This window comes from Copadichromis virginalis, linkage group LG7 (genome assembly GCF_057382275.1).
Source record: "Copadichromis virginalis isolate Kocher_CV1m ecotype Utaka linkage group LG7, C_Virginalis_male_GT1.1, whole genome shotgun sequence".
Taxonomy (NCBI): Eukaryota; Metazoa; Chordata; class Actinopteri; order Cichliformes; family Cichlidae; genus Copadichromis; species Copadichromis virginalis.
Window position 1 is genome coordinate 37,665,440 of NC_140624.1, and position 72,089 is coordinate 37,737,528.

Sequence of the window (72,089 nt, forward strand, 5' to 3'; positions counted from 1 at the left end):
CAAGCATATTTCCTCAATTTTACACTGACACAGCAAAAAACATTGAAAAATCAAAAATCAATTTAATCTATACTGTAACTTTGTAAAACAATAAAACGATTTTAAAAATCTCTTTCATTAATAAATTGTGTTTGAATAAAAGTGCAGGCACGAGTGCAGCTGTTTTCACATCTCCATGCATTCGTGGTTCCTGGTGTGCTATATACCATTTTGTAGCGATTAATGTCCCATGTTGATCACAGATGTGCTGGAAATGGTCTTTATGATGCAATTTAACACTTGTGTCCAGAGGGTGTAAACAGCCGACATCATATGCGAGTGAACTAAAATGACCAAAGCCAATAAAGGATGTATTGAGTACTGTATATCAAATGTTATAAACAAAATCTTTCATTTTGTCAGTTGAAGAATATTTTTTGTAAGCCTCTTGAATAAACAATGTCTAATAAAGTTAATGGAATTACTAGAACAATTTATTAACAGCTAAGTCTCTAAAAATAAGTGTATTAAAATAATTCTGATATTTTAACTGATTAAATGTTTAATCATTTACCACACCACACTTTGTATTACATATATAAAAAACACCCAGCACGCCCCTGTGGGCGGTTTATCCTTCAAGCTCGGGTCCTCTACCAGAGGCCTGGGAGCTTGAGGGTCCTGCGCAGTATCTTAGCTGTTCCCAGGACTGCGCTCTTCTGGACAGAGATCGCCGATGTTATTCCCGGGATCTGCTGGAGCCACTCGCCTAGCTTGGGAGTCACCGCACCTAGTGCTCCGATTACCACGGGGACCACCGTTACCTTCACCCTCCACATCCTCTCGAGCTCTTCTCTGAGCCCTTGGTATTTCTCCAGCTTCTCGTGTTCCTTCTTCCTGATGTTGCTGTCATTCGGAACCGCTACATCGATCACTACGGCCGTCTTCTTCTGTTTGTCTACCACCACTATGTCCGGTTGGTTAGCCACCACCATTTTGTCCGTCTGTATCTGGAAGTCCCACAGGATCTTAGCTCGGTCATTCTCCACCACCCTTGGGGGCATCTCCCATTTTGACCTCGGGACTTCCAGGTTATACTCGGCACAGATGTTTCTGTACACTATGCCGGCCACTTGGTTATGGCGTTCCATGTATGCCTTGCCTGCTAGCATCTTGCACCCTGCTGTTATGTGCTGGATTGTCTCTGGGACATCTTTACACAGCCTGCACCTGGGGTCTTGCCTGGTGTGATAGACCCCAGCCTCTATGGATCTTGTACTCAGAGCTTGTTCTTGTGCTGCCATGATTAGTGCCTCTGTGCTGTCTTTCAGTCCAGCTTTGTCCAGCCACTGGTAGGATTTCTGGATATCAGCCACCTCCTCTATCTGCCGGTGGTACATACCGTGCAGGGGCCTGTCCTTCCATGATGGTTCCTCGTCTCCCTCCTCTTTCTTGGGTTTCTGCTGCCTGAGGTATTCACTGAGCACTCGGTCAGTTGGGGCCATCTTCCCAATGTATTCTTGGATGTTCGTTGTCTCATTCTGGACTGTGGTGCTGACACTCACCAGTCCCCGGCCCCCTTCCTTCTGCTTAGCGTACAGCCTCAGGGTGCTGGACTTGGGGTGAAACCCTCCATGCATGGTAAGGAGCTTTCTTGTCTTTATGTCAGTGGCTTCTATCTCCTCCTTTGGCCAGCCTATTACCCCAGCAGGGTACCTGATCACGGGCAGGGCGTACGTGTTGATGGCCCGGATCTTGTTCTTACCATTCAGCTGACTCCTCAGGACTTGCCTGACCCTCTGCAGGTACTTGGTGGTTGCAGCCTTTCTAGCGGCCTCTTCATGGTTCCCATTTGCCTGCGGGATCCCCAGGTACTTGTAACTGTCCTCTATGTCTGCAATGTTGCCTTCTGGTAGTTCAATCCCCTCAGTTCTGACTACCTTCCCTCTCTTTGATACCATCTGACTACACTTCTCCAGTCCGAACGACATTCCAATGTCATTGCTGTATAGCCTGGTAGTGTGGATCAGTGAATCGATGTCTCGTTCACTCTTGGGACAGAGCATCTCCTTGGTAGATCCCGCACTTGATGGTGACTTGTGCTATGGGCTTGGAGTTGGCCTCTAGTGTTGTACGCCACATCCCCATTGAGTTCCTGATGAAGGCTCTTAGGGTCCCATTGATCTTGTACAATTCTAGGCATTCCAGTATCCAGCTGTGGGGCATTGAGTCATAGGCCTTCTTTTAATCAATCCAGGCAGTGCACAGGTTGGTCAGTCTGGTCTTGCAGTCTCGGCTGACTGTTCTGTCTACCAGTAGCTGGTGTTTTGCGCCTCTGGTATTCTTGCCAATTCCTTTCTGTGTCCCACTCATGTATTGACCCATGTGCCTGTTCATCTTAGCCGATATGATGCCTGACAGGAGCTTCCATGTAGTACTGAGGCAGGTTATTGGTCGGTAGTTGGAGGGGACCGGTCCCTTCTTGGGGTCCTTGGGGATCAGGACCGTCCAACCTTCGGTTAGCCATTCCGGGTGTCTCTCGTTAACTAACAGCTGGTTCATTTGTGCTGCCAGACGCTCGTGGAGTGCAGTCAGCTTCTTCAGCCAGTAGGCGTGAACCATGTCGGGCCCTGGTGCTGTCCAACTCTTCATACTGGAGACCCTTTCTTGGATATCTGCCACTGTGATGGTTACTGGACCCTGTTCAGGGAGGTCGCTGTGGTCTGCCCTCAGATCCTCTAGCCACTGAGCATTGCCGTTATGGGTTGCATCCTTCTCCCATATGCTCTTCCAGTATTGCTCCGTCTCCAGCCTTGGTGGTGCTGTTCTCTTATTGTTCCCTTGCCACTGAGAGTACACCTTTGCTGGTTCTGTGGAGAACAGCTGGTTTATTCTCCTGCCTTCTATCTCTCTGGTGTACCTCCTCAAGCGGCTGGCCAAGGCTGTGAGTCTTTGCTTGGCAGTTTCCAAGGCCTCAGGTATGGACAGCTTGCTGTATTTCTTAGGCACCTTATTTGTCGCACCTTTCTGCAACTCCGTTAGTTGGCTAACCTCCCTCCGTGCTACTTTGATCTTGCCCTCTAGCCTCCTTCTCCATGGAGGGTACTGCCCCTTGTCGCTGTTCAACTTGTAGCCAAGCATCTCACTGATCACTGCTGCCGTATTGTAGATCAGCTTGTTAGTGTCAGTAATCGTGGTTGTAGATATTGCCCGTAGTGCTGCATTAACATCATCTAGCAGACCTTCTGAGGGTACTTCACGTAATCTCGGTAACCGGCTACGCGGGATCCAGGTTTCAAGCTTGGCCATTATCCTATTTTTCAGGTCAGTTCCTCTCGCACTCAACGATCCTTCTCCTATCGCACTTGGGGCTATGTACCCAATCTCGGGTGGGGGTGATGATATCGCCCCCCTGACCTGGCGTCCTGACTCCTCCTTGCCGTAGCATTTGTGTTGTACCTCGTCAATCTCTAGCTGTGAGAGCAGTCCCTTCTTTCGAATGTTGGAACACTGAGCTACTAGTTGTTTCGCCGTCATTGTGGATGTTGGGTATCGAAGAATCCATAGGTCCCTCATCCTATTCATGTAGCCCCTTCCGCCGGGGTTACTTGCGTAGTAGCATTCCAACAACGCCCTGTTTTCGTCTCTTGCCCACCGATGCCTTCTTGTTCCAGTAGCCCACTTTTCGTCAGGGTGCCCTGGTTCCTCAACACCTGACGCGGACCTTGTTGATCCGGGCGACGTCCGAGCCGGCATGCCTTCATATTTATCTGTCTCGCTCATGTCTGCGGTAGGCTTGCTTAGCATAGGGGGTCTAGCCTTAGGACCCTTACTGGATACAGACGCCCCAGGCAGGAATCGAACTTGCGATCCTCTGTTCCAAAGGCGTGTAGTCTATATATATATATATATATCTATATATATATATATATAGATATATATATATATATATATATATATATATATTATATACAGCTTCTCAATCTTACTGTGTCTACCTAGGAAGCCTCATTTTCTGCAACTGCAATACTTGCATTACATGTAAAGTTACAGACACATTTTGTACGCTTTCCATTTGAAAAACACGACCTATACAGTTGGAATCATAGTTTTATCATGTCATGATACTAAAGCATTGCTTAATCATCTTTTATATGCTAACTAAATCCTCCCAATTTCTGGTTTTTACATGCAATATTTTCTAGAATGGAAGAAAACAAACCTAATGATCAATTTCATAAAAAGCACTGAACTGGACTTTAATTTGTTATGAGTCTTACCCGCCACCCATTACCCTGAGTGTGATATGCTGAAGAAGATGGATTGATGGATGGATGGATGGATGGAAAGCAGTTTCAATGCAGATACTGAACCAAACACAGAGTGAAAACTATACAGCAAATGAAAAGCTATAACGGAAAAAACAAAACCCAATAATAGGTTATTAACTGTAGTATTCTGGTCGATTGTGTTGTGATTAATGTCTCCTGCACCTGCATCACTTCCTTATATCCTTTGGGATCAAAACCAAAGGGCATATTGTTTGTTTGTTTGTTGATATATATATATATATATATATATATATATATATATATATATATATATATATATATAAAAACACCCAGCACGCCCCTGCGGGCGGTTTATCCTTCAAGCTCGGGTCCTCTACCAGAGGCCTGGGAGCTTGAGGGTCCTGCGCAGTATCTTAGCTGTTCCCAGGACTGCGCTCTTCTGGACAGAGTCTCCGATGTTATTCCCGGGATCTGCTGGAGCCACTCGCCTAGCTTGGGAGTCACCGCACCTAGTGCTCCGATTACCACGGGGACCACCGTTACCTTCACCCTCCACATCCTCTCGAGCTCTTCCCTGAGCCCTTGGCATTTCTCCAGCTTCTCGTGTTCCTTCTTCCTGATATTGCTGTCATTCGGAACCGCTACATCGATCACTACGGCCGTCTTCTTCTGTTTGTCTACCACCACTATGTCTGGTTGGTTAGCCATCACCATTTTGTAAGATCCCACAGGATCTTAGCTCGGTCATTCTCCACCACCCTTGGGGGCATCTCCCATTTTGACCTCGGGACTTCCAGGTTATACTCGGCACAGATGTTCCTGTACACTATGTTATGGCAAGATGCCATATGAGGTCTACATGTATTGCAGAATTAAAGATCCGTTAATTATGCTAAAATGGCACCTAGCAACACATTCTAGTTAATGCAGATTTTCATAAACATGTTAATATTAGGTATAGTCTTCATGTTTCCGTTAATATGAAGTTTGGAACACAACATAACAAGTGGATTTTGTGCAAACTGTTATCTTAGGGAATTTCCCCATTTTTTAATTACAGGCATAAGATGAGTGAAAGTGCCGTTCTGTAGTTCTTGTTCTCAGTGTATCATATAATCACTAGTTTCATGATTCAGGTTGATTCAGATGGCTGCCGGATCTGCTATTCACCAGTAATTATGGTTTTGTTTGATTTGGCATATACCAGCATATACCAGCTATCTATGTAAATTTTGAGTACTCCCTGCAACAAATCCTATTGTTTGTTGCTATTGTCCAATATGTAGCTCCCTGTTGCTTCTTGTTGTTACCGCTGCAGGATGTCGGCAGGATTACTTCTCACTGGCATCTGCACAACTGATGTAACCAGTGATTCATTTTCCTTCCTGGCAATTGACTGACAGTATTTTGCAGCTAGTGGTAAGCAGGGAGCCAGATGGCATCCACGTAGGCTTGTTTGCTAATGGAGACAAAATTAAGCATAATTTACGTTTTGTAGTAGTGGACTGCAACAATAGAGGGTCCAGATGGAAACTTGGTACAAATTTAGTGTGCAACTTTTCATCATATTTCTGTGTTCTGTGGTGTGATATATAATTCCCCATATAATTGCTTTTTTTATTCATTAAAGTAAACAGATTCATATCTCAAATACAAGGCACTCAGGAAAACATAAATAGTTAGAAACTACTTAATCAATTATGTAGTGCAATGACTTGTAATGCCTTGATTTTTAGTCTTTGTTGATAAAATAGCTATATTTTTCTCTGTACCAAGTGCCTGCATCCCAGCCTTTAATGATCTCAATAAACTCAAATAACTGGACACATGAACTGAAATGTTCTCTCTCCGTTCATTGGTGTCACTATTTCATAAGATATTATGTTATAATTAATCCACTCTCTGTATGAAGTGTGTAGTAAGTAATAAGGTCCCCTGGGGTTAGATTGGACTAAAATGTTAAGACAGTAATCATGAAGTTCAGAAGGTTGTACAGACAAAGGAGAATATGAACATGCAATCAAAGTGCAAGCAGCCAAATCCCAACAAAGTAAAAAGGCAAAAAGTTTGGGAAAAAAAGAGATAAAAATAAAATGGAAACTCTTGAAAACAGGTCCAGAGTATATGCATCTGTGCATCTGTGCATCTGTGTGTGGTTAATGTGGGTCTGCACACAGGAGTACACCTGTGAGTGAATATCAGGGCTCAAAGCAACAGAAAAACAGTCTGAGGGAAAAAAAATCTAAATTATGAATGCAGGAATGTACAAATGGAGCATGTGGTGTAGTCAGAGTTAATGGAGCCTGCAGACTTTGCTAAATTCCTGCCTGTGGAATTCTTAATTATGTCCATTAATGCCAAGCTGATGCTTCTGTACCCAATGAGATTCTTGGCATGGCCTGCAAAATTATAGAAGTATTCTTTTTGTTTTTTGGCAGTTAAAAAACTAACATAGTGCTTAAAAACATATAAAACATGTTTTATTGTAAAATGTTCTTCCGAACAAGTAAACAGCCAACATACAGTCTTAACACTGAGAAAGTTCAGTGATGATTTCAGAATTTCATCTTGAAACCTCTATCGGTGATTTTTCAAACATGTAACCAATTTGTATAAAAGGAAAAACGAAGCAAAAAACCAAAAAAAACCCCATCTTACTCATATAGAAATACTCTTTTGTTGATCTATTTAAGTCACTAACAGTAATGTCAGTGATTTCGTTTTTGTTTTTTTTCTTTCTTGTGTCCTCCCCATTTTTTGTAATACAAACACACTTTTTGAAATTCCGATTGTATCAAAATCTAGGTGAAGTCAAAGGTCTGTAAACATTCTTAAACTGACCGTAACACTTAGTTGTACTTTTGAGTGACTGTGAAGGAAAACATCAGTTTGCATATTGTCATGAGGGAAAATAATAGCTCACAGTTATTTAAAATTGTGTTTGGTCTTCAGCTCTCTCGTGTGGAACTGTTTGCTTATTAACTGACTGTCAGTATTTTTGTGTGGGAGCACAGTCAAAACTTTTGTGCATTTGTATTATTTAACTGGCTGTTCAAATTTGCACTCAATCTGCATATTGCCTCCTGCCATTGCCTGGTGTAACATGCTTCTACTTTTCTTCCTTTTACCATGCTTTTGGAATGAGTAATGCAGTAGGGTTAGGTTTGAAGCTTTTTGCTTTTCCTCTGTATTATTATGTCTCATAATAGTTTCAATTTTGTTAGAAGTGACGAACAATGAATAAATCTAATATTATTCATCTGACTGGGCTTTAACAACCCAGAAGCTGCAATTCCAAATATCATCTGTTCCTTGTGTAGTTCATAAATGATATTGTTCATACATTAATGTATAATTGCATTTTAAACATGTTTTCTTAATTACACAATAAATTCTTCTGTTTTCTACTTCCAAAAATAATGAATAAATAAATCATGAACATAAGTTCCTTGTGTTTTCTCAGAATATAATTTGACTTGTGAGCTTCTTTATGTCCCTCATAAGGCCCTCACTATCATTAAGTGTCATTTGTTCAAAGGCAAGTAAGTGCACAGGTAATTGCAAAATGATGTGCCTGCTGTTACTGTTTGCATGAATTTCCTCCAGTGTCCAATGGATCAGAGACAAAATTCTTGCTAAACAACTGCGTCTCAGGCGCATTACCTGATCTACTCCTTATTCCCTCTGTGAAAGCTGTGAGGCGATAGATAGTAGTGAAAGAAAAAGTGGGATCTACTAACTGTCCCGTTTCTCTGCGTGCAGCTCTTCTTAAAAGCTCCAACTATAATGAGCAAATTAAAAAAGGACATTTACATCATTCTGGTGCAGCCATTTTCACAGAAAGATGATGCTGAATAAACCGCACAGTGAAATTTGAATTGGTTGATCTGCTGTTTAAAAGCATGACAAACTTTCTTAGCTGTTGGATAGCTAGTTTCCTTGCTGCACCATTTTATTATCCTTGTTTTAATGCTCTGCACCATTTTATATAGACTCTATATCATGTCTGAAAATGATTTCTAACTTCAGAAGTCTAGGTGTCTGATCTGTGGTTACTGGGTCCATATACTTGTTCACTATTTATTGTTACATTGTTTGTTATTTCGCAGTATTCATCTTTTATCTCACCCCAACTAAGGCCCCTGTCACACAGGCATGAAGCCTGGCAACCTCCAGTTGCTAGTGAGATAAGAGTCATCTTATTTTCTCTTATCTTAAAGATGTGCATTCCGCTGTGTCATTAGGAGATTGTCACCTGTAGTTTGCATGAAATATTTAGAGTCAGATTCAGAAAAGATAATTTATTGTCTTCTTAGCTAGAAATGTATCTTGAACAAACGGCTGAAATGCATCATATAAGATAACACACATTCAGAAACTCTATCCTTCCATCTTCATCCACTTATCCGGTGTCTGGTTGCAGAGGCAGCATCCTAAGCAGAGAAGCCCAGACCTCCCTCTCCCTGGCCACCTCCAGCTTGTCCGGGGGGAACACTAAAGCATTCCCAGACCATCCGAAAACTATAGTCTCTTCAGCATGTCCTGGGTCTGCCCCAGGGCCTCCTCCTGGTGGGACATGTCCTGAACACCTTACCCAGAAGGCACCCTTGTCAGATGCCTGTACAACCTCAACTGGCTCCTTTCGATGTGGAGCAGGGGCTCTACTCTCAGCCGCTCCTGGATGGCCGAACTCCCACCCTATCACACTATCTCTAAGGCAGATGCCAGCCACCCTTCGGAGGTAGCCCACTTCTGCCGGTTGTATGCACAATGTCGTTCTTTCAGTCACTACACACAGCTTATGACCATAGATGAGGATAGGGATTGGTCCAGTTAACCAGTCGATGTTGATCGACTGGTGAATTGAGAGCTTCGCTTTTACAATCAGCTCTCTCTTCACCATGATGGACAGGTACAGCGCTTGGATCACTGCAGCCGAAGCACCAATCCAATCAATCTGTCGATCTCGTGCTCCCTTCTCCTGCTACTCATGAACAAAACACCAAGATACCTAAACTCCTCCACTTGGGGCAGGAACTCATCCCTGACCCAGATCTACTCCTTATTCCCTCTGTGAAAGGGCAGGGCATGCCACCCTTTCGCGGCAGAGGACCATGGCCTCTGATTTGGAGATGCTGATTCTCATTCCCACTACTTGACACTCGGCTGAGAACTGTTCCAGTGCAAGCAGGAGGCCATCACCTGACGAAGCCATCACAACCACATCATCTGTGAAAAGCAGAGAAGAGCTTCTGAGACGACCCAAGTAAAAGCCTTCCACCTTGCAGAAGTTCATTGCGAACACATTCAGTGACAAAGAGCAGCCCTGGCGAAGTCCATCACCCACCAGAAACGAGTCCGACTTATTGCCGGTTATGCAGAACAAGCTCTTGCAACAGTTGTATGAGGATCAAATGGTCTGTAGCAAAGGGCCAGACACCCCATACGTCCAAAGAACCTTCCACAGGACACTCCAAGGGACAAATGCCTTCTTCAAGTCCACAAAACACATATAGACTGGTTAGGCAAACTATCATGCACCCTCAAGTATCCTCGAGAGGATAAAGAGCTAGTCCAGTTTTCCACGACCCGGACAAAATTGTTCTCAGGGTGAACCTCACCCACTCCAGGGGCCCTGTGACCAAGGTGTTGTTTAACTGCAACCTCACCTCCGAGTCGTCAAAAGACAAGTCATCCCCAGACTCTGCTTCCATCACGGAAGACGTGCTAGTGGGATTAAAGAGGTCATCAAAGTATTCCTTCCACAGCCTAGCAATGTTCTCAGTCGAAATCAGCAGCACTTCACCCGCACTATACAGCGTGCAGGTAGAGCACCGCTTTCCTCTCCTGAGTCACCTGACAATTTGCCAGAATCTTTTCGAGGCAGTCTCGAAGTCTTTTCGGCCTCTCCAAACTCTTCCCACCCCCAGGTTTTTGCTTCAGCCACTGCCTGAGCCATGTCCCCTTGGCCTGTCAGTACCTCTGCAGTCCCACAGGCTAACCAAGGCTAATAGGTCTCCTTCTTCAGCCTGGTGGCTCCCTTCGCCACTGGTGTCCACCATGACAGGCATCACCCACCTTGCGGCTGCAGCTCAGTGCAACAGCTTCAGCAATGGAGTTGCTGAACATGGTCCATTCAGACTCAATGTCCCCAGTCTCCCTTGGAATGCAATTGAAGCTCTGCCGGAGGTGTGAGTTGAAGATCTCGTGGACTTGGGCCTCTGCCAGGTTTTACCAGCACACCCTCACTACACATTTAGGTGTGCCGGATCTGTCCAGCATTCTCAGCCACCACCTGATCCAACTAACCACCAGGTGGTGATCAGTTGACAGCTCAGCCTCTCTGTTCACCAGCGTGTCCAGAACATATAGCCACAGTTTTACCGATACGACTATAAAATCGATCATCAACCTGTGCCCTCGGGTGTCCTGGTGTCAAGTGCACTTATGGACACCTTTATTTTCAAACATGGTGTTCATTATGAACAAACTGTGGTCCAGTAACAAAACACCACTTGGGTTCAGATCCGGGAGGCTGGTCCTCCCAGTAACTCCCCTCCAAGTCTGACTGTCATTGCCCACATGAGGGTTGAAGTCTCCAAGTCTCCCCAGGTGGAGCGTCATTGACTCTTTGCTCAATGATATATTGCAGGGTTTATCCCTATCACACTGTGGAATTGTGACTCTATTCACATAAAAATAACATTATTAATAATAAAAACAAAAAATCTTTAAAGAAGGGCTTTAAATGTTATATGTATGTGTGTCAGTAAAAATATGTTTGACTTATATTTGTCTTTCTTTACTTCATTATGATTATAAAATATATATGTGCATATACCTGAATGTTAATCTTTCATTATAGCTAATCTAATCTAAAATATAACTGAAGCAAAATGATGTAATCAAAAATATATGTATATGTAATATACATATAGGTGGATTTATACTATGCCTTTTGGTGGTGCACCTGTACATCCCTGCCAGGCTCTCAGCTTTCAGCCTATCACCATACTGCTTCATTAAATGTAGAAACATTCATCTGTGAATTTTATGTAGTTTGGGATCTCAGCGATACATACCATTGTAAAAGAACAGCAAATGCAACCATTTTCAGCTCTTTGTAACTCACCTTGGGGAGTCTACATGGACCTCCAGACCAGGTGTGCAATGAAATCCCTTAGCATTTTCTTATAATATGACTTTTTTTTCATCTGCCATCATCATGGGCAAATGGTTTGCACATGGCCCAAAAGATTCGATTGTCACAGCCTTATGGACTATATGATTTCTGTGACATTTGACAGCTGTTTGATTTAAGAGTCCACTGAGAACCCTTTTAGCAAAGGTCTGAGGTACAGCTTCACAAGGCATGCCAGGCAACTGCTTGCAGTCCCAGGCAAGTAGGGGGCCTCTGAAGACTGGCTAACTTTAAACAACAACATTAACAATGTACAAAACCTGAAACGATAGTAGGAGAGAACAGACTTCCCTAATGGGATCCCACTGGACCCCACTCTGATGCTGCGTAACAAACCCAACACTTGAATAATCCCACTGCGCAAAGTGACGTCGGAGTGACATATTTTATAAGTCATTTTTGGATGTACAATTTTGGTTCACTGAAGGGGTTGTTTTGTAATGCCCGGCAACAACTTTTTTCCTAATTATATTGAACTTCTAGTATTGACCTCCGTGCATGGGCTCCGTGCAATGTCAAACTTACACACTAACTAGACGTCATTTTTATAATGCTTCTACATGTATAGGCTCTGTAGTCCCATGTTTCCAGTAGGTGGAGGGTATGTTTTCTGTACAGAAAGTGTGTAAAGAAATGCAGCGTGATCAGTTCAATTCATTTTCAATTCAATTTTATTTATACAGCTCCAAATCACAACAACAGTTACCTCAAGACACTCTGATCAGCGGACATCTCCAAGATGGTGTGGGTTCTTGGCTAAAACAAAAGTGAGCAGCAGCATGGTGGATTTTCAGCAGAAAATTCCTTCTCACAGGCAGTAAACGAAAAAATTTCAACCTGGTTAAATCAAATCAAATCAAATCAAATCACTTTTATTGTCACATCACATGTGCAGGTACATTGGTACAGCACATGCGAGTGAAATTCTTGTGTGCGAGCTTCACAAGCAACAGAGTTGTGCAAAATACAATAACATAAACAGGCAAAATATACGAATGGCTAAATCTGAAACTAATAAATATATGTACAATATATAATAGTATATGCAAAATAAATAAATAAATAAATACATTTCTGGATGTGTATACTAAATGTTTTTCTACATGTGTGTGTGTGTGTGTGTGTGTGTATACACATATTTTACAAATTAAATAGAGTCAATAAATAAAATATATAGAAATATACAGAGTTGAGACATGTGCAAAACAGTGGCATTACTGTACAGTATGGAGTGCATAATGTTAAAGTTCCAGTAGTGAAGGTGAGGTGTCTATGACGTGTTCATCAGTCTGATGGCCTGGTGGAAGAAGCTGTCTCTCAGTCTGCTGGTACGGGACCGGATGCTGCAGAACCTCCTTCCTGAGGGAAGTAGTCTGAACAGTTTATGGCTGGGGTGACTGGAGTCCTTGATGATCCTCCCCGCTTTCCTCAGGCACCGCTTCCTGTAGATGTCTTGGAGGGAGGGAAGCTCACCTCCAATTATCCGTTCAGAGCACCACACTACTCGCTGGAGAGCTTTGCGGTTGTAGGCGGTGCTGTTGCCATACCAGGTGGTGATGCATCCAGTGAGGATGCTCTCAATGGCACAGTGATAGAAGGTCCTGAGGATGCGGGGGCTCATGCCAAATCTTTTCAGTCTCCTGAGAAAGAAGAGGCGCTGCTGCGCCTTCTTCACTGTTTTGTTTGTGTGTACTGACCACGTAAGATCCTCAGCCAGATGTACACCAAGGAACCGGAAGCTGCTCACTCTCTCCACAGCAGCGCCGTTGATGGTGATGGGGGTGTGTACTTCTCTGCACCTCCAGAAGTCCACTATCAACTCCTTTGTCTTTGCGACGTTGAGGGTGAGATGGTTGTCTTGACACCAGTGGGTCAGGGCGCTGACCTCCTCCCTGTAAGCCGTCTCATCACCGTTGGTGATAAGACCCACCACTGTAGTGTCGTCCGCAAACTTCACAATGATGTTGGAGTTGTTAGTGGCCGTGCAGTCGTAAGTGTAGAGTGAGTACAGGAGAGGGCTCAGTACACACCCCTGTGGAGCACCAGTGTTCAGTGTGACGGGGGATGAGGTGATGCTGCCCAGTCTGACCACCTGGCGTCTGTCAGACAGGAAGCTAAGGATCCAGCTGCAGAGGGAGCTGCTCAGTCCTAGATCCTGCAGTTTCCTGTCCAGCTTCGAGGGAACGATGGTATTGAATGCTGAGCTGTAATCTACAAACAGCATCCTCACATACGTGTCTCTCTTCTCCAGGTGTGACAGGGCAGTATGTAGTGTCAGGGCTATGGCATCATCAGTGGACCTGTTGTGGGGGTATGCGAACTGTAGAGGGTCCAGTGAGTCGGGTAGTGCAGAGCAGATGAAGTCCCTGACTAGCTTCTCGAAGCATTTGCTCACGATGGGGGTCAGGGCTACAGGTCGCCAGTCGTTCAATGAGGAGATGGTGGAGGATTTGGGTACAGGGACGATGGTGGCCATTTTGAAGCAGGCTGGGACTACAGACAGAGAGAGGGAAAGGTTGAAGATGTGCGTGAACACTCCAGCCAGCTGAGCCGCGCATGACTTGAGGACGCGGCCGGGAATCCCGTCCGGACCTGTAGCTTTGCGTGCGTTCACCTTCCTGAAGCACTTCCGCACATCCTCCTCAGACACAGTGTGCGCACTGATGTCATCCGTGGTGCGCACACTGTCCAGTCTCATGGTGTTCGCTGTGTCGAATCTAGCGTAGAATACGTTTAGATCCTCACACAGAGAGGCCGTGGTCTGCGGTGTGCTGGTTTTCCCTTTAAAGTCTGCGATCGTGTTTAGTCCCTGCCACATACTCCGAGGGTTGTCAAACTGTTGCTCCACCCTGTCCCTGTACTCACGTTTGGCTGCTTTGATCGTCTAATGTGCGTGTTTGTAGTCCGATGTGTTCGCGGAGGCAAAGGCGGTGCTCCGTGCCGCGTGAACATCTCCGTTAATCCAGGGTTTTTGATTTGGGAAGGATTTAACTGTTCTGGATGGGACGACATCTTCCACGCATTTCCTGATGAATCCACAGACTGAGTCTGTGTACTCATCAATGTCCCTAGCAGCCACGTGAAACATTTCCCAGTCCGCGTGATCAAAACAGTCCCGCAGCGCAGACTCCGATTGGTTACAAGCAAATAAGTTGATTAATTAAAATAAACAAAGTGGTTAAAGAAAAACAGGAAAATATAAAATAACAAAAAATAAAAATAAATGAATAAAAACCCACATGTAATGAATAAATCAATAGGCTATCAAATTGTGGACAAAGTTTGGATGTCGTATAGATGTCCAGAATTGGTCATGGACCAACAGACTCAATGTAGACATGACCAACGCCTAGTTGACGCCCAAAGTTTAGTGGGATGTAACCTCCACTAACATCATCTTTCTTTCTTTGTTTATTTTGACATTAAAGGTTAGTTAACTTACCTTGCAGTGCTAAATGAGAAAAAGCAGAGAATCCCCAACCCAAAAGTTATGTGCTTGGAATTGAAGGATATAGATGTGTGTGTGTGTGTGTGTGTGTGTGTGTGTGTGTGTGTGTGTGTGTGTGTGTGTGTGTGTGTGTGTGTGTGTGTGTGTGCCTTCCTTTTATGGTTGCGAGCACACTTGGAATCAGTAATGGGCCTGCTCAGTTTGACTTACTCTACCTGATTAGACCTCTGCTTAGGTTGGAGGTGAATTGTGCTATGCAGGGGATAATGTTAGCTCACCAAATAGCAAGAATCAAAAATGATGTTGTAAAAGTCAATTGCTCTGATGTGTCAGTGTAAGACAGGAAGAGTAGGGTGTCACTCAAATTCAAATTCAAATTCAAATTTTTATTTGTCACGTACACAGTCATACACAGTACGATATGCAGTGAAATGCTTAGGCAACTGCTCGTGACCTAAAGAAAAAAAAAGGAAAAGGCTATGAATAAGATAGGAAATAAATATGAAAAATTAAAAAGTGTAAATTTAACTAGGAAGGAATAAAATATAAAAAATTAAGGTTAAAAATGAAATAACTGTACAACACAAATTAGAATGAAGGGTAAATTTAACTGGGAAAAAATAAGATAAAATATATAAATTAAAGTTGAAAATAAAATAACTGTACAACAATGCACAGTATAGAACTATATAAGAATGTATGAAGAAATTTAAATAAATATATATATATATATACACACACACAATAACAGCAGCTGTACAAGTATTAACTGGAAATGAAGAATATAGTGACCAGTGTTGTGCAATCCACAGCCTGCACCCTCACCCTCAATTTTGAAAAGTGCTGAAATCAGCTCTGTGGAAACATCTTTGTGAATTGAGCATAGTGGTGTAGCTTCTTCAAGGTAAAACAATAGCAGGAAAAAATAAAAGAGATGAATGTATATGCAAGGGTTCAGTGGTATTTCAACAAATACTAGTGACTATAGATTAGAATTCTTGGATTAAAAAAACATTTCCTGCTGATATTTTGTTTGAATGGAGTGTCTAAAATCAGAAGGAAGGTGTTTATTTCAAATGAGACGGCACAGAAGAAAAAGAACAAAAAAACAAAACAAAACACTGGGGACATTTCTAAACTGTAACCCTAAACAAAAATAGATTTAATTACTCTGCTTGTTAAATCATCTCTTTGAAAGGTAGAGTTGTCCCTGACCTCAGTGTCTTCGCAGTTTTTATTTGGTCAGAATAAAATAACCAGTGTCGGGGAAACTACTTTGAAAGAATAGTTTTGAAGTACCAGTTTATTCACACTGGAAGAAGATTTAATGGTAAATGGACTGGCTCTTATATAGCGCTTTTCTACTCTGTCTGAGCACTCAAAGCGCTTTATACAACTAATTCATTCACCCAATCACACCCATTCACACAAGCACTTCTAAGCTTAAGTGCTTATCTAATGTATCTAACATTCATACACATTCACGAGCAACACGGGGTTAGTATCTTGCCCAAGGATATTTTGGCATGCATAAATATAAATATAATAAAACATTCATTGCTTAAAGTGCCCAAATATAACAAACAACACCAAGAAAAATACAATTTAGTTCAATTTTATTTTATTTATAAAGCACCAAATCATTAAAAACAGTTGCCTCAAGATGCTTTATACTGTGAGCTAAAGACCCTACAATAATACAGAAAAAACAGAAGAAAACCCCAACAATCAGATGAACCTCTATCAGCAAATGTTTTGATGTTTTCACAACAGTTGGAAGGAAAACCAGAAAGAACCAGGCTCGGAGATGGATGGCTCACCTGAGCAATGACACATACGGTTGTATGCGGTGCTGAATGGCTAATGGAAACAGAAAAAAAGGTGTGACAGCTGTCATAGAGGGGTACAACTAAAGAATAGAAGCAATGAAAAAACAGCAATTAACATGACAAAATAACTAAAAACTTGCCATACAGCTCATCGACAACTTTTATGCTTTCATGTGGTAGTGACCCATCCTTGTTAAACTGCATAATAATACTGGAGTTGTTGCATTTCATGAAATGTTGTAATATGGGAGGAGGGGGGGGGGGGGGGGGGCACATTGCATTGTACACAACTTCAGTGTGGCTAATGAGGCCAAGATGCTGTTTCACACATGCTTGCTAAGACACACAGCGGAACATACAGGGCTCTTGATGTCACTTACATAAATCACATTTCTCCAGGTCTGGATTTAAGACTTGAGCAGATTCTAAAATCCATTTTGATTTCCAAGGTGGCATGAGGTAATAAATCATTAAGCACACTCCCTTATGCATCCTTTTAAAGAGCAGAGAACACCAGCTCGTAAATCTCCCATGACTTTGCCTCCTCCCCGAAGTCTTGGGGGAAAAAACAAAACCTTACACATTTTCTAGCACATTTCACTCTGGCATTTTTAGCCTTTTGATGTCTGAGGAACACTTGTGTTATAGGACAATTCAAACAAGACCACAAACCATGGAACAGCTTTTACTGTCAGTGCCCTTTGATTCTGCTCATCTGACTCATATCGTATAACACTGCATACAGTAAGCCTTTGAAGGTTTGAAAAGGGAGCTGCTGCACCCCTCTAAGCACACAGCAATACAAAATGTAAGACTGATTTGATGAGCAGAGAGAAAAAAGCTGTTTTCAACAGTCACTGCAGTGAGCTGAGACATGCTGCCGAAATAGAAGTATTTCAATTTAAGGAAACTGTTTGTCACACACCATACCAAAAATAAGAAATATGCCTTTACATTAACAGAAATTCATGCCCAGGCTCAACTTAACATAAAGCCAACAAAGACTACAATAAAAACTTTAGCCTAAACTACATTAAGCATGACAGCACCCTGTTTTGTATTAATTGTTCTGGTAGTGTTGTAATATTATTGGGGCTATTTTCTTAGATGTTGGGGCATTAGACTAACTGAGCACCGTTTAAAAGCTACTGCTGACTAAAGTATTGTTGCTGACCAAGTCCATCCCTTCATAACCACAGTATATCCATCTTTTCAAGACTGCTTCCAACAAGACAACACACCATGTCGCAAAGCTTAAATCATTTCAAACTATTTTACTGAACATGACAGAGAGTTTACTGTTCTCTGGCCTCCACAGTTACCAGATCCCAATCTGGCTTTACACAGGGCACCCTTGAGATGTGATGGAATGAGAGATTAGAATAATGGATATACATCTGAAAAATCTGTGCAACTGTGTGATGCTGTCATGTTAATATGAACCAAAATCTCTAAGGAATGTTTACAGTTCCTTTTTGATTCTATGTCACAAATACTGAAGGCAACAGGGCGTCCAACCCAGTACTAGTAGGGTGTAAGTAATGGAGTGGCTTGTGAGTGAATGTACTAGGCTTCGGGATGGATTTGTTCTTAAATTATTGACAGCCGGACTTATTATTTTTATTTCTTAAAGATTGTTAAAAAAAATAAAAACACCTTTTTTGCATATGTTTAGAGTACTTTCTGATTTGTAAAGTAATAAAAAAAGCACTGTAAAGTTTTAAAACCTTTGACTCTAATGTGGCAGCAAAATAAAACAAAGTTAAATGCCTTACCCAGTGTTTGGATTTCTACTTTAAAATGCAAATTGATGCATATTTAAAATAGATATTGCTTCAATTGCATATTTAAACAAAAAAGTTCATATAAATATTTAACTGGGCACCTGATGATTAGCTTTACCTCTAGTGCTTTTCTCAAATCCCCTTTTTCAGAGAGGGGTTAGTATTCTTTGAGGGAAGAAGTGGGGAAGAAGTATAACATACATAAACGTATTAATATTCTTTTCTTCTATTCTATCACAGAAATATCTGTAAGCTCACTGAACCATAAGACGAAGTTACATATGCTATAAACACTAATCATACTGACTGATACCATGACAGATTGTTGGCTTTTAACAAGCTATTTTAATTTTACGAAATTATTTTCCTGTAAAACTTTGCTACCCTGACCCTGACATGACACATACACACACGGACAGAATTCTCATTTTCAATTTTAGTTGATGTTTGTTTACATGCTGTCCAGAGTTCATCGTTCTGGTCAGCTCTCTCTCCTCCTGAGCCCACCTCTGGTCCACAGTCCGCTTTCAGCCCGTGATTAGTATGATGAAAATCAGCTGTGTCGGCCAGCATCCCCTGACATTTTGCCTCCAACAATGCCCCTGGTAGAACCAGGGCCAGCCCTTTACTCCCATGGGCCACCCCGGAACCGGCGATGATGGTCTTCTGGGGAGACCCAATCCAGGATGGCCCTGCGGACATCTGCGTAGCGGCCCCTCAACACTTGCTGCCGTCTGGGCCTCTCCTGACAAGAAGAGCAGTAGCGGCAGTCACAATGCCCACTCCTCTGGAGGCCACTGGCAAGCCTCTGCCATAGCCTGAAACACCTCAGGTTATGGCAACGTGTCGGGCTGGTAAGTTGGGGGTCACTGTAACACTTTGTTACTACAATTCTACTGCAATAGGATAAAGTGTGATTAGTATGATGAAAATCAGGTGTGTCGGCCAGCCTCTCCTGAAACTGTCCCCTGAACCTATTGCTCCACCCCTCCCCTGCAGCTGAGCCACAAAACATACCCCATCTACAGTAATGTGTATTTGGTGTGGCTCAGTACTGCTATTTCCCTACTGTTCTACCTGCATATTGAAAAGCCTAACATGAGGACAGCACACCTTCCTGCCCTTCCCATACATGGGAAGCCCGAGGCAAGAGAAGCATAACAAATGCTGTCACTTTACATAGTGTCCCAACTTTTTGGGGGAAATGGGGTTATACTAAAAAATATCCTACTAATACTCAGCAGAAACTGGTCTGGTTCCAGATAAACATACATTTTCTAAAACTTCCATTATTAATAATAGTAATTTCCCATGAATAAGCAGATGAAAATGGATGGATGGATAGATGTATAAAAAAACTGGAATGTCTGTTGCACTTTGAGGAACATCAGTGATTTCTCCATCAATGATTCATACTCCACTAGCAACACTTGAATAAATACACTAACGTAGGACAAAACAAAATTGCATGGATGTACCCTGCTGTTCTTTGGTACAGTTAGAAGAGTTTAGGAAGAATACCATCATTATTGACTTGTTTTCCACTTTTACTTGTGTACAGTGCAAGCTCTCATCACACACAGGCAAAAACTGAAGAACTGAGGGCATTTATCTGCACTGACTTGTACATGTTTCAACAGAGTGCTAGGGCATGTTCTTCCAAAAATGCAGAACGCTTAAAAAGTGAGATACTCTGAGTGACCAATAAATTCTTTAGACTCAGTCTTCATGACCTATTTTCCTTACTTCACCTACTGGCCTAATTATGTTCAGACCTTGTGATAAAACTATACACTATAATGCACTGTCATAATTTAACCCTATGACTTCAGTCCTGTAATAGCTCACATATTAAGAGAATTTAGCAGATAGTGGAAAATAATAACAAAAACAAAAAAAAAGTACAGTAAGTAGCTACAATTTTGGGTTAACTCTATCTTCATGCTGCTTTCAATTGCACAACAGATAAGGGATCTCACAATGTAAGAATTTCAAACTCAATACCAATACCTAGGGAAATACTCAGTGTTTCTGGGAAATAATTCATAACTAAATGAACTAATGTTGTTATTTATATGGAGACTGGAACATTAATGGTTCATGCAAATTTATCCAGTTACAGCCCTAATTGTTTCCTGTGCTTCTGGTGACTAGGAACCATATTTTTGAGAGATCAAAGATAGTTTATAAAGGACCCTGCTGCTGTTTCTTACTAGTTGCTGTTAGTTTGTTAGTTCTAGACAGCTTTAGAAAGGAAATGTAACCATTTTTTTTTAGAAACAAATAATTGTGTTATACTATTAAATTATTGCTGTCTATTAACATTACAGACAGACAGAAATTATAGCCTTTGCTAGATGCTACATTAATTGTAATAATGTGCAATGCACATGATCGCTAACTTGGGTAATAGCTAATAGTTAAGCAGCTAATAATAATGTTTGCACTACTGACCTCATGAAAGCTGTCATAAAGGCTTAAGTGTCAGTCCATAAGAACATTTGCTAAATGTGCTGTTCTGTCTGAAGTTAGCTGGACCAGCCATTACTTTTGGTATCAATATTGTTGCAAATGAGTTCCTAATCTAATAGTAATTTTAATATTGATTAGTATTCCAGTATCCTTTTCTTTGACAACATTTTCTTTGTTATATTTGCTGCATGCTACCTATAGTACTGGAAAAAACAAGCAAACAAACAAACAAACGAAAACGTAATAAGTAATGTCGAGCTTTCAAAATTTTGGCAACAAAAAGTGTCAGTTCTGGTGAAATCCATAATGTAAATATTTCACTTTCTAGTTCATGTTTTGTTATTAGTCACTCTTCAGAAAAAAAATGTTGGGGGTACAGAATAAATAAGATTTTGCTATGTTGCTATCATTGCTGTTTTCAGTATCAGACTAATATGTTTGCATAGATCTGTCATGAGCTGCATATGAGGGTCTTGAAAGATCACGTGTCACACAAATAGTCATATATTGCCAAAGTGTAATTTATATGTGTATTATTTATTAATTTTGTCATTGTTTTCACCCATTGGCTGAGATGAATAGGTATGATTTTGAAAACAAATTCAGTAGAATTATTGTTTATAAGCATGTAGAGTAAACAAGGTTTGCTTTTGGAGATCACTTTAATGTCTGTCATTTCCTTCAACATCTCCAATCTTAGCAAGTACAATCTGGAACAATTGTAAAGAAAATATAAGCTGGTTGTAGTAGTCTTCTAGCAAAAATATAAGAGCAGAGTGCCTGCACACCTTAATTATTCACAGCAGGGAAGCTTTGTCTGGCACAGAGGACAAAGGCACAAGAACTAATCAGAGGGTGACAGTTTCCAGAGGACCCCATGGGAATCAGTATCCCTGATTTTGATTTTTCTTTCAGGCCACTTCTATGAAAAGTGTAACCTTTTGAAAAGGATTTAATGGGGTTTTGCTTTTGGGGGGATACTCATCTTGCAACATGACATTTACTGCACCTTTCTACCTTTTAATAAAAGGTATTCACAAACAAAGCAGTTTACCTCTTTTATGTGCTCATAGCGGAAACAATGATGGAACAACACAGTGTGACAAAATGAAAGAACACAATACATGGTTCAACTAGGAGGCATAACCTCATACCAAACTGAATTATATATTTTTAGCTATTTTGTCTTTGATACAATGTCAGCATTTTTTTTAAATATAGACAGGCTTGGAAACTAGTAAGATATATATGATATATCTTCTGTGTGTGAATGCGGTTTTGTTGTATTCTACATAGGGGTGTCAAATTATCGCGTTAATTGCGATTAATTAATTACAATGCTATTTAGCGCGTTATGTTTTTTAATCTCGTTAATCTAATTTTTAATCTCTTGACGTCATTGATTTTGTATGAGAGTTGCTATGTTATAAAATCCGTTTTTATGTGCTGGGCTCCTTGTGCTTGACTTGTTGGGGGTGGAGTCACGTCGTGAGGTCAAGGTGAGAAGTGGTGATTAGCTTACAGTGTGGATATGGAGGCGCATCTGAGAGTTGTTGGCCCAATGAACGGGAAATTTGTATTTCATAAACGCCCCGACGGCACCATTGACAAAGGTAAAGTGGTCTGCCTAGAGTGTAAGAAGGAGTTTGCTTACCACCGAAGCAGCTCAAGTTTGGCCTATCACCTCAACGAAAAGCACCCAGCCGCGAGTGCAGCAACAGCTAGCAGTGAAGACGTTAGCAATATAGCAAGCCAGAGCAAAGCTTTTCGCCAAACAAAACTAGAGAATACCCCTCGTATGAGCAAGTCTGCGACCGACAGGCTGACTAATGTTATTGCCAAGTGGATAGCGATGAACTGTAGGCCGATAAATATAGTAGAGGACGAAGGATTGACAGAGGTGTTGCAAATTGCGTCCAATGACCCGTCATACAAGCCACCGTGCAGGACTACAGTAACGACCAAAATCAGCAAAATGTACGACGACGAAAAGAAAAACAAACTTGAGATTTTGGCGGAGGATTCTCCCAACTGTGTTGCTATAACCGGAGATCACTGGACCTCAGCTGGCAACCACAGCTATTTTGGGGTGACTGGACACTTTATTGATAGTGAGTGGAACCTCAACTCATTTGCACTGACCGTCATGAGAACAGAAACCAGGCACTTTGCTGATAAATGCGCCGAACAGTTCCTCAAGGTAGCAAATGACTGGGGTATTGAAAACAAGATATCCACCATTGGCACAGACAGCGCAGCAAACATGCTGGCTGCTATGAGAGCACTTCCATATGAGCACATCGCCTGCAATGCTCACATTCTCCAGAGGACCATCACGGTATGTCTCGATAGCAGTGGTTTTGTCGGTGTACTGGCAAAGTGCCGCAAGATTGTTGGTCATTTTAAACAAAGCCCTGCGAGTACCACAGAACTTAACCAACAACAAGTAGCACTCGGAAAGAAGAGCGATCAACTTATACAGGATGTACCCACCAGGTGGACTCGACTCTCGCAATGGTCTCACGCCTCCTATGTAACCGAGAGGCTGTCCAGGCTACGTTGGACCAACAGAACCACAGGTTGGTCTTGCCAACCGAAGCTGAGTGGGCGAAACTGCAGAGGCTGGAGCTCCTGCTTGAACCATGCAAGTAAGTTCAAATAAACACCTTCCCATTTTAATTATATAAACTACTGTTACATGTGTAAAATCAAAATTAATGAACATAACAAGGAACTTTTAAGGACAATTAAATTGGAAATCATTTACACTTTGATTTAAATGAATCCAGCTAGGTTTATTTAGCAAACCTCTCCACCTCTGCAGGTATGTGACAGAGCTGCTGGGTGGTGAGGCCTACGTCTCTTGCTCTGTAGTGCTACCTGCTTTTCGCCATCTGTACCGTGTCATGGACATTACTGATGATGATCCTGCCTACGTGGTGAAGTTCAAGAATGCCTTCCAGAAGGATCTGGCAGCACGACGAGCTAATGGCAACGAGATATGGTTCGAGGTGGCCACAGCATTGGATCCACGGTTTAAGGATTTGAAATGTCTTCCAAGAGAAAAGAGGGAACAGGTAGGACAATAAGGTTAAGCTGGACTAATGAGTCCAATTCATTATCAAATCAAACTTTTATTTATTATATGGAACACAAAGTTCTTTACAAGATTAAATAAAATTTAAAAAAAGCACTTAGTTTTAATCACAATCATTCATTCATTCATTCATTCATTCATTCAGGTGTGGACCATTCTGGAGAATATGCTCCAGGCAGCAGAGCCCAGAAGAGCAGATAGTCTCCAGCCCTCCACAGAGGATGATGGACCAGCTCAGAAGAAGAGGAGGAGCGAACTCCTTCTGGGGTCTGACTCTGACTCAGAAGATGGAATTGAGTCTGGAGAGCTGCAGCGCTACAGAGCAGAACCCAGCATCAGTATTGATGACTGTCCCCTGCAGTGGTGGTATGCTCACTCAGGAGTCTATGAAAAGCTGTCAGTCCTAGCACAAAAGTACCTGGCCTCCCCAGCTACCTCTGTACCCTGTGAGAGACTCTTTAGCCTTGCAGGCCACATAGTGCAAAAGAAAAGGGCAGCCTTGCTTCCAGAAAATGTTACCAGGCTGGTGTGTCTTAGCGACTGGCTGAGGAAGAAGAAATGAGACACATGTGGTCAGCATAGCTGCTGTGTCATTTGTAGCCTACTAGAATAGATTGCTTGATGTTCAGCACTTTTTTTTGTGATGGAAGAATACTTTGATGTGCTAACTTGCAGCACTGCAATGTCAGTTTTATTTTTCATTATCTGAAGCAGAGGAATTTCAGTGCTGTATTGCTCAGAAAAGAGCAACTCTGATGTGCTAACTTGCAGCACTTAATTTATTTGATTTTATTTGTATTTATTTTTCCACTTATTTTACAAAAGAATACAACAGTATGTAAATGGTTGCATCTGTTTAACGTTTGTTAAACAATAAATGACTTTATAAAGTCACTTTCTTTGTTATATCAGTCTTTTGGTCTGCCACAATAAGTTGAGGGCTTTCCTCAGCTGAGCACATGTAAATGAAAGAAAAACGCATTGATTTATTATATATAAAAAAAAGTCTTTCATGGTTATACAGTATCTAATGCTGAATAAAGAATAAATATAAACATTGCACTTTTAATCAAAGTCTATTTATACCAGTTTTATAAAATGCTATGAGTATCCTGCTCTCCTTGTGTGTGCCCTACACAATTCAGCAGTAGCTAAACTTGAAATAATGTGCGAAGTCAGGATGTAGTATCCAACTACTTTTAATTAGTACGTATTTCTTTATGGAGTAAAACTGAAATACAAATGACATAACTTGAGGTTACTCTATTCCGTAACCCCCATTCTCTGATAACATGAGTGAGGTGTCTCACTATGGGGAACGCTCTCTCAGCGTTGTCCTCAGAAGCCTCTATGGCATTACCCCTCACAAAAACTGTGAGGCAAGATGGCGCCGGTGTGTGTGGCTGCTCGTCTGTCACTGCCAAGTTTGTTCCTGTTTATGTTATTTCTAATTTGTGTCATCCATGAAACAAAGTCTCTGCTGAGGTATGATCGCCAGACACTATTGGACCTCAAACCTGTGGTCCAAAATATTGTGTCCTTTGGAGCTGGTGGGCAGCAACCCCTGCCCCCATTTGCATCGGAAACCCCGGGTTACCTGTACCGGGTTCCCACGCTACCTTCCCGGCGAAAGCGTCATCGTCACCGGGGTAAACGAACCGGTCGCCTGGTGAAGCTAAAGGTTTACCTAAAAAATTATTCTGCTGTTTTCCGACCAGTGCATGGATTCTTGCCAAGGCTGTTTGCGTCTCAGCGTTTTCTGGATCCTGTTGATGCCTGTTTGGTGCCTGTGGTCGGCTTTGATGATGATGCTCCTCGGCCTCGCTGCCCATGCCCTCCCAGGCTAAACCTCCGCTGTCAACATTATCGGAACCTGAGATTGCTGCGGCGGGTTTCTGGACCTCCTGAACCCCGAGCACCAACTCCAGCTCCCGCTAGGATTGGCCTGGTGAACGCCAGATCACTTTTAAACAAAACTTTTATTCTTCGGGACTTCTTCAGTTCCCGTGATCTGGATTTTCTGTGTGCGACTGAGACGTGGCTGAGTGTTGGTGAGTCCAGTGTTCTATCTGAACTTTTACCTGTGGATTGTTGCTATTTTAACTCGCCACGGATGTTAGGCAGAGGTGGAGGCACAGTGACTGTTTACAAAAAGGATTTTAAATGTAAGCAGTGTTTTCTACAGCCTTCGTTCTCCAACGTTGAACTTACCTCGTTTGAGGTGAGTCGTACAAACCGGGTTTTCTGTGCTGTCATCTATCGCCCCCCGAAATACAATAAGAACTTCATAAACGACTTTTCTGATTTTTTAGCTGGGATTATGCCCAACTATGATAGTGTTCTTATTGTTGGAGATTTTAATATACATGTATGTTGTCTTGATAAGCCACTGGTAAAGGACTTTTTAAGCCTTATTGACTCTTTTAGCCTGGTACAGTCCGTACGTGGCCCTACACATGAGCACGAACACACACTGGACCTTGTTCTGTCATATGGTCTGCCTGTCACTGACTGTGTACTCTCAGATCATATGCCTGTGTTATTCAACGTTGGTTTGACATATACCGCAGTTAAATCTGGCGCTGCTACTCGGTGCTGTCGGGTTATTAACCCCGCCACTGCTGCGCAGTTTTCTGCTGCTTATAATCAGCTCGGCTTGCCCTTCTGACTTTGTTTCCTCTGATACAGAAGAGCTAAATTCCTGGTTTTATTCTTGCTGTCAAAAAATCATGGACTCTGTGGCTCCTTTAAAAACCAGGCAGCCTAAGGCTAAACCTGAGGTTTAATGAGAGCAGTCGTGCTGTTAAGAGGTAATGTCGTCGAGCAGAACGGAGGTGGAAAAAGGATAAACTGCATGTATCATTTCAAATCCTAAAAGACTGCTGGCATCGCTACCAGAACACTGTTAAAGAGGCAAAAAGGGAATATTTTGCAAATATTATTTCTTCCAACTGTCATAACCCACGTGTGTTGTTTAGGACCATTGACACTGTTCTTAATACGCCATTGAATGTCTGTTTGGAAGTTTCTCCTGAGATTTGCAATGATTTTCTGAACTTTTTTATTGAAAAAGTTGTCACCACCAGGGCTCTTATCACAGCTCCTGACTCTGAACCCTCTGTCTCTGTCCCTTGCGCTGCTGTTTTCACTCAGTTTGAGCTTGTGACGCTCTCCACTTTAGAGGATGTGGTTCACCATATTAAGCCCACAGGTTCCCCACGGGATCCTGTCCCTCCACAATTCTTTAAAGAAATTTTTCCTAGTATACAACAGTATGTCCTTGACATTATTAACAGCAGTCTGTCTTCTGGTATGGTTCCTGCAAATTTCAAACATGCAGTAGTACAGCCACTGCTTAAGAAACCTGGCCTTGATCACACAGTTTTAGCGAACTATAGGCCTATTTCCAAGCTGCCTTTAGTCTCCAAGGTTTTAGAGAAAATTGTTTTTAGTCAACTGAAAGATTTTCTAGATGAAAATGGCATCTTTGAGGTTTTTCAATCAGGTTTTAAAACCTTCACAGCACAGAATCTGCATTTTTAAGGGTTTTTAATGACATCCTTCTAGCATGTGATTCTGGTAACCATGTTGTTCTTGTCTTGCTTGACCTAACTGCTGCCTTTGACACCGTAGACCACAATATTCTAATTTCTCGATTACATGATGTAGTGGGTATTGGTGGCACTGCACTTAATTGGTTTAGGTCTTATTTGTCAGATAGAACTTTCTCTGTCAGCCTTCTCGGTTACGAATCGTCTTCTGCTCCTCTGTCACGCGGCGTCCCACAGGGCTCAATTATAGGGCCACTGCTCTTTTCACTGTATCTATTGCCTCTGGGTTCTATCCTTAGAAGGCATGGGATCTCATTTCATTGTTATGCCAATGACTGCCAAATTTATTTGCCACTAAAACACAAGGATAGCATCTCCATAAAACCTCTCTTGACATGTTCAAAATGCAGCTGCACAACTCCTAACAGGAACTCTTAAAAGAGAGCATATAACCCCCGTGCTAGCCTCTCTGCACTGGCTGCCTGTGTCTTTTAGAGTTAATTTTAAAATTCTTATGTTTGTTTTTAAATGCCTTCACAGTCTTGCCCCGCCTTACCTCTCTGAGCTTCTTCATCCCCACATACCCTGTCGGTCTCTCAGGTCAGCTGACCAGCTGATCCTGGAGGTACCGAGATCCAGGAGGAAGCTCAGAGGGGACAGGGCCTTCTCTATTGTGGCTCCAAAATTATGGAATCATTTGCCCATGCATGTTAGAGAGGCCCCTTCACTGTCCACTTTTAAATCACGTCTGAAAACCCACTTTTATTCCTTGGCTTTTAACCTCAGTGAGACTTAGTTTTCTCTTTTAATTGAAGTAGTTATTTAATTAATGATTTCACTCTTCTTTTATTTGTTTTTTATTTATATCTCATGTAATTTTATTTTACAGTTCCAATGTACAGCACTTTGTGTCAGCTGTGGTTGTTTTAAAGTGCTTTATAAATAAAGTTGATGATGATGATGATGATGATGATGATCCACCCTGTAAAACCTTGCAAAGATCAAAGGTGAAGCCCAGCTTGCTGCTACACATATCTCTTCTTTAGAGATATAGATATAAAAATGTTATATAATTTATAGCACAGTGGCATGGTGGTTAGCACTGTTGCCGCACAGCAAGAAAGTCCTGAGTTCAATTCCACCATCGGGCTGTGTGGAGTTTGCATGTTCTCCCCTCCGGGTACTCCGGCTTCCTCCCACCGTCCAGAGACATGCAGTTTGTGGGGATAGGTTGACTGATTAATCCAAATTGCCCACAAGTGTGAATGTGAGCGCAAATGGTAGTCTGTCTCTGTGTGTTAACCCTGCGACAGACTGCCCACCTGGGATAGCTCAGGGCGGGATATACAGGGCAGGGATAGCTCAGTAGGTAGAGTGGTGGCCCCATGATCGGAAGGTCGGTGGTTCGACTCCACTGAACGGCTACCCTGAGGTACCCCTGAGCAAGGTACCGTCCCTACACACTGCTCCCCGGGCGCTGCATTGGTGGCTGCCCACTGCTTCACTGGGTGAATGGGTTAAATGCAGAGGAACTATTTCCCTACGGGGACTAACATGCACACTTTACACACTTTACTTTGCACACCTCTCGCCCTATGACAGCTGGGATAGGCTCCAGCGCCCAGCGCGACTCTGAAAAGGATATGCGAATGGATGGATAATTTATTTTATTTTTATGTGGGTGAGTGTGTGTACATGCTTATATCATGACTGTCTTAGTCTTTCCCAAAGTTTTTGTCAGAGTCCTGGGTCGGTGACCCAGGATTCACATTTATTTCCTATGGCAGTCACTTTTGACTGGGAACACCACAGAAGTAACAAGGTTGATATAAAACAGTCAACATGAAAGGGATGATCATCACTTTTATATGTTCAAGTGCAGAATGTGCAGTGTGGAGAATGTCATAAGGCCTTGAGGCAATCAGATGTAAAACACAATATTTATGAGTGTTTTAAGTTGTAAATTGGTCAGATTTGACCCGAACAAGACAGGAAGGCTAGTATTTCTTAATTTCTAGTCCTTGGGTTTTTTTTTCCCCTGTGCCCCTCATGTTTAGTGTAGGTTTAGTTCTGTCTTCATGTTTATTTTCTTATTCCCCATGTCACTCCTGTCCTTGTGCTCTGTGTCTGTGCCTGTCGTGTGTGTTTTCCTGTTTTATTTTGATAGTCCTGTCCTGTGTTCAGTGTTTTGGCTGTCTTGTTACATCTGATTAGTCCTCGCTGTGTTTCCACCCATTCCCCGTCCTCTTGTTATCCTGCCTGTGAATTTTGGTCCTCAGTCTTCCCCTGCTTGTTGTCTCGTCGTACCCTCACCGTGCTCTGTGTTTTCCTCTGTGTGCCTTGAACAGTCCTAGTTCTAGTTTTCCCAGTTTAGTGCCATGTTTCTAGTTTCTCCTTGTCTGAATTTTGGTTAGCACTCTTATTTTTGGATTGTTTTGCTACAGCAATACAGCTGCCTCCCTTAGTTAATTATTCTGTCTGCAAATCCTGCGTTTGGGTCCTTCATTGTGTCGACCCCAGCACAACATGACAGTTTAACTATTACTAACTTCTAAATTTAGTATTATCCGTTATCTTAGGTATGACAGCAACAATACATAAATTAAAAAATTTAAAAAAGAAAATTCCATGGCTGTGTCCATGTTTTAGAAAATGATGGCAGAGATGGCAGTAACACATCTCAAAAAACACCATCTTTTGTTGTTGGTATCCAGTTTAGTATTGTTATTCTGCCCCTCGGTTGTTGCTTTGTTGGTTTTCTTTGGCTGGCGCATTTCTCAGGTTTCCCAATAGTGAGCAGTATTACCCCTTCAGTTTGTGGCTTCTTCTTTGGTTATTTGGTGTGCACTACACTGCCCCCTTTGGTGATGTGTTGTAAGCAGCAGGTAAAGTTCACGCAGGCAGTGGGAGAAAATGCATGGAGCAGAGAACAAGCTGCAAAACTTTAAGCCCAGTGTACATTGTTGGGGAGTTTGTTGAGCCATAATCTGTAAGTAAGCAATGTCTAGCTTCATTTTCTGTAAGATTTGTTACTTTCATGTTACTTAAAAGGTTATTTGAACGTATAAGGAAAGATGTTAACGATGAATGTAAAGCATAAGGAAAGCTATGTTGCTAACTTCTGTTTTGTTTACAAAATATGTTGATACTGATGCTTACGTATTATTTTACTGCATGTTCACAGTCTTACAAATTAAAAGAGGAAAAAACGGTCTTCAGTTAAAGACACAAAGACAAAGCGATGTGTCCTGTCGTTCCTGGAACCATCTCCTCTTATGTTAAGCTCGCTGCATAGGGTGAATAGCCATACATTCACCTGAGGGCAGCAGAATTGTCTTGCTGCAATATTCAAGGCTTTCCTTGAAAAATAAGCCATCTAGATGAGATACGATGTTGTTATAAAACCTGAATGTACCTTTCAGGATGATGCTGAAAATGTCTTTTTTTTCTAATTGTTGAACCTCTTCCCATCTTTACTTGTGAGAAACTGCCTCTTTCAGATGCTATTTTATACACAATCATGTTAATGGACTATTGCCAATTAATTAGCTACTTACTGTTCTTCCAACTGTTTCTTTATAGTACCTGTTACTTTTCTGACTTTAGTTGATGCTGTCCTACTCCTTTTTAGATGTGTTAATGCAATTAAATTCTAATATTTTTGATGAAATAGCAAATTTTCTCAATTTAAATACTATTTATCCCTCATGTTGTTAATAAAATATTGATACTTTTTGGAACTAGTATTGTATATGAACATGAATACAGCCATGTTTTTTTTTGGCTGTGATGTATGTACATTCACAGAAATTTCACTGCTGTCAGGAACGCAACACATTGCAAGATGATGCAAGCATGCTGATCCACACAGGTATGCACACATGGGTATTCACAGATGCGGACTAAAGCTTTCTTGGCTGCTGCCTCAAAGCACACTGTGCGCTGTCTATCTTGCGTGCTGCACAATATCGTTTATTATTTAGTAAATATTGATATCTATGACTAGCTAGTTTATTGTGATGGTGCTTTGTTTTCTCTATTATTATGTTGCTCTTTGTTGTTTGCTGTCTCCTCTGTTTGTTTTTTTTTTTTTGTTTTTTTTTTTCTCCATACAGGTGACCCAGGAGTTCTTTTTTTTTTTCTCTCTCTTCCCCCCCCTTCTCACCGTCTCTTCTCCCCTTTGGTTTTCTTTCTTTCTCTCCCCCTCTTTCTCTCATTCATTCCCCCTGTCCTATTTATTAAAAAAAAAAAAAAAAAAAATGACAAAGGATGAACTGAAGCTCTGCCATCACGTAATGTTGCATACTGCTGTTTCTGATGTCATTTAGAAAAAAAAAAAAAAAAAAAAAAAAAAAAAGATGATGCAGGTTTAGCGTGGAATAAAAGCACCACATTTAGAAATATATTTGTGAAAAAAAAAAACCCAAAAAAGCAAAGCAAAAAAAGCCCACTGAGTTTAAAAAGTCAGTGTTGTATTTTGCAGTTACTTGTTTGTATTTTTACTCAACTGATATGATGCCTACAGGTCAGTGAATAAGTTTGCAAAACTTTTCAACATATAACTCGTAATGATGGCAGAGATGGACCTCCTAGTGGTTTTAAAGTTATATGTAGCTTAATAATATTTCACATATGTCTAGATTAAGAAAATGTTTTACAAAACTGGCAAATAAGTACTTGCTAATTACTTCCATTGTGCCTCCCTCTTTCTGTAGCATACTGGGACCTGAAGGGAGAAGGAGGGGATTGTGCAGGCATGAGTGGAAGGCTGAAAAGTGACTCTGGCCAAAGTTTGGACAGAAAGCACCCTGTAAATAAATGTTCACTAATCTGCAACACTGTCTGTATTGGATCCTTGCATCAAAGCATTCTTTGCAAAATAGCTTCTTGTTTGATCAATATTGCTATACAAATCCTTACCTGACAAGTTACTCAGTGTACAAGAATAAGTGTGGAAATGATTATCAAAGATCAGGGAACAATCCATAATAGATGTTCATAAAAAATAATTAAAATGTGTTGATGTCCTCTCTTTTTAAAAATAGTAGAAGTGACATTTTGTGTTTGTGGAAGCCTTGGTCAAATCCAATTTTTTACTTTGACTTTTTTTCCTCTTTTTCTATGGCTCAGTAGAACATGTTGAAGTGAGCACTTTAGAAATATATATTTCAACTTTGAGACCTCCACACATTGTAAGCTTGGTTTGATTTTCTTACAATACCTACCACCATTTCTCTTGGCTTGCCATATAACCACCTCATTTTTTTTGCCTTCAGTTATCTTTCTCCTGTCTGCCTTTCTCCATTTATAACTTGAGTTTCCAACCTGTTTGAATCAACTAAGCAAGGTTTCAGGCAATGAAAAGAATCATCCTTGTCAAAGGATTCCTCTCACTCTCCTCTGTGACATCATAGTGCACTGTGCATTTCAAGCTAGCTGCTTTTCCTTAACACCCTCACTGGGGTCAGCCTTTATTTTTGTATTATAATGAATACAAATACAGCTTATAGTAAACAATTTAACGATATGAAAACAAAACAAACAAAAAAAACCCCAACCTAAACAACAAAAAAAAATAATAATTCACAACATATACAAGTAGGAGTCAACAGTTTTGAAATAACTCTGGCTAATTAAAATGAAATTACACTTTTTAATAAAATGATTTAACATGTTTAGTTTAATTAAATAAAAAAATGAATGCATTTCAGTGCATTGTTTGAAGGTTGAGGCATGGTTAAGATCACAACCATTATATATATAAGATCTATCTGTAATCCATCTATCCCTTACAACAGAAAAAAACGTTTTAAGGTATAAAAGAGATTTAAAAATAGAAAGGTATTGAGTTTGTCATTTGTGATCAATCATATCTCATAAATTAGGGGTACTTTGTAATCTTCATTGTTTTCAGCCTTCATAATTTCCAGATGGTATGTGCCATCATTAGTGACTTTAGAATTCATGGGAGCTGGATTCTGGAGCAAAGCCTTCTATGTGACTGATTGCTTTAGTGGGTATTCCTGAGGTATCTCTTCATGTACTACCTAGAGTTATCACCTGATAATGATATTCCACATAACCACATGATCCACATCCTTTATCCATATCCACTAAATATTGTCTCTCTACATTACATCCTTAGGTCAGTCTCTGAGCTCAGTATGTTTTACATACATTATGTTTTAACACCCAGAAGCATACATCACGCATGCTCTGCTATACCTTCTCCAATAGTTGTTATTCAACTGTTGGTCTATGTTTTTATGCTTTCTTCTCACACAACTGGGCTGAGGCCCAACTTAATTCCCCAGTTAGAAGTCTCAGCGTAGTCTCAGCCTCAGCTTTGTCAAAGCTACAAGACAAGATCACATCAGGATACACTGATGACTGCAATAATGAAACACAGTGCCCATGAGAGTTTCACCAGTTCTCAAAACATCTCTATTATTACCATTTCCTGCTGATTCCCTTCGCACCTCCTGCCATTTTTCCCTGCAAATAATATTCACAGCTCATGTCCTGTTGATAACGGAGAGAAAATATTTTGTTAATCTATTCTAAACATGCTTATCACCTGATTAATGTACCCAATGCAATTTACAAAAAGATAAAATTTTCTTTGCATTTATTCCTCCCTATTTCTCTGTCCCCTCATATGGTAAATGGACTGATTCTTATATAGTGCTTCTCTACTCTCTCTGCTTGATAGAACATGCAACATTCACCCACTCGCACAAGCACTTCCTTCTATGCTTTTTAAGTACTTACTAACTAATTCACACACTTTCATGCCTCAGAGATGATTTTGCATGCAGACTAGAGAGAGCCAGGGATCAAACCACCAACCAAGTAGATCAGGGGTGTCAAACTCAAATACACAGTGGGTCAAAATTCAAAACATTAATATTTATTGAAAAAAAAAAATCTTCCTCCAGATTTAAGAATGAATCTTTTCTTATGGACTCAAACAAGCTTTGCTCAAAAACTGAATATGGAACAAGCAAAGCTCAATACTAAAACATATTAGCTGTATAATACCAGTAGGCCAGCTCTAATAGTAATTTGGTATGGCTTCGATTATCTACTTCATAGGTATCAAACTCTGGCCCGTGGGCCAGATTTGGCCCGCAGCCTAATTACATTTGGCCCGCGGGCCAGAGTTTGACACCTATGAAGTAGATGATCTGCTCTACCTCCTGAGCTACAGCCAACCTGTATAGACATGTACCCCTGAATCTTATAACATTTAATTCTACTTTTTTGATTCTGGGGTGTACTCTTCCTCAGTTAAGGACAGTTAACTTTCATCAAGTTAACTGTCCTCACTGACAGAGGGAATGATCCTACAGTCTGATTATATTTTTTTCCTCCACCAAATAAGTTCTTATGTTCTTCTTGTAAATTAGAATAAGATGGTCTGACTACTTATGTAACCAATCCGTGCTCTCAGTGGTTTAACAAAGAGGTTACCCTGATGACTACGGTCCAACATGCTCCAATATAGCTGATTCAAATGATCAGTTGGGTATAAAATGCTGTGGCTGTCTGATAACAGGATGAACATTTGAATCAGTTGTGTTGGAACATCTGACCTGGTGTTCCGAAGATAAATAGAATTCAGAAGTAGAAGAAGTCGGATTAGTAGCGCATTTCCTGTTGCTGTGTCCCAGGCAGCTTTGCTTCTTAGGAAAAACAATTACTTGAGCACCAGGTCAAAGGTCAAAACCTTTTTTACTCTTCATTTTATTGCTGTGACATGTCGTGTGACATTAAAAACAATATTAATAATAATATATTATTATTAATAATACAAGTAATAATACAAGTATAATAACCAAAATACATAGAAGGTTAATGCATTTGTAAATCCTAAATATTTGAAATAATATCTGCTATCTTCTTCTTTAGTATCTGATATGCTTCTCAGGACAACCATCAACTTTGTGATTAAGGATGAATCATTATTGTCATCTTAACCTGACGAATAAATTTTAATCTTAGTCAACTTAACAGGAACATTTAAAACCTTATCCTTATTTTTGTTCTTTAGCATATCAGCTAAGAAAACATAGCTATGTTCCAACAACTAAAAATGAAAAAAAAAGCATTAATAACAAAAGTATAAAAAAATGCACAATTAGAAATGCATAATATACGATGCTAATCAATTGATTTGTCTTATAATTTATTTCATTTGTAATATTTAAACCTGTAGTTTTATGTTAGTAATGTTCTATTAAGCAACAGTTTTTGTCTTCTGTCTCTTTTTTCTTCCCGAGTCTTACAAAACCTAAAAGCTATCTACCAAGTTCACATCCCAAAGAAGCTGAAGGCAGAAGGACAAGGTACAGAAAAAAGTGCAACATAAACAATAAAGCTGCCAGCAGCTCTTTGTGTCATGAAAATGATGAATGAAAACAACTTGAAATTTATTAGTCATGTAAATCTGCATGATGCTTTCCTTATTTTCCCTGGCTGTATTATTACAAGAGCAAGTTTATTTATTTTGAACATCAATCAATCAATCAATCAATCAATCAATCAATCAATCAATCAATCAATCAATCCTGTATATTTGAAACGTAATATATCTATAAATACATTTCCAGGATTAGCCACAAACTGCAAGTTGTATCTCAGTTACATATGGCCATTATTTCAATAAAAATGTTAATAAAGTTTACTTAATTTAAAACACCATATGAACATAACATATTTTACGTTCTCTGGAGTATTTTCTGTGAGCTGAAGGGCTGTTCTTTATCAGGGCATGCATGTGCAGCATGTCCAATCAGATGAATCTCAAAATGGTTGTTGGAAGTACTGGATATATAACATTTCATATTGGCTTCACCGTATCCAACTGACACAATACTGACTGGTATGTGGATTTTAATACAGCCTCTGGATACACTTACCAAGTAAGGCCCATGAAGACTGTTTGAGTTTGTTTGTATCTTGCAGCCAATTATAGCACAGATTGCTGGTCAAGTCTGATAAAATTCCTTTAGTGAAAAGGGAGAATAATTTCCACCCTCAGGCTCAGATTTCTTCCAACTTCTTCCAACAATACACCCATGGGAACTTTCAACCTCAAAATCATTTTAACATGTTAAACTAAACATATGCAGGGTTTTGGAGGGTTGTGCTCATTTATGAAGTTTTGCAAATGTATCAAACTTCTACAAATATACATATTACCAAGCTGTTATCTCTTACAATAAAATGGGTCTAGATAGTCTGTGAACATACTGCTGTATGAGTTGATTGAAGCAAGCAGTATGTCCTTCAATAATCTTTCTATCCTGTTAATGCTTTTATATACATTTTTAATTCAAAACTCTGCACACAATGTATATTCTGTTTTATATAGAAACGGTTGAGTGCAGTGGTAAACTATTCGGTACTATAGTAAAACGTTTCTAGCATTCAATTACGTAGTGTGTATGGCCATGTCAAAGTTCAGTCAGACCACCATACAGGCTTCTTTACCAGTAGAACCCCACCCTGCCCTCATTTATGTCAACACAATAGTTTCTCCAACCTCAACCAACAAATACATACAGACTCACACATAGCCAGTGTGAAGCTGACAAGAGAATAGCATGGTGAAGACCGTGTTACTTGAGTTGGCATAAAACCTTTTCCATCAGAAATCAGTCTTAAATACATGGATTTGGAACCATACCCAACTTGAATTTAGCAGGTTGGGTGAGGAAGCTACAACGCCTGCTGCTGATAACAGTTGAATAACAAACAGTCCAATTTTCATCTGAACAAATTGAAACAAAAGAGAATGGTCGCCAACAGCGAAAAGCACTGATGACAGTCACCCAATAGGTGTGTGACATTTTGAAATGATTTGGCACATTGCAAACATGCTATATTAATACCATTGTACACACCTGGCTTTTCACATGTTTTCTTAACCCCTTATTTAAACATTAACTGTAGGGGCACAACCTGACCAGATTGCTAGTGCATGCCACTAACAAATAAGGATTATCACTCAGATCCACATCTCACTAATAACTGAACTTAACCAGTGGTGTTAAAAAAGGATACACAACACTTCAGTTCAAATTTAGTAAACATAACTGTGAGTAGACATATGAAATCACCCATTAAATTGGCAACTATTGTTTTATGGCTACAGTGAAGTATTCTTGATACTTAAGTCTAGTTATTATCAGTCAAACATTTTCAAGTTGAAGCTTCTAAAATAAAATCTGTTTAATTTGGAATCTTAAATTATTTCAGACTGCTAGTTGGTCATACCTTGTATGACCAACTTTTAAAAATAATTCTTAATATTTTTTTAGCCCAAGCAAAAATTCTGTTACAGTTATATTGGCATTTTAATCCATAAAGAAAAGTTATTTCGTGGAACCCTTCCTGAATTAAACTAAACATCAAAGCCATCATTAATAATAGTCATGAACCTAGGGGTGTGCAAAATGATTTTAACCCTTCTGTACAGCTTGCACATATTATTCTGCCGAAAGAAGCCACTGCCATTAAGGAATACTGTTGACATGAAAGGGTGTATATGGCCTTTTGCATAGTTTAGGTCGGTGGTACTTATGGAGATGACATCCGCATGAATGGAAAAACCCTAGGTTCCACAGAAGAACATATTCCAGAGCATCACACAGCTTTCTTCCTACAAGCTTACTTAGTGCATACTGCTGCCATATCTTCAGGGTGTGGATACATCCACATCCACATGACTTAAAGAAAACCTATCTTATTAAATCAAGGCACTCTTTTTCCATTACTGTGTGGTCCCATTTGGACAGTGATCTGCCCACTGTTCTTTTGGTGCTTTTGGTGATTGACAAGGGTCAGCATGGGCTCTCAAGCTTTGATGCACTATATATTCTGACACCTTTCTATCATACGTTCAGGAACTTTTTCCCCAAGACTATTTTTGGGTCAAAAGTTGTACTACTGTACATCTAAAAATTTACATTTTTGTGCAGGAAAGAAAACCTTCTGAAAAAGTCCAAGTATTATCTGCCAACTATAATTAAAAGCCTGTGTCCCTTCATCTGTGATTGTATAAAGCTTAACTATTAAATAAAAATAGACAATTATTTCAGATCACTGAAAGCAAACAAGAAAAATAACATAAATGACTTCAGTGCTCTAGCTCTTCTGTATTATATATCATAAACACACCATGAATCCTCTGGAGAAGTCAGAAGGACTACATAAGGCTCATAACAGATGGCATAGCATTACTCTTTTAGAATACATCAAAAATTAGATGATCTCAAGAGGACAACACATTCAGAAAGCCCATTATGGTATGTCTAGTGAGAGACAACAGCTTGGGTATGCTCAACAGGAGTTCATTTGCCCCAGTGGTAATAACTATACAATATGTGAATAAACATGTATGGTATAACATGTGCTGTAACATTGAAGGAAAATACCTTTGATTGAAATAAAATTAAACAAAAAACAAACAAAAAAAACAAAAACACAAACAACCCCCCCCAAAAAACAAACAAACAAACAAAAAAACCTGTGTGACAGCTATAAAAATTAACTAACAAAAACAAATAAAAACAAGAATGTTATCAAGAACATACATGTAAAAAGTGTATTTACAAAAACAAGTCCTAAACACATAGTTTTTAAAGGCCTGTCTGTGCAAAATTCTCTTGTGACATTAAAAATAGACACAGCGTCAGTTTTGCAACTGAAAGGTACAGTTACAGTTAATTTTCAGTCTAACCTTATTATATTCATCACATTTACATATCACATATTTATATGCAGTTGTCTCTGTGTGCTCTTTCTCAGCAGTGCAGTACACAAGCAGCTATCTATATATGTATATGTATACATATAAAAAGCTGTATGTATAGGTTTTTTTTAATGTGTCTGTAGTATCAGAACTACACGTTAAATACATGTTGAAAATTGTGTCAAAATGCTGCAGTCTTTCAATATGAAATATTGGGTTTCATAAAGATTTGTAGCCCCTGGTGTGATATGCACATTTATGCATGTGCCTCAGTAACAGTGACTTTAATATTGCAGTATGGGTATGACTCTGATGGTATATGATGCTCTGTATTCTTCTCCTGCACATCCTACAGATTAGCTGTGAGAAGCTCACCTAGATATCAACATTTGCACCTTGTGTATAACATATATGTATAACAATCTCAGGGTAATATTAGTTTAAATCTGTAGCATTCAATTGGATTGAAATTCTATGGTACCCAAGGCTGTGCTTTATTTTGAAAACTTGTTTTTAAGGTGTCCTCCTTACTGAGGTGCATTTGCTAGCATTTTTGGTAGACTGAATTTTAAATTTGAGGTTTTCTGTTCTTTTGAGTTCAACGCCCAATTGGATTTTCAAAACTGTATAAATAAAGCAATTTGAAAGACATTTTAGTTACTGAGTTTCAATCTGTACATCAGACAGCTGCCTTTAATACTGCAATAGTGTGGCTTTCTATGCATGTGTGTATTGCATGAAATAAATCACTAATGGCTTTCCAGTTTTGCTTTGTACTTTGGATGATTCTACAAGAAGCTGCACAGATTGTAAAAATCAATTGCCTCACAGCAGGATTACATATTTACTGTGATATTTATGGATAAAAGGATGGAAAAAAGTGCACCAGATCAGAACTGGGAATAAAGATGAATAGAGCTGTCTTCCATTAGATCTGCAGTAGTACTGGAGTGTTTAGCTATGTATGTAACCCCGAGTACTCTGCCTTACGTAGCCGTGTCAAAACTACCTGTTCATGTGCACAGATACATTTATAAACAGACTCGGGAAGCACCGAAAAGCTGTTGAGCATCAGAAGGAACCAAATGCCTGAAAGAACTTTCCAGAGGTTTAAAGTCCTTCCAATGTTTTTTTTTTCCTTGAAAGGAACATTATTTGTCATGTGGTCTGTTGGATGGAGTTAAAAGGACATTCAAGCTCTACTGTGAGAAAACTGGCTTTGATCTTCTGATGGCCTAAGCTCCATTCAGCACTGCAATATGTAAAGTGTAAATTGTTAAGGGTAGGCTTTACTTTTGCAAACACCGTACATCAGTCAGTATGCGTTTCTGTTCTTCTTCAGCACAGTTCACTATTTCTTCACTTAAAACGCTATCTATAATAGTACCTTTTTTCAACCATTAAAAATTCTTGAGGGGTTATGGACAAAAGACAGACATTATTGTTGCTGATGAACAGCAATCCTCCTAAATCTCTACACACACACACACACACACACACACACACACACACACACACACACACACGTTTTATATATATATATATATATATATATATATATATATATATATATCAGATGCAGGAAATGTCTTTTTTTTATTAAATCCCCAAGGCCATTACAGCAAGAGTCTGTTCTTCTTTGTCAAAAAAGAGAGGGGGAGCAAGTGAGAGACAGCAAGAGCAAGTTGAGGTTGACAGTTCAATCAAATTGTGGCTAATAGTTAACTTTATCGGTTTCTCCTTCCTAGGGTGGTATCATGACCAGACACCTGCAACCCAGAGAAAATGCGAGCACAGTGAGAGGGCATGTATCTTCAAACAGGGCCAGGATTTGAGTCAAAGATTTCAATCGGCACTGGAATTATCCCAGCCTGCAGGCATGGATCTGTGGAACTGTTCTATCATCTGAAAGACTTGGATCTCTGCAACACAGTTGCTTCTTTGAACCAGGAAGATTTACTGTCAGGAGTGTGTCTGACTTCATTCAAAGCGAATGCTTTTTAAATATATGAAAGGTCCCTGATTTAAATTTCTGTAAAATAATCAAGAGGCAGTTTATTTGAACTTTTTTGTCATCAATTTTAATAGAGCAAAATAAATAAAATGTTAGCAAGAAGTCTTGGTATTGTTTAAAAAAAGCCTCTAATCATAAAGCCATGATAACACAACATCTTGTATGTTGATAGAAAAACTTGGTGCTGGTAAGGCACAATGTATCTTCCTTTTCAGTTATTACTTCTTGTTTAAAGTCGTGTTTAGTTAGTTCTGATTTTTGGCACACAACCTTGTGATGTTTTTTCCCTATTACATTATCAAGGCTACTGTATTTGGAAAACACTGATTTACTTATGTATATGTAGCAGAAAAATCATCATTCATTTTTAGTCATATTTCAGTCTAGCTAATGAAGAAATCCAATGTAAATCTTGTTCACTCTATTTTTAGGGTGTACCCCGCCTTTCGCCCTATGAAAGCTGGGATGGGCTCCCGCGATCCTGGAAAGAATAAGTGGAAGTGAATGGATGGATGGATGGAAGTTTATATGTATCCTTTTATTTGAGAGTCTGTGTTTGAAGTCAAAATCTTTTAAAGCCCTGATACAGCACTGGGATATACAACATATTTCTTATGGTGGCACAGTATTTGTTGAATCACCAGAAGATTAAAATAGGACAGGGAATACAGGGAATATTCCAAATGAACCCTTAGATGATCCCTTTGACACCGACAATAACTACTTTTTAGGCCACAAAATGCCCCAAAGCTGTTGTAAAAATATAATATAGTTATTTATTTCACTTTAAATGACTCAAACTACTTCAGCCTGAACTATAAAAAGCAATTATATATATATATATATATATATATATATATATATATATATGTATATGTATATATATATATATATATATATACAGCTAAGATACTGCGCAGGACCCTCAAGCTCCCAGGCCTCTGGTAGAGGACCCGAGCTTGAAGGATAAACCGCCCGCAGGGGCGTGCTGGGTGTTATATATATATTATTTTAACCCTTTAAGAGATGGCATATTTACATAATGCCACTGATTTTTATAGAAAAACAAAAACAAAAATAATTTCTCTAAAATACATTTTAGAGAAATTAAAATACAGTGCAAGGAGTGTTTGATTATATTTGTATTTTTATTAGGCCCACAGATCAGTTAATGATTGGCAGTGACTTGACTTGCATGCATTTTTTTTGTCAGATTTTTAAAAAAAAATATCACCAGTGATCCCAAGGACACAAAATGGTAGCTGCTGTAAAATAATTATCGAGTAATATTTTTTGTACTTTAAATGATGCAGTATTTTAAAACTAATTCAGCCTGAACTAAAATATTATATAAATTATATTTTTTGGATTTTTAGCCCCATTTAAGGCCAGTATGTTTACATATAGAAAGAAAGAAAACCCAACAAAAAACAAAAATAATTTGCATAAAATACATTTCAAAGAATATTTTTATTAGGTGCTAAAATGGGTCAATAATTGGCAAGAAAACTGATTTATTATTTTCATACAGTGTCAGATTATTTTACTAAAACATTCATCCTAACAAAAATAATGCCACCTTCCCACAAATGGCTGTAAAAGTATTATGAAGTAATATTTTTTTTCCACTTCAAATGAAATATAATTATGAAATATTAATGATGGTTTTTTTGCATTTTAAAGAAGAGGGACTGTGGTTTTTGCATGTAAGTTTCCCACATGGCGCTGCCAGCGCATCTCTTTCTGTCTGTGCAAAAGTCATACTGCCCTTACATTTGCTGATGAGACAGGCTCGTAGCAGCATCCTGCAGATTTGAATTGATTAATTTTTTAACCTGTAAATACCGTCCAAAATGAACATCTCTGCATAAGCCTGCAGTTCCTCTGTCTTCACATAAGCCACTGAGTGTTTCCCATACAGGTGTGTCATGACCACAATTTGTTGCAGGATTTCATCCATAGCTGTGCATAGCTGGTGGCATGGTGTGCAGGTCAGGGGATCAAACTTCTGGCTGTCGGGATGTAGCAGAGCATTGCAGTCTTTGTGGGAGACCAAAATATGCAGTATGGTACTGCTCATACTTCTAACCATGGCTGGAGTGCATCTGCATAAACAAGCGAGAGTGAGAACCAAAAAATAGTCAGATTTTGTCTTGGTTCTTGCTACTGAGACATCTTTGAAACTCTGAAAGATTGCTCATCATTTACTGTTATTGAATTAGTTTATAACACAGTGTGACCTTTTAGGAAAAAAGGACTCAGCTGACCCCCCCCCCCCCCCCCCCCCAATCAAACACACGCACACACACACGCACACACCATATCTAAGATTTTCTGGGCCAAGTACAATAACCTCAGTTTCATCTGAAGCAGAAAATTGCAGGCTATCCAAATCTTTATGTCTTTAAGACATTCCTCAGTTGATAGATGGATAGATAAAGTTGTGGGTCATCTGCATAGTAGTGAAAATGTTTACTATACCTTCTGATGATACTGCCTAAGGGAAGCATGTATAATGTAAACAGAATTGGTCCTAGCACTGAACCCTGTAGAACTCCAACCTTTCCCGTGGCATCAGAGAGGCTAAGAGACAGTACTCCAGGAAAATATCTCATCACTTCAAAGACAGCAGAGACTCACGGAGCCTGTGGCGGGGCATTCAGACCATCACAGATTACAAGCCCCCACCACAGACCTGTGATAGCACTATCCCCCTGCTGAACGAGCTGAACACTTTCTTTGCTCGCTTTGAAGTCCAAAACAGCACCACTGCACAGAAGACCCCACCCCCTCCTGGTGACCAGGTGATGACTCTGTCACCGGACAGCGTGAGGAGATCCCTCAGCAGGATCAATGCACGTAAAGCTCCGGGTCCTGACAACATTCCTGGTCGTGTACTGAGAGACTGTGCAGTGGAACTCACTGATGTCTTCACAGACATCTTCAACATATCACTCATCCAGGCTGTCGTCCCCACATGTTTTAAAGCCACCACAATCATTCCGGTTCCAAAAAAGTCATCTCCCTCCTGCTTTAATGACTACCGTCCTGTTGCACTTACTCCCATCCTGATGAAGTGCTTCGAACGACTAGTCATGCAACACATCAAGACTGTCCTGCCCCCCTCCCTGGATCCCTTCCAGTTTGCCTATCGGCCCAACCGCTCAACCGATGATGCCATCTCCACTGCACTCCACTCGGCACTCACACACCTGGACAAAAATGACTCATATGTTCGAATGCTGTTCATAGATTTCAGTTCAGCATTCAACACCATAATCCCCCAACAGCTCATTCAAAAACTGGTCCAGCTGGGGCTCAACACCTCACTGTGCAACTGGCTGTTGGATTTCCTCACCGGAAGACCTCAAGCAGTACGGGTTGGCAGTAATACATCCAGCACCATCATTTTAAACACGGGGGCCCCGCAGGGATGTGTGCTGAGCCCCCTCCTCTTCACTCTGCTGACCCATGACTGCACTCCATCATACAGCTCCAACCTCTTCATCAAGTTTGCGGACGACACAACGGTGGTGGGTCTCATTAGCAACAGGGATGAGACCGACTACAGAAGTGAGGTGAGACGCCTGGCCACGTGGTGTGCTGACAACAATCTCTCTCTGAATGTGGAGAAGACGAAGGAGATTGTTGTGGACTTCAGGAGAATGCACACCCAACATGCTCCTCTGACCATTGACGGAGCGTCTGTGGAGAGAGTGAGCAACACCAAGTTCTTGGGTGTGCACATCACAGAGGATCTCTCCTGGACGTACAACACCACAGCACTGGCCAAGAAATCACAGCAGCGTCTCTTCTTTCTCCGCAAACTAAGAAGAGCAGGAGCACCAGCCCCCATCATGTACACTTTCTACAGAGGCACCATCGAGAGCATCCTGTCGAGCTGCATCACTGTGTGGTTTGGAGCCTGCAATGCGTCCTGTCATAGAACCCTCCAACGCATAGTGAGAGCTGCAGAGAGGATCATTGGTGTCTCTCTCCCCTCCCTCCAGGACATTTACAGCACCCGTCTCACTAAAAAAGCCCTTTGCATAGCGGCTGATCCCACACACCCAATGCAAAGCTTCTTCAAGCTGCTGCCGTCGGGGAGGAGACTGCGGAGTCTCCAGGCCAGGACCAGCAGGCTGAAGGACAGCTTCATCCATCAGGCTGTCAGGAAGCTTAACTCCCTCCCGATTCTGCCCCCTCTCCCCTCTCTCCTCCACGGTCTCACTGAACTCTGTCACACACACACAAACACACACACTCTCTGACTCACTCACTGGCCTGCACCAGTTACCAGTCACTTTGTGGAGCATTGGACTGCCATTACCTCATAAGACTTTGTTGTTACACTTTCTCTTACCGTACACTACTAAATCTCCATTTGCACTATTTGCCTATTTGCACTACTCTGCCTGGTTTACACTCAATGTCACTTACCCATTATATTGTATATTATATAGCTTTCTTGTTATATGTAAAATTGTATTTATTTAAATTTTTACTTTTTAATTATTTTACTTGCATTTTTTAATCACTTTTATATTTAAATATATTTAAATGTTCATTTGCTATTTATCTAGGGATTGAAGAGTAACGCAATTTCTATTCTCCGTATGTCCTGTACATGTGGCAGAATCGACAAATAAAGTTGACTTTGACTTTGACTTTGACTAATCTCAGGGTGTGAAGAAGACTCTGCATTTACAAGAACAAATTGGAGTCTGTTAGATAGATATGATACAAACCACTGCAGCACAGTACCTGTAATACCTACAGTATGCTCTAATTGCTCTAATAGAATATTATGGACAACAGTAACGAATGCTGCACTAAGGTCTAGCAGGACAAGCACAGAGATGAGTCCACTGTCAGAGGCCATAAGAAGATCATTTGTAACCTTCACTAAAGCTGTTTCTGTGCAGTGATGAGCTCTGAAACCTGACTGAAATAAGCCATTCCTCTGCAGATGATCTGTTAGCTGTTTGACAACTACTCTTTCAAGGATTTTTGATATGAAGGAAAGGTTGGAGATTGGCCTATAATTAGCTAAGACTGCTGGGTCTAGAGATGGCTTTTTAAGTAAAGGTTTAACTACAGCCAGCTTGAAGATCTGTGGTACATAGCAGATTATTAGAGAAAGGTTGATCATATTTAAGATCGAATAATTAATTAATGGCAGGACTTCTTTGAGCAGTTTTGTAGGAATGGGGTCTAAAAGACACGTTGATGGTTTGGAGGAAGTAATTACTGAAGTTAACTCAGAAAGATCAGTTGGAGAAAAAGACTAAATGAATATCAGTGGTACTGAAAGTAGCTGTATACACTGTAAACCCGAACAAGTTGACTGAACTTAAAACTTTTGTGGAAACTGATTACCTCAAAAGATTTAAGTACACAAACTCATATCTTCTAAGTATGGGGGTACTCAATACATTTTGTTTATTTAACATTTTTTCATGAAAATTTAAAAACATCACAAATGTTTTTATAAAACAACTAACATGGACATTGGCACCATAAAGTGAGCATTATAAATTCTGTGTAGAACATTTATCTTTTTATAAAATCACAAAGGACGACATCAGTCCTAATTGCATCTTTCTCAAAATACACAAAAATGCAAAACAAAAAGTCAAATACTAATCACTTTTTTTAAATAGAAATGAAAAACAATTTTTTAAAATGGGTACAAAGACGATCAGCTTCCAAATAACCAGATAGGGCAGTCAAGTATAGGAAAATTAGGTAAACTGATGGAGTTAAATCCACCCAAAGCCTGTAGTAAACTTAAAGTGCTTAAAGTGCTTTAAACAAAGGGCTCAGTAACAGAGTGCGTGTCCTAACAAACATTGCCTTATATTCCTTAAGAGCATGTAGCCAGGGGTTTCAGGGGTTTGCCGTCATCAAGCCCCATGAAGATATTTTGGACAGAGGCAAATGTGTGAACCAGCTTCCTGGGGTAGTCTAAATGCAGAGCATAGATCAAGCCAAACAATAAAGCAAATGCATCTGCAAATCTGGGAATATCACGCATCACCTAGTCGGCTTTCACCACAGTATTTTAAAATAGTGTTCTCCAGATCAGAGCTGTAATCTATATAGAACATGGGGTTCAAAGCAAGGAAAAATTGTGTGTTTATCAGTGAAACTTTTAATTTGTGTTAATTTTATCATTATCAATATATGAAATCTTCACCTTAAGGGACTTAACGAATGGTTTCTTCTAAAAATTAGAAATGATTGAGTCATTTCACATCATATGAAAATATTAATTTTTAATACAAATTTGGCCCTACAAAAATGGAAACTCAGTAACAAAGATAATGGAGATTCTCTAAACAAGAGCGAATATCACAGTAAAATTGTTGATTGTGATTTACACATTGGATGTATCCTCAGTGATTTGGTACAATTATACAACATTTTATAAGAACTGAACAACTGATGAAACAACTTACTTATGTGACCACATATGAAATGTTATAACTTACCACAAAAGGTGAACTGTGCCACTGACCCTTGGTAGAGCTGCACATGATAAAAAAAAAAAAGCATTATAAATACTAACACACCTATTAATAATTAGGGGTACATTTAAGATGTTAATGTCACAAAATAAAATAGACTGGTAGAAAGAAATACAAGGAAATGGTAATGGGGGGAGCCATGAAAATAGATCTTTTCAACATGATTCAGTGTGACAAAGCCAGGGCATGATTTAAAAAAAAAAACAGGTTGTCACGGTCCTGGGTCAGTGACCCAGTGTTTTGAGTTTCTTGTGCCTCTGAGTTTTTTGTATTATGTTCTTAGTTCTCTTTGTTGTCCCAGCTTGTTCTTTAGTGTAGTGTCTTAGTTTGGTGTTCTTGTATTCTGTTTAGTTCTGAGTATTTGGTAGCTGCCCTCTGTGTTTCTTAGTTGCTCTGTCTCCCCTAGTCTAGTTTGCATCTGTGCTAATTCCTGTTTTACTTTGAAGGTCTGTGTCTCATGTGAGTGTATCCTACTTTGCTCCCTTGTCTCGTCAGTTCTGATTTCTCCCAGCTGTGCTCTCCTTCTGTGTCTCATTCCCCTCGTTACTTCACTTTGTATTTAAACCCTGTGTTTCTCTGAGTCAGTGCTGTGTTGTCCCTCAAGCTGTGTGTTCCCTCGTGTGCCTCTCTGCAAGGTGTGAGTTTATATTTTCCCAGTTTAGTTTTGTATGCTCGTTTTCTGTGACCAGCAATTAAAGCTGTGGTTTTGAGTTCATCCCCTGAGTCTGAGTCCTGCATTTTGGGTCCAACTCCTGCCTGCCGCACAGCGATTCATGACACAGGTCTTTTAACCTAAAAATGTTTTAATGGCCATGAAGAAAGGTCTCTTCAATAGATCTTTCAACTCACCTGTGTTTACTGTCTCCACCTGAAATTAATTGCAGTCTGAATTTTTTTTCCTTCGGTCTTCAGCCTTGGAAGAAAAAATAAAAATATTGAAAACCTTATTAGCACACTAAATATACAACACCTTGCTATATTTCAATTGTTTTAGATAGAAGTTGCCACTGCTAGCTAAGTCACTTTTGAATGATGCTAATGAGAAGGGGAAAAAAACCTGCCGAACAATGAGGCTGCTGTTGTAAAAACGCCAACTTTCTTGCGTTGGCAAGGGGTCGTTAAAATATCACTAAGACCCTTTCTTTATGTGTGATTCGTAAAACTGTTTTAATCGGTTAAAACTGTAAAACTGACGACATAATCTCTTTGAAAAAGAGCGCGAACAACAGCGAACAACTATTCACCACCTGGGTCTGTGCTTTTTAACACAACAGCGCATTCGAAAACAAGTTATTGGCTGCAACATATTAATATACTTGCTTTTTTACGGAAAAAATAAACATAACGAAGGTTCCGTTTTACTTACAAGTTTCTCCAAATGTGTTCTCCAGTCGCTCGAGAAGGGCAGCCATATTGAACAGAATTTTCTGTCAACGTCGTTCAGGTTAGAGAGAAAACGTCATGACGTACACATGCGGAGCTCGGAAAAAAAACATTTACTCAAAAATCATAATTAAGAAAGCAGTATTTACTCTTAACTTCTAAGCCATGTACAATTATAACTGTTTGAATCGTTAACCGAACAGAAAAGTTTTAAGTTGTTTTAACTTTGTGAGGAATTTCAATTGTTATATCCACAAACTTTATAAGTCAGGTAGACTGTTGGGGTTTACAGTGTATAATATTACATCTGTGAGATGATTATGAATTTTTTTTTCTCTTTTCTCTTTTTATTTGTGAAGAAGTTCATGTAGCCATTACTAGTTAACGTTAAAGGGATGGTTGGCTCAAAAGAGTTCTGACTTTTTGTCAGCCTGGCTACAGAGCTGAAGAGAAACCTGGGGTTGTTCTTATTTTCTTCAATCAGTGATGAATAGTAAGATGTTCTGGCTTTGAGAGGGCTTTCTTATAAAGCAGCAAACTATTTCTCCAGGCTAAATGATGATCCTCTAAATTTGTGACACGCTATTTCCTCTCCAGCTTACGAGTCATCTGCTTTAGGCTACGTGTTTGAGAATTATACCACAGAGTCAAGTACTTCTGATTGAGGCTCTACTTTTCACAGTAGCTACAGTATCCAGTGTCATACGTAGTGAGGAGGTAAACGTTTTAACAAGATAGTCAACCTCAAAATGTGCCGAGGATCATCTAATTGATCAACTACAATTAGCTGCACTGATCTGAGCATATCTCAGGCATGCACAGTGCCAAGCAGATCTCCTACAAATGTTTGATTTGTAATCTGGAAGTTTGTAGAATCACCCTGGTTCTGGCAAAGCTGCATCTTGTTGCAACTTATCTTTCTTCTGTGCAGTAACACAGGTTGAGTGAAGCAGGATCTCATTAGGCAAGTTATTAATATCTAGTATTACACAAGCATTACAGTTTATAACTGCATACTGCAGTTTTATAAAGCAGTTACATTTTCTTGAATCATCCCAAGTTTGGTAAAAGTTTAAATGATCACATTATACAAGCTTAAACTCACCTCCCTGCATATCATCTGGGTTCCTGCTGGGTCAAATTTTGCTCCAGTCTGAGAGCAAAAACTAAATAAAAATATAAAGATAAAATAGCTGATGGGCCTAACGGGGTTAAAAGAAAATAAGAGAAAATGAAATTTTGAAATCTAAATGCAAATTAGTAAACCACCACACAACTGTGCATTTATGGTGTTTGTGTTACTTTGCAAGCATATGTGCACTCCCATGCACTCGCTCTAATTCAGTAGGGAATATTCCATGATATGTGTTTTGCAAGCCTCCGAGGGCTGGCTGGAGAATTCAGATAAGGACAGTTAGGTGTAGTGGAGATGTGCAGTGTACTGGGCTGCTGTGTGAAGTGCATTGTGTGGTTCCAGGTTTGCCATTGGTGTTCTCCCCTACTTTACCTGTCACAGTGTTATCTGAAGGGACCCAGAGAGCTCCTTAGGGGCGGGTCTAAGTAACGCCAGACATGCAAGGAATAGAAACTACTCCTTCTCAGAGGCTACTTCTTAAAGATGGCTGACCCCTAAAATTACCATTGTTGCCAGTTTAAATCCACAGAAAGTTTATTTTTTTAGGAATTGGCAACACAAAATCTGCATTTCACTCAGCAGTAGATTAGTGGATTTATGATAAATATACATAACTGGATGATATTATTGGGAGTATTGGGACTCGTTCATAACAGTAAAATGAATCAAGACGATTCATCTCAGGTCCAGCTTGATGTTTATGCAGGTTGTAGCCACTAGCAACCATTTCTAGTGTTGATCTTAAGCCATCATTTTAGGTAACAATCAGTCAATGATGGACAGGTTTGTTCAAATATAAATCATAATTACATTTTGTTGTCCCTGACTTAGCCTGTCGTCCATTCATGTACTGATAGCAGGAGTGACTACACACAGTACTGCCCTTAGTATCAGGGATAAGGTTAGTTTCAGTATCTTTTCAAGAACACAGACATACAGAGAAGAGGTGTTAAGGCCTAAACCATCTTCCATGTTAGTGAGCTTATTGAACTTACACATAAGCGTAATGATAATTTGAAGGTTTTAATGTCTTGTAACTGACTTTTAGAGTAGTTGCTTTTAAGCACTTTTTTTAAACAGGGTTGAGGTCAGGGCTTAAGGAAATCCATTCTAGAAGCTTAATGAGTTATTTCTAAACAACTGCAGATTACAGTATCATCCATTTAAACTGTATATAAGTATATACGTTTTTGGATATGTCATCACTTGAGCTATTTGGCCACAATTATAAGAGGTGGAGGAGTAAAGGGTAGGCTCTCAAACCTAAGAACACTGTACCAGATATCAAGTATGATGAGCATCATGCTCTCGGGCTGTTATGATGCTAGTGGTACCAGCAATTGGACAAAATGGATGGAATAGTGAAGAAGGATTACCTCTGAATTCTTTAAATTCCCCACAATTCAACAATTAGACAGTTGAAACTTAAACACAATTATGAGGAGCAATGATCCCAAACACACATCAAAATTGGTTTTAGAATAGATAAAGTAGGCTAACATTAATTAACATGAAAATGAACTTTACCAATTCTGCCAGGAAGAGTGTTTAAATATCCAGCCAGATCATATACCTGGTACTCTTATGTTGAACATATTACTCCAACAATTTTTTTAGCATCATTCACTTCATGTGAACTTTAAGTAGATTATAGACAGTACTATTGCTTTAAATTATGCAGTCATTAGGCATCTTGATTCCACACTCCATATGTATGGTGGGATATGATATGAATAAATCATAACAGAAGATTTACTGTTGATCTTTTCCATTTAAATGAGGTTAACTAAGACGTTGCACTGAAAACTAATTACACTGATCAAAGTGCAGACATTTGCTTTATGCAGGCACTCTACTGAAAACTATCATAAGTCGTATTGTAAGTGAGTTGTGTTTCTCAGCCAAAGAATGGATAATCAAATACAGCTTGTTCAGTCCACTATTCATTGAGCATAAATCATAATACTTTTAGGTTGTATAACAAAAAGAATCATCCAGTTATTTCTATGACCATAAGAATCTGTATTAGCATACCTTTGGGGAAGAATTATGGGGTTTTTTTCAGCTTTTCAACACACTTAGAAGACCGTGCAGAATAATATCAGCTTTTTAGGAAATAACATGCACAGCAGCATAGGGAATAAAACAAATGTAAATGAATTTTCAGCTTCCTCTTGACAGCTAAATTAAATGTGTTCTACCAGTGTGTTTTACCTAATAAAAACATATCAGGTTGGAAAATTCAGAGCCGTTCCACTTATGGCTGATTAAGTGAATGAGTAACATGAGGTGTAATATATCTCTTGTTTAATATATTCCTTCCTCTTACATCCATTACAACCTGCATCCACTGCAGTGCACTGTGTGTGGTGCAGTGGCATAGGGGCTGCCTCTCTTCCACATGACACCCTTCCATTTTTCACAGCAAGAGGATACCTTCATTTAAGTGAATATGACGGAGATGACTGAGGGTCACTTGAGGAGAAGTGGAACCCTCTAGGTTAAAGTGCTATGATCAGTCACCGGATTATGGATCAAAGAGTCTAGCTGAACTCTTGACTGTGAATTAGGGATCACTTGCGCATGAGAAAACACAAGAAGAACATAAACATCTTAGCATAGCTTGGACTTTCTTTCTTCAATGCACATCACATATAAACCACACATATATTACATTGTAGAATCTAAAGGGAGAGACAGGTTTGGAAAGATTTTAGCATTAATATAGCTGACATCTTGCACAGCAGGTACTACACCGTTTTAGGCATTATGTAAATTAGTACTTTACACTTGTCTAGCACGCCTCTAAAGAATCTCTGATCCTATTGTTTACTCCTCTACTAGAGGATTTCACACTATTCTTCAGAAAGATTTATCCTCATTTGAGAGGAAGCAGATGGAGAGGGCTGTCAAGCATGTCAGCCAAAAATCTCCCATAAATTTTCAACTGGGTTTTTATCGGATGACTGCACAGAGAATAGCATGTGATTGATTTTTTTTTTTTTTTAATTCTTTTCAAACCATTCAGTTACATCACCCTGCTTTATATGTATATTGCTTTCTATTGAATGTTTTATATTTTTTTAAAATAATGAACATTATTTTTTGCCTTGTACTTTGATGAACTTGTCACCCCATCTACCTCTCTCCCTCTCTCTCAAACACTTTGATTTTCAGAGATGGCCAAATTCATGCTTAAGCTTATGTGTGTAACTGCATTGATGATATATTGATATTACCTTTGAATAGGAAAAAACAGAAGGCACTGGAAAACGCTAATGAGGTCATTGTCTTTGATTGTGCATAGAGTTGCACATTTAAGTATGCATATACAATCTCTAAAGGCTACCAGTATGCTGCAGAGACAGGGCAACATGAAAACTCTTTAGTTTAATTACGATTTGGAGTTTTTTCTCCTTGTAAATTTTCTGTCTCTTGAATGAAGGCACATTCCACACAGTGGTTTTTAAGTAATTGTTTCACATGATTTCTGAATGTCTTTCAAAGTGTTTATTTCTTTCACTAAGTCCTGGTACTGGACTAAGGCTACGTCCACACATACACGGGTATTTTTGAAAACGGAGATTTTCCGTTTTCGTTTTAAAAAATAATCCCGTCCACACGTAAAGGCAGAAATGAAGGAAAACGCTGCTAGGAACATGCCAAAGCAACAGGTGGCGATATATTCCTAACTGTGCAGAAATGTTGGCCAATCAGAAGTCTAGAAGCCTCGGTGGGGAAAAAGTAAACAAAGCTGGTGCATAGAAGCAGAACCGAGCCGTATGTGTGGAGGGACAGTAACTGTGTGTGTATGTAAGCATTTAAAGACTGCAGAGACTACAATTAACAGTAATAGTTTTGTAGAAATTAATTTCACAGAAACAATAACGTGTGTGACGTCAAAAGATGCGCACACCTTTGACGCTGCGTTTTCTCCGTTTTCTCGTCCACACGTAAATGCAAAAACTGAGTTTTCAAAAATATCCACCCTGGCCGGAGTTTTTAAAAATCTTCGTTTTCAGTGACCAAAAACACAGTTTACGTGTGGACGAAAGGTGCAAACGCATAGAAAAATCTGCGTTTTCAAAAATACCCGGGAACGTGTGGATGTAGCCGAAATGTAAAGCTTTTTAAGGCATAAATTGATCTTTTACTCCAACAAGGTAATTAACAAAGCTCTATTACCACAAAAAACACTAAATTTAGGCATGCTGTGCAGTGTAGAAGTGGCAGGTCTAGAAAGTTCTATGGGATACCAACAGTATTTAAAAGTAATACATATATATTAAAAACAAAAACAGGCAAACAATTAAATATATAATTGTTTATAAATACAAACAGCTGACACAGAACCTGAGAGCTTCGTCTAGCATTTTAGTTGATCAATCTGTTGTTCACTGAAGCTTCATCAGAAAGTGTCTCACTGTAAGTTATTCTTAAGAAAGAGAAACATGAAGGAAAAAAACAAAAGAAACAAGCTGATGTATGCAAATTTACTCGAGAGCTGGATTGAAAAGAGAGAGAGATGTTTTTGTGATATTTAATGGATCAGATAAAAAAAATTTTTTCTCCCCGATATCCGATCCAGTAATTTAGGTCAGGATTGGACCGATACCAATACTGTATATCGGATCGGTCCATCCCTAGTTGAAAGAGGAAGAACAAGAATGAATGTTGGATGCTTGCAACTGCTGCTAGTTACAGGACAAGAATAAAGTTACATTTCTTTGGATGTGTTAATAATGTAATTTATCAGCGGTTAACTTTGTTATCTAAATAAATGGATCTAACTCAAACAACAAGATTGATATTCATAATATTTTCTAACCGTGCATTAGTTCATTCAACAAGACTGACACTTGTAACATAAAGTACATAATAGTTGACATAACTAGACAATATTTTGTTGCTCTGAAGACTACTGAAGAAACTCCTGAAGAAATTGCAAGGACGCTTGAGAGGTTAAGCTGTATTGAAGAATGAAGTGGTTATACCAAAAACGGAATTTCAGCTCTCTAGAATTGTATAAGTTCTACCATATACGTTGTATTTCCATTTAATTTTGCACATATTTTAATAGATTGCTGCACCTATTTCCAATTTTTCTAGTAAAATATAAAGAAATGAGGAGAATCTTTATACTTTTAATGGCACAGTACTGCATGCTGGGATATTTCTTACATTCCTCTACTCAGTCCTTACAGAAAAAGAAAAGAAAATCTTTGAATATACAAACATTTCTTTGTGATGAAAGTTCAGTAAAATGTGTCCGAAAATTCCTTCTCACTTCAGAATACTGTACAAAGGTTGTGGGAAATGTTCCCTCTAAGCTGCGCGCAATTGCGCACTGCTGGAACGGTCTCTGCGCACAGAAAATCTGAATCTCTGAAAATGTGTGTTGCGCACAAAAAAAAAAATCTAACCTGAATTGAAATTAAAATAAATACATTAACAATTCTGTTTTGCAGTGTTAGTCAGTAAGTGACTGGCTGCCCCAGTATGGGATGAGAACGATGCCACCTTATCCCATAGTCCAGCCAATGATGCGATTCACATTCGTATATACGCACCTAATCAACGTCGACAGGCTATGACAGCGTCCTTATGTGCCGACACCAGTAGTGATGTGCGATACCAGTCATTTCCTTTCCGATCCGATACCAAGTAAAATTCAGGGTGGTATCGGCGATACCGATCCGATACCGATACTTTTTAACATTAAGTTGTTGTACATTGTATTTCAAATTTTAGCTTCAAATTGATTACAGAACATCAGACTACTTTTTTTTACTGTTTAATAATGCAGAATTATTATATACAAATAAAAAAACCTGAAGTTGTGTGCTATTTGAACACGTAATTTAACATGTCATTTAACGTTTATCTTGTCTGGACATGTCAACAAAAATATTCAACACAATTTAACGTTTATCTTGTCTGGACATGTCAACAAAAATATTCAACATAATTTAACATGTCATTTAACGATAACTTGTCTGGACATGTCAACAAAAATATTCAACATAATTTAACATGTCATTTAACGTTTATCTTGTCTGGACATGTCAATAAAGACATTCAACATAATTTAACATGTCATTTAACGTTTATCTTGTCTGGACATGTCAATAAAGACATTCAACATAATTTAACATGTCATTTAACGTTTATCTTGTCTGGACATGTCAACAAAAACATTTGACAGTAACACTTTCCCTTATTCACAGGTTTTTGTTTAGGAACAACAGCATGTTTACAGTTTTCCCTCTTTTTTTTTTTTTTTCTTTTTTTTTTTCTTTTTTTTTTTGCCTGTCCCGTTTGGCTCTTTTGCCATCAGAATTATTGTCTAAAGGCAAAGAAAGATGCCCAACGGATTTACTTTACCAAATTGACCATCCCAGCCTTGCCGTAATGGTCCATTTGATTCACCTTTTATGGTTTATTTTATTTTCACTTACTGAATACGGGACAGACTTGACTGGAGGAAAGAAGGGGAGAAAGAAAGAGGGAAAGAAAAACAGCTGAGAAAAGGGACGGGGGACAAGGGCAAAAAACAAAAACCAACAGAATGAGCAGAAAAAAAAATGCATATATCAATCACCTGGATCACCTGCTGAGAAAGAAAAAAGAAAACAAGCAGAAGAGAACAAGAGTAATAGAATAAACAACATCACAATGATATATGGGAATATGACAGTAAATACTAAATATTAAACATTATTGTGCAGCACATAAGATCAACAGAACACAGTGTGCTTTGAGGTAGGAGCCAAAAAGGGTGTAGTTTGTGGGTGTGATCACCCGTGTGTACACCTGTGAGCATGGACGCGCTTGTTTTTTTGTTTTTTTTTAAAAAGGTTCCTTCATGCAATGATCTGCTAGAGGGTGTGGGGGGGCCACTGCCCCGTCCTCCAGGGCATGAAGCAGGTATGGAGGAGATCAAAACTCCAGACATCCAGAGGCCCCCAGAACACAAGAGACCAAGGAAGACCAACAGAGGGGCAGCCGCGCCACTGTCCCAGAAAGAGCTGAGGAGAGTCCCAGATGAGGGCTCACTCAGCAGCCGCGGAGCAAAAGCCAGGGGGAGTTGCAGTGACGCGCCCGTGAGCTCCGCCGGCAGCCAGCCGTGCCTGAGTGACCGTTTGGAGTGACCTCCGAAGTGGCCCGAGCGAGCCCCAGGCTCCAGGCCCCGATAAGCGGCCGCCAAGGAGTGAGCCGGTGTGTACCTGGACGCCCATCCCCGGACACAAAGAACCACCAACGCACCGATGTCTGAGGGAGTCTGCCACTGGCAGGGGAAGTGGTGGTGGGGGGAGATAGGCCTCCAAACCTTGGAGGGCCTAAGATGTCCCCAGAGAGGTGGTGCCTGATACCCAACCTGACATATAGACACAGAAATACAGGCACACACAGATACAAACATCCATTCCCACCCTCATGCTCTCATATGCACTTACTCCACACTCAACCAACGTGGAGACAGACATAAAGAGACGCTGTACACACGATCACACTCCCCAAGCGTACTCTACAAACCGGGTCTAGGTACCCTTGCCCCTGGAGGGGGGAACTGCACCCAGACCCAGGTGGTGTTACCCTTTTCCCTGTGGTGGGGGGAGGCAGACCGCCCCGACTCCGCAGCAGCAGTTTTCCCTCTAAGTCTGCTCCGTTTATTGCTCACAACCTCTCCTGCTTTTGAAAAGATTCTCTCTGCAGGTACAGAAGAAGCAACGATTCCTAGGTATCTCACTGCAAGTCTGCTTAGGGATGGGAAGGTTTGTTCATGCTCTTGCCACCAAACCAATGGATCCTTATCTCGGGGAATCAGTTTTTCCTCTGAGTACCGGCGTATTTCAATGAGTACATCACTGGAAGCTGACCGGTGATGTTGGCTTGACACAATCTGCATGTCAAAATCTGTCCATATCCCTCCTTTTGTTGCAGCTGGACCTGCGGGTGGAGGACTCGGGGTAGACCCTGAAGTAAGGCCCTGAGGCAGAGCTAACAGTAGGCGTTGAGCTTACAGTTAGAGTGGGAGCAGACTGTCCTGTCTGATAGACTTCTTGCATTTCATTGTGGAGACATTTCTTTAATACTTCAACATTGTCTTTGTCACAAAAACCAAGGTGTTTAAACCTAACATCCAGAAATGTACTTGCAGCTAGACAGTGAATGCTCTCAATACCCCTGAATCTGCGCTGGCATTGCCGTGCCAGCTGTGTGGCAAGGGAGCTGCCCTGATGTTCACAGGCTGCTACAGCCCTGTGAATGAGTGACACAAGTGGAATAACTTTGGAGACTGAAACATGTTTTTCAGATGAAACTTCCTGTGTTACTTCTTCAAACGGCCGTAGTGCAACAACTGTTTCCTTGATCAGGGATAATTCTCCCGCATTTAAGCATAGTTGATTCTTCCCTAAAAGGCAGAGGGCTGTGGTCACGGCTTCATTTTGCTCACAGAGCCGCTCCAACATGTAAAAGACAGAGTTCCAGCGGGTATCTACTGACTGAATTAGCTTGTGCTCTGCCACTTTCAACTGTTGCTGAATATCCTTAAGCTTCTCAGTAGCCTTTGTGCTGTGGTGAAAAAAGGACACAATCGCACGGCATTTTTCCAGCACCTGCACCACTTCTGGGACAGCTTTTACACTGTCCTTTACAACTAAATTCAGTGTGTGTGCAAAACATGGAAAATGCCTCCATCCAGCTTTGTGCACTGCAGAGCCCTTCACGAAATCGCTGGCTTACATTACCCGTTGTTGGTTGGATCCACCCGAGTTCGTTGCACAGCTACAAGTAAAAAATTCATTTTCAGTACAAAATAACAGTGTATGAAAATGAAATAATCTAAAGTTGATATTAATTATGTATGGTGCTGCATAATTATTTTTTTTATAGAATTTAACAACAATACTGTAAGAAGTTACATGAACATACGAAAAAAGGAAAGAGGGACAGATGAAGAAAACAAGGTCAAGGGCAAATAAAATTTACTACTATAAACATGTTAAATGTGACAGCTATTTCCAAGTTCAATTCAGCTTTCTGACTTACACCAGTAGGCATCCCTAAGAAGGGGTACTTCTTCAACACATCCTCCACAGGCATACCATTTGCAATTTCTTTCTGCCGCCAAGCAAACGTTTGCTGCACACGGTTATGAACCACCATCGTATCTGGTTGCATCTTCTGATATTGGCACTGTAAGACCTTTAAGTGGGCGTCTATGGATAATAAATCCTCTCCTTGGACGCATGGTCCCTTGAAAGAAAGCAAGAGTGAGAAGAGAAAGTCAAAACAGATTAGAAACCCAACATAAGACTAAATATACAATTAGAGCTGACACGATCTGTGCATCACAAAGAACTCGTATCGGTTAAAGTTAACCGATACCATGAACCAATATTTAAAATATGGAAACTCTGAAATAATTTCACATAAAATCTTAATTGTTAACTTGAAATTTTAGTTTTGGAGTCATATTTAAAATGTTTTTTGTTTTTTTTTAAATCTAGTTCACCCTCTTTTAGCGCCTTCTAATTAATAATATTTTGTGAGGTAGAAGTATTAGCACTGGTACTTTGTATTAGCAAGTGCTCTAATCCAAGTATTGGTATTGTTTCGGTTTGAAAAAAAAGGGGTACAGTTGCATCCCTAATCCTTAGTTTTAGATGTAATAACAGAGGCAAGAACATTTTATAGCTCAAGATGTCCCTCACACCAACCTGACAAACATTTCTCTGACTTGTTCATTGACATTTATTAGGCTGCCCTCTCCTCGTAGAACCAAACTTCTCCTTACAACGCCTCACTGCCTCACTGTCGACTAGTGGTGCCCGCTCTGATTTGAATTTACGTCTCAAAGACATATGCCATGTGTGCTTGTTGAACAGAAACATAAGTTACTGTAAAAACAATCTACACAAAATACACCCAACAAAGAATCAGTAAACATACTTCATACAAACCTACTGAGAGGCTACAGATTGTCTTACTAACAAAACAAGATTGAAAAAAGCTTCACTTTTACTTTGTAATCTTGAAGGAACCTTATGCAAATTTTAAATTTAACTTACATAACCATTTCCCTCACGATCCTTGAGGAAAGGATACTTCATTACCAGCGTCTTCACAGCTTGCACATATTCAGAATTTGTGGGATACCTGTAATATCAGAAGAAACATAAGTGTTAGAGCAACTGCTGACAAACAAACTTTATCAAGTGTCAGTTATTGTTTCTTAGTAATGTAGCGTTTATTTTCAATATGACAGATTCAGCTTTTTCTAAAGCAACAAGCTAACATTACCCTGATTAACTTACATAGTATACTGTGCCACAGCTTCATATAGAACTCTGATTATTGTGTGTCTGTCCCTTGGATTTTTATGGCACGGTTCTTTGTTGTCCAGTTTTAGTTGGAGATTTTTGGGAAATCTTGGAATTTCAAAAGAGGCTGGTAGTCTCAAAGTATTTTCATTGCTGTGAAAACAGTTAAGCGTTTGTTTTTATTGCATGAATTGAAGTATAAAACACTACAGTAACAATACATATGGTAGAAACAATGATCATATTAACTAAATCCTAAAAGTGCATAACAGCCAACATGTATGTTTCAGACATACTAACTTCATTATAAATAAGAAAATACCTTATTGAAGTTGACGAAGTAGATGGTTGCCAGTCTTCTGGAGAGACAGTCTGTAGAGTCAGCGTCACTGAAGATTCCTTCATCCTTGACACAAATTGGTTGAATTTAACCTGCTTTTTGAAGGATCCTTGGAAAAGGTATGCAACCATAGTCTCAGTAAGACCGCAGTCAACTGTGTCACCATCAACCTCATTGTCTGCAAGATAAATGGTAGTACAAACTCTAAATTCCATGTAAGAATATTTATCACCACATTTTTACATGGGTAAAAACCGTATATCACACACATTAAAACCTTTTGTACAACTTCTTTCAATTCAAAGAAATATTCATTTAAAAAAAATCAGTAAATTAAATAAAATATAGCAAATCTTTAGAGTGAATCCTCTTGATATGCAAAGTTTTCATTTTTAAATTTAGATGTTTGTTTGGGACTACTGGACACAGGAGAGCAGAGTCTGAGCATGCTTTTGTGCCCTTTCAAGTTTGGAAGAAAAAAAAAGACTAGAATGCTGTAATTTGTTAATATTCACTACTAAGGTGACTCCTTTCTCCAGATTTCCGACAGTTTCTGCCGTCTGTTCTTTCAGACCGATTACTTATAGCGATAACACCCGCAGGACCGTATTACAAGCTCAGATTACATGCTGAAAAAGTTCCCACATTGCTTAAAACGCGACTATCAAACCCCAGCTGCGACACCCTTGTTATATTTTAAACAAGTGCGGTGTTAAGATATTTCCTTTAGACGTTATATTCAGCCGCCCATGTGTGTTGATGGCCTTGGAATGGATGTAAAAACGTGATTTTATTAAACCATTAATACACTAACGGTAAACTGCATTCAGCTACCAGGGAATCAAATTTCGCGCCGTTCCGCTGCGCAGGGGTTACCGAACCCATAGACTGTGGCCGAACCACATATATAAGTTCAAACTTATACAAATACTATGTGTACACATTTTTCAGAACTGTGACCTCAACTTTACACATGAAACGTTTGTAAAAACGTTTGTAAAAAGACATAATTTGAGCTAAGAGAGTGCCGAAACTAGCTAAATTGCTAATATACGTTAAGCTAGGCTAAACCAATAATTAGTAATTACGCTACATTTTTCTTTAAATAAAACTTACCTCTGAAATACTGAGCTTCAGCTTCGGTGACATCTAAGCCCCACTCTTGTATTTTTGTTAAGAGTTCCTCGGTTGAAAGTGAACAGAGCACACCAGGACTTGCAAGTTCGTAATCCATCTCCCTCCGTTGATAAAACAAAATGGCACCTGCTGCATTTACAGAAAATTCTAGAATCCACCAGCTATTCGTTGAGTTTCTTCTTCTACTTTTTGTTTGATGTTGTGAGGATGGGCTCAACTCGCACTCCGAGTTCAATAAGGGTGCTTTTTTGCAATTCATCCAAATAGTTATACTTTAAAAAAAACACTCTCTTAAAAAAAATTTTAAATGCATTTTTACTTTTTTTTCTTTCAAATAAATTCATTGTTCTTAAAGCAGCTTAAAAATAAGGGGGGGGGGGGGGGTGTTCAGGGAATACAAAAACAACAACAGCAATGAAAATAATAAAAAATAAAAACACTAAAATATATGCTTATATCAATACAGTTGCAAATAAATTACTGTCAAAAAGAATTTAAAAAAAAACCTCTAATCAAAAAGAGCTTAATCAACCTGTACTTTATCTTTTGAAAGAATGGGTACAAATAAGTACTTTTCACAATTAAGGAACATGTATGTACCTTTCAGACGCTAAAAAAGGTACAGATAGTTACCCCGAGGTCCAATATTTGTCCTTAGACTGTATTAATGTCATTTTTGTACCTTGGGGCACAGTAATGTACCCCTTCCGTACCCCTATTTCTGACTGTGTAGACACCAGTGTTTTAGCTTGCAAAGCGGCGTGGCTGATGTCGAGTGAAGCCACGTTAATGACAACGTGTACAACCACTGGAGATGTGAGCAGAACAGACGGAACAATTGACGGACAAAGTGTGGACTATACCACAATTTGAAATAGTAAATGGCCTGTATTTGTATAGCGCTTTACTAGTCCCTAAGGACCCCAAAGCGCTTTACACAACCAGTCATCCACCCATTCACGCACACATTCACACACTGGTGATGGCAAGCTACATTGTAGCCACAGCCACCCTGGGGCGCACTGACAGAGGCGAGGCTGCCGGACACTGGCGCCACCGGGCCCTCTGACCACCACCAGTAGGCAACGGGTGAAATGTCTTGCCCAAAGACACAACGACCGAGACTGTCCAAGCCTTCCGATTACAAGGCGAACTCCCAACTCCCCCAAAACTATACCAGTTTTTAAATTGTGTTGATAGGCCACATAAAACCATAGTTATGATAAAAAAAAAAAAATGCAATGTTTGTTGTTTATATTTAACTGTGGGAAGAAACGGTAAAAACGGCGTTTTATAAGGAAAATGCTCAAAAGCACTCTCTGCCTGTGAGCAAAAACACCCCTTCCCCTCTCCAGCCTTTCCTATTGGAAAAAAAAGTATTAGGAGTGATGGCAGTGTTTTGAGATGTGAGAGATTTGCGACTTTTAGCGCACATGTTGTGTAGTTACGGTAGTGTGTAGTGTAGTCAATAGTTTTGTTGTGTGTGTCAGAACTATGAGGCGACTGCTGAATGTTACAGGTGTTACAGGAGTGATACATCTCCTGTTGTCAGGCCTGCAGGTACCTACAGGCTTGTGATGTTCTCCTTTATCTCATAGTGGACAGAAATTATGTTTTGGAGTGGCACAAATAATTTGTGTGGCATCAAATTTGATGCAGAACAGCTGATTGTTCTGTAAATATTTTTGAAATGTTTATTTTAAAAAAACGCCTTGGCTGCAATTTTAGGTAAACAGCTGCAAAAAACTTTGTTGTTTTCATAACTCAGTTACTTTTTTTGAAGAAGTAACTATATAATTAATTGCACAACATTGGTCATTATATACTGTATTTTGCAGACAGAGAGTTACAGGACTCTCTCCCAGACCACAGACGCATACTCATAATACAAGTCAGGGCTTTATAAAAAAAAAAAAATGAAGAAAGAAAGTTAGAAAGTTGTGTTTTCAAAATTATTAAGTTATTTTTACTTCCAATAGTGTTAACATACTACACAGATCATGAACAAGATTTTTTTTAAATTTTCGTTGTAAGTGGACTAAAGCAGTTATTTCAAAGTAGTCTAACATAAATGTAAATGCTGTCATTTGATTATTTAAATAAACCATGTAACTTGGATGGATTCAATGCTGGCATGACCACAGTGCACACGTCTGCTGTTGCTCACAGTGGTCCAAGGTATCACTCAGGGAGTTTGTGTGTTCACTCAGACACATGAAAAATTAGAGGGAACATTGGTTGTAGGGACTCTATATGTTTATATTCTTTTCTATTACACAATACCACCATGTATACCAGCAATGACTCAAATGTGTTCTCAATAACAATGACACCAAATTTATACAAAATCATAGAGAACATGAAAAAAGAATAATGAGTGCCTGAATCCATCGTCAGCCACATTTTTGACACCTGGCTTTCAATTCAATTCAATTTTATTTATATAGCGCCAAATCACAACATAAGTCGCCTCAAGGCGCTTCATAGATACAGAGAAAAACCCAACAATCATATGACCCCCTATGAGCAAGCACTTTGGCAACAGTGGGAAGGAAAAACTCCCTTTTAACAGGAAGAAACCTCCGGCAGAACCAGGCTCAGGGAGGGGTGGCCATCTGCTGCGACCGGTTGGGGTGAGAGAAGGAAAACAGGATAAAAGACATGCTGTGGAAGAGAGACAGAGGTTAATAACAGATATGATTCAATGCAGAGAGGTCTGTTAATACACAGTGAGTGAGAAAGGTGACTGGAAAGGAAAAACTCAATGCATCATGGGAATCCCCGGCAACCTATGTCTATTGCAGCATAACTAAGGGAGGATTCAGGGTCACCTGGTCCAGCCCTAACTATATGCTTTAGCAAAAAGGAAAGTTTTAAGCCTAATCTTGAAAGTAGAGATAGTGTCTGTCTCCTGAATCCAAACTGGAAGCTGGTTCCACAGAAGAGGGGCCTGAAAACTGAAGGCTCTCCCTCCCATTCTACTTTTAAATACTCTAGGAACAACAAGTAGGCCTGCAGAGCGAGAGCGAAGTGCTCTAATAGGGTGATATGGTACTACAAGGTCATTAAGATAAGATGGGGCCTGATTATTTAAGACCTTGTATGTGAGGAGCAGGATTTTGAATTCAATTCTGGATTTAACAGGAAGCCAATGAAGGGAAGCCAAAACAGGAGAAATCTGCTCTCTCTTTCTAGTCCCTGTCAGTACTCTTGCTGCAGCATTTTGGATTAGCTGAAGGGTTTTCAGTGAGTTTTTTGGACATCCTGATAATAATGAATTACAGTAGTCCAGCCTGGAAGTAATAAATGCATGAACTAGTTTTTCAGCGTCACTCTGAGACAGGATATTTCTAATTTTAGAGATGTTGCGCAAATGGAAGAACGCAGTCTTACATATTTGTTTAATATGTGCATTGAAGGACATGTCCTGGTCAAAAATGACTCCAAGGTTCCTCACAGCGTTACTGGAGGCCAAGGTAATGCCATCCAGAGTAAGAATCTGGTTAGATACCATATTTATAGGATATGAAATAATTTCTGGGCTGTCTGTAACAGTTTTTGATATTTGACCTTTGGAGCAGGGTGCTTAGGGTGCTTCACTTCAGCCTATTAGCAATTATCTCTGTAAAAGTGGAAATAAGAAAAAGATCAAGAAAAGCTCACCTAATAATGACGGAAAGGAGAGGCCAACAATAAGAGTCAGAACATTTTATTGTTTTTATTTTTTTGTTTATTTTATTTTATTATATTTATTTATTAACATATCAATAAGGAATACTTTTGTGTATTACATTTAAAAGTTTGAAAAGATTACTTTAATAATCAGGGCCTGCTTAAAGATAATTGTTGGAACACTTCTGGAATCAAGACTGGAGAGTGTAAACAGACTACACTGATGTTTTTGAGTCAAAGAGTGGATGACAGACAGTGAGCAACATGCATAATGTGATGTTTACCCCAACATAGGTGTCAGTTAAATATTTATTTTAGACAGGGAATCAATATTGTAAGTGGGTACACGTGAGAGATGAGAAAATTCCTTTGGATGCAAGAAAATTGATTTTTAGCAACAGTCCACTACCAGCTTAAATGAAATTTTGCCTTCCCAACGAGCTCTAATTTTAAAGTCTTTTGTAGTGAATATTTTAAAATGATTGCCATCCAATTTGCACTCCTATCAACCCATTGCAGACACCACTACGACCATTGGCTCTAAAGTAATTAATCGAGGCAATACTGGGATAACAGTACCTGCTGCTCTGCTGACACAAGCAATGTAATGACATAACGCTGTTTTAGTAACCTGTTGGTAACTAGAGCATTCATTTACCAAGTGACAAAAAATTTATTTCATTTCGGTTTATTTTGATTTACGTGCAGCCATTTCATTTTAGCTCAGTTCTTCAGCTGCTACTGTCACAGCAGAGGAACATAGCAATGGTAAATACAGTAGCTCCTTTTGTGACTGTATTATTTATTTTATTTCATTTGATCTCTCTATTTATTTTAGACTGGCTTTTATTCACAAAAGCTTTCAGGTTGTAAATGATATGTGCAAAGCAGGGAGATTATTATTTTGATGTGAGATGCTGATGCTCCGGTGCAGACAGCAGAATCTGTAGTCTATTTTTGTGGATTTTGAGATTTTCCAGATAGTTACCTCATCTAAAGGGGGCTATTGGCCTAAAAACATGAGGTCATTGAGATGATGAAACATTGCGCAACACTGTGAACTTCAAGACAGCTATCACTCACTCAATACTTGGATGAAAAAAAGTTTTTATATTTACAAATTTAGAATAAGTGCTGATACCACATCTGTCTGGAAAGAAATGGCCTATATGTGTACAAGTGCTAGGAGATAGTGACAATAGAATAATAGCCAAGTTAGAATCACCAGTTAACCTCAGAAGTATGTTTGTAATCTGCGAGAGGAAACCAGAGCACCCAGAGGAAACCCAGGCAGACACAGAACATGCAAACTCCACATGGAAACTAGATATGCAATTCAATGAAAATCATAAATGTCAACCTTGTGATGTTGTTACTAGAAGAAAATTGACAGAACACCAACATCATTCTTTAAAGACTGTGTACAGATCTATCACAGTCCAAAGCTATCTGTCAAAACTAGTAAAGATTTTTCAGTGAGAAGCAAAGCTTGTTTATATTGTATCATATTATAATATATTATATGACAATTCCCACGACCCATGAGACAAGACACAGAACATAGTAAAATATATAAAATATTTTTCACTATGTTATTACAGTTAGAAAATGCATTCTTTCTGCAGATTGTTACGACTGTGATCGTAATCATGTGTGACTTTGAGTGTCCAGGTGCTCCTCCGGGATTGGTGCATCCAGGGTGGATGGCTCACACCGATTGGCTGAGGACTGGGAGGCAGCGGATAAGAAGAGACCGCCAGGGACTGCCAATTCATTCATCCTCGGCCCAACCCAACCGGCAGACCGTCCACTGTGTCAAAATATTATGTTAATGTAAGAGCATGTAGGGGTGGACCGCCTTTTTGGTTGATCAGTTTTCTCCTGTTTTTATTAGGCAGGGAGGAAAGTGATTGTCGTTTGGTTTGGTTCTTTTGAGTAGGTAAGTTGTGTTTATTCCTGAGATAGGTTACTTTTTGTTTGTTGTTTTGGCCTTGGGTTCACCCTGAAGTTATGGTATGCTCCCTTCCTTTGTTTAACTGCACTTATTGTAAATAAATCACTGTCACAAAATATTAAGTGTGTGACGTGCTGCTTGGAGTTGGACGAGGATGGATCACCCTTTATGTTGTGGTCTGGCCGCGCCTAGACGGGCCATAACAAGGTTTAATATTACATTAGTTCATTCTGAATTAATATTTATTAATATTTAATAATTCATAATATTTATTAAAGGAGTAGTTTAATTTTCAGTTTCAGCTTTGTCAGACCATATATGACCATTTAAGAGTTATACATTGATAATATCACCATGTCTTTTCATGATTTCTTGTTCCTCCTCTACTTTTTCATCTCCATCCTCCTCCACTGCTCTCTCTTCCCTCATCTTCCTCACTAAACTAATCTTAAGCCAGAGGTCTAACAAAAGAAAACATGTATAAACATGCTTACTTGTTACCAATATTGTCATACTTCTTCATTGTTAGCACCAGATAAGCCAAGCTCAAGTCAACTGTCTCTCATGAAATATATTCAAACATAGTGTATGCATTTAAATATTACATTTTTAAATAAATAGAAAGTAAAAGACACTTACTAGCCATCCTCAGCTGTTACAGGGAAATGCAAAGCAGCCAGGGTGGTTTTGGGGTACAGAGGATTAATGCTGGCCTGCTAGTTTGCATTTATACGAATGTTCTGGTTTTGGGGTACAGAGGATTAATGCTGGCCTGCTAGTTTGCATTTATACGAATGTTCTGTCTGTATATATATATATATATATATATATATACACATATTCAGGAAATTTACTTTCAGTAAAGTAAACAAAATAGCTTAAAGGCAAAGGGATTTTATTTCATTCTCACACCACTCAACTTACTGTTTTGAATGGCGTAGTCTACAGCTAATAATCCTCTTTCTGTCTCCTGGGTAGTGATTTGACCGTTTCACCAACTCTTGAGCTTGCAGTATGGCACAATGAACTTCTTACACTTGGGTGAGCAGTTGATAGCCCCCCAAATGAAAGGTTTATGGAGTCATTAGTAAGGTTTTCATATGTCTGTGCCACTTTTAATTACTTCACAGTGAATAGTCACGTCCACTGTGGAAAAGGTGGGAGGAGGACACATGAGATGTCCTTAATTAAAACTTGGAATGAACCTACGTTTTCTCCTTCTGAAACGTGGAGAGTACTGCACAGCAGTCCATTCATCGAATAGGATGAGGTTTGTATTATGGGTTCTTCACCAATTTGATGAGCCTAACCAAATACCATAGTGCATGTCTGCTAAAGGCTATGGTTATTGTTGTGATTGCACATTTTGTTTTCAACCAAATGAGCTGAAGTGGCATCACCCACTACGAGACTATAATGTAAATGAATAAACACAGAAAGGTCCCTGTTCAGTGTGTAAATTAAGATGAGCTTATCTACGTGACTTATTGAACTGCACATACACTAACATTCTGGAGGGCACTTTCAGCCAATTAACTTTGAAACACCTCAGAGCAGAAAACAAAACAACCTTCTGTATCTGTGTAAAACTATTGTAACACTCTGGAATGTACTGGAATAATCTGCATTCTTAGTTAACCTTTCAATCGTTCATGAGTGAAAATTAGCAGGATAATGCATTTTTTTTCTTTTAATAAAATTCTATTTTTTCCATATGCAGTTGCTCTAGCTTATAATTATTGCATAGTTAAAATATGTACCAAAGAAAATAACAACTGAGCCACATGTCAAAATTTTGCTGATGTTTTACTTTATTTATTTATTTATTTTACATGTCACATGCCCATGAGAGAAATGTCAGTGCTATCAAGAAAATGGTGTTCAATTTGCTAAATGTCACCAGAATTCATTTGCACACAGAACATTTTTTTTCTCCTAGGACAGAAAATGTTTTTTTTCATCTATGCAAATAACTGTAGTCTTTGTAAGGTACATTATTATATTGATACTGATATGACTGTATATAATTTGATTTATTTAATTCCCAAATATTTTTTTTTTCAGATTTACTTACTCTTGTATATTATTTAGTGATTCTATTTATTGTTTTATACATTTTTATTTAGTGAAACAACTTCTACTTATTCTGGTTATCTTTTATTTCTTATACTTTAAAAATACTGGTAGTGATTTGAGTGTTCTTAACCTCTTAAGCCCCAAAGGGGTTTCTGAGCTTCCTGCTTGAAAATGGAATGCCCAAAATTAATTGATTATTTCTCCGCACTTATAAACTCTGTGCTTAAAATCTTAGTATCAAAATAAAGCTAACACTTGTGAAATTTCATCAGAGGTCTAAATATTGAAGCAGATATTAATGTGTCAAAGTTACTAAGACTGGAACACAGAAAAAGTAAGTAGATTTTATCCTTGCCTAATTCTTTTTATTTTTTAGCATATAACCCTTTTAAAAATATGCTTCAGTTCACATTTTATTCTAGAAATTCAGTAACCAACATATAAACATTATCTGTGCAAAGATTTATGTTTCTAAAGTAAATCAATGAAAAATTACAGTACTGTCAATACATAAATATCCAGACGTTTTACAACAATGTCCAATTTTGGCACACATTGGACACGAGAGCAGAAATTAATTAATTTTATTAACAGGCCCAAAATGCTTTATATATATATATATATATATATATATATATATATATATATGCCTGAACCCCCTCAGTGAGATCATTAACAAGACTGGCTACGGATACCGACTACGGAACGGAGCAGTTGTCAGCCACCTCCTGTACATGGATGACATCAAGCTGTATGCCAAGAGTGAACGAGACATCGATTCACTGATCCACACTACCAGGCTATACAGCAATGACATTGGAATGTCGTTCGGACTGGAGAAGTGTAGTCGGATGGTATCAAAAAGAGGGAAGGTAGTCAGAACTGAGGGGACTGAACTACCAGAAGGCAACATTGCAGACATAGAGGACAGTTACAAGTACCTGGGGATCCTGCAGGCAAATGGGAACCATGAAGAGGCCGCTAGAAAGGCTGCAACCACCAAGTACCTGCAGAGGGTCAGGCAAGTCCTGAGGAGTCAGCTGAATGGTAAGAACAAGATCCGGGCCATCAACACGTACGCCCTGCCCGTGATCAGGTACCCTGCTGGGGTAATAGGCTGGCCAAAGGAGGAGATAGAAGCCACTGACATAAAGACAAGAAAGCTCCTTACCATGCATGGAGGGTTTCACCCCAAGTCCAGCACCCTGAGGCTGTACGCTAAGTGGAAGGAAGGGGGCCGGGGACTGGTGAGTGTCAGCACCACAGTCCAGGATGAGACAACGAACATCCAAGAATACATTGGGAAGATGGCCCCAACTGACCGAGTGCTCAGTGAATACCTCAGGCAGCAGAAACCCAAGAAAGAGGAGGGAGACGAGGAACCATCATGGAAGGACAGGCCCCTGCACGGTATGTACCACCGGCAGATAGAGGAGGTGGCTGATATCCAGAAATCCTACCAGTGGCTGGACAAAGCTGGACTGAAAGACAGCACAGAGGCACTAATCATGGCAGCACAAGAACAAGCTCTGAGTACAAGATCCATAGAGGCTGGGGTCTATCACACCAGGCAAGACCCCAGGTGCAGGCTGTGTAAAGATGCCCCAGAGACAATCCAGCACATAACAGCAGGGTGCAAGATGCTAGCAGGCAAGGCATACATGGAACGCCATAACCAAGTGGCCGGCATAGTGTACAGGAACATCTGTGCCGAGTATAACCTGGAAGTCCCGAGGTCAAAATGGGAGATGCCCCCAAGGGTGGTGGAGAATGACCGAGCTAAGATCCTGTGGGACTTCCAGATACAGACGGACAAAATGGTGGTGGCTAACCAACCGGACATAGTGGTGGTAGACAAACAGAAGAAGACAGCCGTAGTGATCGATGTAGCGGTTCCGAATGACAGCAACATCAGGAAGAAGGAACACGAGAAGCTGGAGAAATACCAAGGGCTCAGAGAAGAGCTCGAGAGGATGTGGAGGGTGAAGGTAATGGTGGTCCCCGTGGTAATCGGAGCACTAGGTGCGGTGACTCCCAAGCTAGGCGAGTGGCTCCAGCAGATCCCGGGAATAACATCGGAGATCTCTGTCCAGAAGAGCGCAGTCCTGG

At 39.7% G+C, this 72,089-nt stretch overlaps 2 protein-coding genes across 2 annotated transcripts; one reads left to right on the forward strand and one right to left on the reverse strand.

The window, feature by feature from the left end:
* The first annotated feature begins 22,997 nt into the window (after positions 1-22,997).
* LOC146705567 (E3 SUMO-protein ligase ZBED1-like) lies at positions 22,998-24,996 on the forward strand. Its single transcript, XM_085463290.1, has 3 exons — positions 22,998-23,653; positions 23,830-24,082; positions 24,248-24,996. The coding sequence occupies exons 1-3, from the start codon at positions 23,520-23,522 to the stop codon at positions 24,662-24,664; spliced, it is 804 nt and encodes a 267-aa protein (XP_085319416.1). The 5' UTR covers positions 22,998-23,519; the 3' UTR covers positions 24,665-24,996.
* A 33,452-nt stretch (positions 24,997-58,448) lies between these two features.
* LOC146705568 (sterile alpha motif domain-containing protein 3-like) lies at positions 58,449-61,408 on the reverse strand. Its single transcript, XM_085463291.1, has 5 exons — positions 61,124-61,408; positions 60,796-60,954; positions 60,550-60,637; positions 59,528-59,734; positions 58,449-59,263 (listed from the first exon to the last, which is right to left on the reverse strand). Exons 1-5 carry the CDS (start codon positions 61,354-61,356, stop codon positions 59,036-59,038), a joined length of 915 nt encoding a protein of 304 aa, XP_085319417.1. The 5' UTR covers positions 61,357-61,408; the 3' UTR covers positions 58,449-59,035.
* Between the last annotated feature and the right edge of the window lie 10,681 nt (positions 61,409-72,089).

Coding starts and splice junctions, on each gene's coding strand:
- LOC146705567 (XM_085463290.1), top strand. CDS start 23,520: ATGGTCTCACGCCTCCTATGTAACCGAGAGGCTGTCCAGGCTACGTTG. Junction 23,654..23,829: donor CTCCTGCTTGAACCATGCAA/GTAAGTTCAAAT, acceptor CCACCTCTGCAG/GTATGTGACAGAGCTGCTGG. Junction 24,083..24,247: donor CAAGAGAAAAGAGGGAACAG/GTAGGACAATAA, acceptor TCATTCATTCAG/GTGTGGACCATTCTGGAGAA.
- LOC146705568 (XM_085463291.1), bottom strand. CDS start 61,356: ATGGAATTTAGAGTTTGTACTACCATTTATCTTGCAGACAATGAGGTT. Junction 59,735..60,549: donor ATCGTGAGGGAAATGGTTAT/GTAAGTTAAATT, acceptor CTTTCTTTCAAG/GGACCATGCGTCCAAGGAGA. Junction 59,264..59,527: donor TCTTAGGGATGCCTACTGGT/GTAAGTCAGAAA, acceptor TTTTACTTGTAG/CTGTGCAACGAACTCGGGTG.